General features: G+C 45.5%; 2 protein-coding genes and 1 long non-coding RNA gene across 4 annotated transcripts in view; 1 reads left to right on the forward strand and 2 right to left on the reverse strand.

The window, feature by feature from the left end:
• Positions 1-5,146, reverse strand: part of LOC137344871 (fibrinogen-like protein 1-like protein) — a 6,290-nt gene extending 1,144 nt beyond the window's left edge. The window contains exons 1-3 of one of the 2 annotated variants that reach the window (XM_068008108.1): positions 5,059-5,146; positions 2,294-2,376; positions 1-330 (exon numbers count right to left, since the gene is read on the reverse strand). The exon at positions 1-330 is cut by the window's left edge and continues 1,144 nt beyond it. In XM_068008108.1, coding sequence (XP_067864209.1) covers positions 1-330; positions 2,294-2,376; positions 5,059-5,060 — 415 coding nt within the window. In that variant the 5' untranslated portion in view covers positions 5,061-5,146. Of the gene's footprint in view, positions 331-2,293; positions 2,377-5,058 lie in introns of those variants that run through there. The other variant, XM_068008109.1, reaches the window with a different exon arrangement.
• Positions 5,147-15,870: 10,724 nt separating this feature from the next.
• Positions 15,871-55,668, reverse strand: LOC137344872 (uncharacterized). The gene is made up of 3 exons (XR_010968482.1): positions 55,607-55,668; positions 33,543-33,604; positions 15,871-18,765 (listed from the first exon to the last, which is right to left on the reverse strand). It is a non-coding gene; the product is annotated as an uncharacterized lncRNA (long non-coding RNA).
• Positions 34,331-43,377, forward strand: LOC137344870 (fibrinogen-like protein 1-like protein). The gene is made up of 3 exons (XM_068008107.1): positions 34,331-34,387; positions 38,851-38,979; positions 42,062-43,377. The coding sequence occupies exons 1-3, from the start codon at positions 34,372-34,374 to the stop codon at positions 42,700-42,702; spliced, it is 786 nt and encodes a 261-aa protein (XP_067864208.1). The 5' UTR covers positions 34,331-34,371; the 3' UTR covers positions 42,703-43,377.
• Positions 55,669-72,089: the final 16,421 nt, after the last annotated feature.

Raw genomic sequence — 72,089 nt, forward strand, 5'->3', positions numbered from 1 at the left:
AAGTGGAATATTCTGCATATCTAGTAACCCTTCTAGTGTCTACAAACTCTAGCCTAAGTTTGTATCTGGTCTGCCTGGTCAGAAGATAGATGTACCTATTGCCCAGCCAGTGATCACCCATCACATTGCCAAAGCCGTATTTGTATGTGGTCCAGCTTTCTGTCCAGGTGATGCGGCTGCCTCTAGTGTTTCTCTGAATCACTGTCCAGCCACCATCACGTCTCATGACACAGTTGACCACAAGTGGGGGGGACTGTAAAGGCCGGACGACGTAAAGCCCTGAAGTGGCTTTTCTGTTCTTTCGTTGAATCTCTGAGCAGTCATGTGGCACTAAAGACAAACACAATCATGTCATCAGTTTTACTCCATATACTGCAATCCTGCATCAATACAGGGGAGGTAAGTTTCTGGTCACTCTCAGATAATAGCAGTCTCTTAATACAATACCCTAAAAGAGTACTGACTATTCCTCTTTTTATAAGAAAAGTCCAGGATGAAAAAGGCCATTAAGCCCATCGAAGTTTATCATCTGGAAACCTAACTCTCTCATTACAGTCGCTAATGTATTTACCTACACTACTTTGCCTGGGAAACTATTCCAAGTATCTATTTCTCTTTCTGCGAAGAAGTTCATACTAATATCTGTTTTAAAACTATTTCTCACTCATTTAAATATATGCACTCTGGCTCTCAATCCTGGTTTATTGAAGTAATAATCTGCGTTTAACATTTAATTTTTTTATACCTTAGTGGGTTGCCCCCTTTACTATCTGGTCTTTAGACTGTAGACCTCTAATCTTCCTTCACAGCTCATCCCTTTTATACTGGAAGCAGTCATGTTGCTCCTCTCTGCATCCAATTCAGCACATGGATATGTTTTTGTGGTGTGGGGACCAGAATTGAACACAAGCCTCCATGTGGTCTGCTCAGTGAAGTGTAGAGCCCCCCAGAATAACCTCTGTAGACTTGTTTTCTACTGTTCTGTCTGTTTTATTTTAATTTTTTTGCCATATTGTCTTGATTTTAAAAGTGATGAGTTAACTATTACTCCCTAGGCTTGCTCTTGGTCTTTCATTGCTAATTCATTCCCATTCATTGTATACTTATGATGCATTTTCTTTCAACCAATATGCAGTACTTTACACATCAGTTTTGAATTTCATCTGTCATTTATCTGCCCATTGAAACACATTTTCCTAACGAATTCTATAAATCTTTTGCTGTATCCTCTATCTCTATTGCTCTATCTTAGTGTTGTCAGCTAGTTTTGTTCAAGTAGTCATGATGTGGAGATGCCGGTGATGGACTGGGGTTGGAGGTAGCCTCCGAAAGCTTGTGAATTTAAAATAAAATTGCTGGACTATAACTTGGTGTTGTAAAATTGTTTACAATTTGTTCAAGTAGTGAGAGAAAGATAAACTGGATAAAAATAGACCAATTAGTCTAATGTCAAAAATCATAAAAAAGGCCAGCAGGATACTGGCTTTTTAAAATAGGAACACAGAGTATAAGAGTAAAGAAGTAATGATAAATTTGTATAAAACATTGGTCAGGCCACAGTTAATGTACGCAATTTTGGATGCCCTGTTACAGAAAGGGCACTGAAGCCGTAGAGAGTGCAATGTGGATTCACCAGAATGACATGAGGGATAGGAAACTGTATCGTTATGAGGAGAGGCTTGAGATACTAGGACAATTTCCACTGAAGCAGAAAAGGCTGAGGGGAGTTAATTGAGGATTTTAAAATTATGAAGGGTAATCTTTTTTCAGCTGGGTCTTGTCTTCACAGTCTGCTTGGAAAATAGCATAGTCAGAGAAGACTGTGTTTCCATTTCCATTTCTATTCTGGCAGGATAAATTTCTCTACACTTGCCACCCCCTAGTTGAGCTTTGCTATAGGTATGTTATGCTTGACCCTCCACTGGCCAGGATGGCCTCACTTCATCTCCCAATGGTGGCTCTGGTGATAAGGAGGGCAGAAATGGGGTTCCAGTGTTCTGTTCTGCTTCTCCCTGCAAAGTTGGGAAACTTTGGGATCTTTGCCTGATTTGCATGATTGTGCAGGATAGCTGGTGCCACCCTCCTCTTTTCCTCCATTTTACCTCCTTCCTCTCATTTGCCCCAGGACTGACCAAATTAGGTTGTTCACCAGAGTGAATCAGAACCCATTCTAGATAATGCAATAAGAAACCCCAAGTGAATGACTGTACTAACGTGAACAGGATGATTATCAGTAGAAGGTTCAGAAATACGAGTGACTGGTAATATTGATTTTTGTAATAATATTTCTTACCTGCCGAAATTGTTGCCACTATAAATACAAGGAGGAAGAAACTAATCTGAAAGAGGGTTCCTTGCTCCATTTTCATCATTCTCCTGGAAAGAAAATATCATTCATGACATCTTGGTCATGGTGTTCTACTTTTTAAAAGACTCGGAGAGAAAGTGACATAAAAATCCACCTGCCACAGTAAATGAAGTGCATCAACAGCATCAATACATACACTCCAATCGTGGCTGGGTTACTTGTCCAGCTCAGTGGAACTGGTTCCATTTTTACCTATCTAATCGTAGTCAGAGCATCTGCAGCAATGGCTTCTCTTCCAGCCCCTGCATTATTACCTGCGCAATTTGAAATCCTGTGTAGGAAGAGAGGCACAAAGATATAGGACCAGAAATCCACGGCCCTTTTGGCCCACTCTCACCGCACTCCAGCAGAAGTGTGGCAGAGGCCAAAAGTTTAGGTTGGGACAGTTGGGTTCCTGACCTTGTCCCGGATTTTCCATCTGCTGTTTGAAAGAAGGCCATTGATGCAGGAAGGGGCGGGGGCGGGGGCTGGGGCAGGGACTCCTTAAGTCAGGAGTTCCACATCCCTGGCTGCACAGAGACCAGGCGGAGCATTGGTGGTTGGTATGCCTGGTAAAACCAGGCAAACCAGGGCACTGAGTGGTGGATGTGGGGCTCACCATTGGGGTCCGGGCCAGAACACAGAGGGCCTATTTATTCATTAAGAATTTTTTAGGTGGTCTGCATACAAAGGGGTTTGTGGGGGCAGAATGATGTTTCTGGGGGACCCAGCAAGCCCCTCCCATAGCCCAGTGGTTTTCAGCCAGACTTTCTGGCTTTTGAACCATAGTGGGCCACTGTGGCATGAGCACCCACCATTCAAATGCAAATTAAGGAACCTTCCTCTGACCCCAAGAAGTCTGCAGTGGTCAGCAGCAGAGATTTTCTGCAGGCGTGGTTCTTGCATTATTGCTGGGATCGTTGTTCCGACGATTTCCAGCCCCATAGGGTACGCAATTTCCCTTCAACTCGAGCAACTTTGCACCTGACTCTCTCCTGGACTCTAACATTTTTAAAGGTGGAAGATGTGTGAGCACGGGTCTGAGACTTGGGGGGAGTATTTGCCTGTACCTCATCCTCTCTACTAAACTATCATAATACATGGAGGAATCAAGGAGATTGATGTAAGACAATTGTTCTTCAGATGTTTGCTCTGCACTTGAGTTATCTGGCTGCATAATATAGTGAGTATTTCCTTCAATATTTGCGTGTTGTACAGTGATAAAATTTAACAAAGTGCTGCTAAACTCTACTGTTTCTACAGACCTTCTCTTGGCATTGAATTAGGCTACTTTGAATCCTGTATGATTCTGTGATCCCTCAGCAACCAAAAATAACTACATTTTAGGAGGCTTCATCCTGGAAATTACTGGGGAACCTGTCCCCCACACCCTATGTGGCCATGTATCTCTCCAACTATTACCCTCATCCCCCATTTTTATATGGATAGTAATCTCAATATTTCTACATTTTCAATATTGGCATCTGCAGGTGTCAGAAGAACACAAATACAGTTTGGCACATGATACTTCACTTCATTGTAAGACAAACTTTCCATTTCATCAAAGAGCAATCTTGATGGCTGAATCACTCAGCTTTAAAAACTGAACCAGGTGAAGAATGTGAAATGATTGTGGTATATTACAGGGCACATAAACTCCCCATTAAGAAGGGTCTCTTGTCTGGAAATCAGTAAGGAACACAATTATACCATAAAAGAAGAAAAGTTCCAATAGCCTGTGCCAACAGAAGGAGGAGTGGCATGTGCAAGGTTAGGACAAATGAGTCACAAAATTGCGATATATTAAGTGACCTATTAAGTGGCCCCTGCTCCTGTCCGATGAGACTTCACGCCAGGAGCCTTGTAAAATTTATCCTACAGTAAACTTGGCTTTACTCATATTAGGGAGGCATGCATCCAAGTGCAACACTGCAGAGTTGGCAGAATAACTCAGGGTTGTTAAGTCACACGACCCTCCATGCAGCAACACTTTGCATTGTACATGTGTGGTTAAACATATATTCAGAGTTCCGCACAGGATGCCCGTTACATTTCTATGGTAAATGAAGAACTGACTCTCCTGTTGGTGGTGATGCAGCAACCTACCTGGTCTTGTTTTAAACTTTAATTTAGTTTAAAAAGTTTATGTTTAAAAAGATGGCTGTTTACAGTTATACTGTAGCAGCTGTAAAGCCCAAGTGATGTGCGACTGTCTCCTCAGGGTATCTCACACTGCTTGCTAAAATTCAATGCTCCATCAGACAGTATATTCATTGTCCAGTTTTATACAGTATAACCAAGCCATAAATGGTTCATAACCCAATATTACTGATTAAATACCTCATTAGCAGATAATCCTATATTATTAAATACCACATTACCCTGTATTAATTAAATGCTTCATTACAGTATAACTCTTTGTTGACTAAATGCCTTCTGTAAGTAAAGACCACATCAAACATATTCACTTCAACAAGAACTTAACAATTCAATAGCAAATAGCAAAAATGTGTTCAGAACTCAGATCTGTCAGAGAACATTTCTGCAAATCCTACACCTTGAACAGGCTTCGCAAGCCATATGCAGGTAGGGATTGTAAACCAGGGTCAGACTCTGACCTCACCATACATTCAGATCGGTGGCTATACTGCAGATTGTGAATTACAGCTCAGAACAACAGGAGAGGCTACAGAGATACCTGAGTTACTTACATTGTGAACAGGATTCCAGTTACAGTGAAGTTGGAAGACACGTTCTATTTTAAAGGGTTGGGTGATGTATATTAAAGCGTTTTGCACGTGACATCTAATAGAGGTGTTGCCATTCTCTCTACACCTGTCAAACAGGCTTCACCAGCACATGATTTTCATGCAAATTTTTTATTAAATTTATGCAGAAATGTAAACTGGGGAGAATGGGCTAGGAGGAAGTATATACAGGGGAAAATGTGAGAGGCTGCTTTACTGGAACTGATTGTAGAATGTAAAAATGCATTACGGGTGAGTTGGCACTGAGGTTTCTGTGGGATGTTTGAACTTTCCTTTTTTGTTGGGTCATGCAGTGTCTGATACACAAGGAAAACCATCAACTTGCTTAAGAGTCTCTAAATCCAAGTTTAGCGATTTTCTGTTTACCCAATATGTAATGTACTCTCTCCCTACAAGGACACTCCCCGCTCACCTCTACAGAGCTGAAACAGGTTGGCAAAAGCCAAGGCTTAGGGACCCCTATGTGTGTGCATGGCCCTGCTGGAGTTTAGCTAAAACTGTGCAGCATACCTGCACAGAGCAAGGGTGAGCTTCCTGTTGATTTTGCAGCAACGACCAACTTACAATAGGTCCTTGGCTTGCAGGATTGTCTGAAATTAATGGGAAATATGCCGACCCTCAGTGACAGGTCTACCCTCCATTTCCCATTGGTGAGCCAGGTTGGCCGGTCAATCATCAACAGTGCCTTGGAATACTGCAGAGTTGCCTGGCTCAGATGTTGGCTTACCTAGTTTGCTATGGAGGGTTGGCTTGATTCTGATCTTGTATTACCAGCCTTGTCATGATGGAGCCAAGTTGATCCTAAAAAGATTCTGTTTACCTTCCATCCCCCAACCCCCCCACCGCCCCACCTTTCACAGATGAGGGTGAACCATGTCTTCCATTTTCCAATGTTTTATCCAGGTTCGATACAAATAATACAAACCCCTGACTGTGTAGGATTGGGTCAGTAAAATTTACTTGAAATACACATGGGTCAGTGGAAACTGACACCTCTTTTTAACCTTTCAACCCTCTTGGTCCATGAGACCCCTGGATGAAGTAAAGAGGAATGAAAATGTTGCACTTCTGTGGAATGAGTGCAGAGGAGAAACTTGGTTTGAGTTGGATTGTGGGAGCAGTGCATATGAATTTGGTTCATGTCAGAACTAACTTTTCTACATTATAGTAAAATATGAACCAGGTTTGAAATGTCGGTTGTTTGCAACAAACTATTTTTAATAAACGTATCACTGGCAGTAGGGCAGGGATTCCGTGACCCTGTAGTTCAGTTTTTAACAGAGTATGTCTGGAATACAAGAAAATCCCTAAGTTTTTTTTTAAAGTTCATTATCACTGGACTATTGCCTTTCAGCATTGTGATAATTCAGATTTTATAGGGATGACCTTGAGACTGGCTATCTCTTCGACAATATATATCTTTAATTTGTTACAGCCTCAGGATTTTAATTATATATATCTGAGGATTACATTCAAGAGGGTGGCAACATGTATCTATTTTGAGTATTCGTCTTTTAACTTTTAGGTATTTCTCTTTGCTAAAAGTATATTAACATTAGATGGGGTCAGTGGGAGGCTGGAGCCTGAAGTTGCTGTTGGGTGGGAGAGATAGAGTGAAAGGCCAGGCTGGGAGAGAGATAGCTGGCCAGTAATGGGGCGGGCAGCAAAGGGAGGCTGAGTTTCTGCCCCTTTACAGCTCACGCGAATGGATATAGTTAACTGGGGAGGGCAGGGGGAACGAGACTGACAGCTGGAATCCCCAAAGTGGGACATCTGCAGCTCTGAGCTAGTGAGCTCAAGGTGGGAAGCAGGCACAGGAAGAGGAAAGATGAAAGAGCACTCACCATTAATGGAAGAACGCAAATTGAGCAAGTTCACAGCCCGTGGATTACATGGTTATCAGAGACCACTCAGATTGCTAGAGGTGAAATAGAGGTATTGGTTACATGATTTACAGAGATGCATCAGTTCGTTAATAGAGTAATGGAGGCATGGAACACATGATTCCCATGAACCAATTAGATTCCTAACAGGAAACATCCATTCAATGGGCCAAATTGGATGGCCAGAAGAGGACTTAAACTCAACTATATTTTTAATAGATTAGTAAATATGGTAAAAACGCAGGACCTGCTTTAAAAAAAAATAATTTTCTTTCCTGTAGGTAGGCCTCTCAAATTAAGTCTCCTTCCCTGCCAGCCAGGTCATTCTACAACCTCACGGATTGGAGCTGTTTGTCTGTGTCAGAGTAGCTCCATTGAAAACATGGAGACCGTTGCATCGCCAGCACATACAATGATTTTGTGGGGTTGTACAGGCCTGGACTGGCTCTTGCTGTAGTCTCAAACTTCCACAAGAATCACAAATTCACAATGGGACGAAAAGACATATCTTTTATAATCATGTTAATAACTGAGAATAAGAGGTTTTGGGAAGGAGGAAGGAAGAATAAAATAAAATACATGAATCTGAAGCAAATTCTGAAATCCACTGTGGGAGGTTAGGGTTACAATAACTGATTTTTGGGGAAGGAATTTACTTGCATCTTAAGCAAATTTTGTAAAGATAATATTACAAATATTATATCGGTGAGGCCCTGTATCTTTCCTCATCAATAAGCTGTATAATATTTTCACCCTGTCTCAGTCATGTGTTCTATAGCTCCACAACATTTACCATATTTCAGCAATGAGTGAATTTTTGGCACGTTTACGCTGCCATGGGAGTGGTTATTTTCAGAAACTGCATTCTTGGTCCCAGAATACCCACAAGCCTACAAGAGATCTGCTGGTATTTCCAGATAGATTGTCCTGACACAATAATAAATTTTTTTGCATTCTTCTGCATACATTATTATCTATCATAACTTCTTTACTGCCTCAGAACTTGTTGATTTGTTTTTTTCAGCATTGCATATTTGGCATATTAGGTTTAACAGAAGTTGTCAACAAGTTGGAGACTAATATGGAGGGACTTTCCTAAGGAATCCAACTTCTAATGGCTTCCACATAGATATTGATTTAATCTTGGCACCGATTAAAGCACCATAGGGGCAATTTTCTTCTCCAGTCCGTCCTAAAGCAAGCAGCAGATCAGCATACCTGAAGAGCAATGCACTTGTACGGGCAGTTGTGCCCACGATGATCCTGAACTGGGCCATTTGTATGATCTGGGGAGCAGCAGGCAGAAGTACCTAAGGCCCAAAGATCGTCATGGGAGTAGGGGAAATCTTAAAATCAAAAGACCACTTGCCTGCTTTTTTTCTTCGGCCTGCTCCAAGGATCTCTGCAGACCATCCCGTCTGCCGGCCCAGTGACATTAATTTGGGGAATGCCCAGGGAATCTCAGGGCAGTGTTGTGGAGGCAGATATCTGACATAATGGGTCTTTGCCCCAGCATCCCCTGCGTTGCACCCGAAAACTGAACATTCCTCAGGGGCAACAAAGAGGAAAATCTCTCCTCATTTGTTCATACGCTATTCAGTTCTGTCCGTTTCTGCTTGCAGTGATTCAATCATGGCTTGTTTTCCAAATTGGGATTGTAGCTGCAAAGTGAATGAAACTGAGCAAGGCCAAGCATGTTTGCCTGTGGGACCCCTACACATATATCGTGATAAGAGGATGTATGTTAATTTGTCACGACCCAATGTTTACATCCTGTGTTGAAATCACTGGTCTGAAATTATACTGCATGATATAAGTAATGAATGCATTTGCAAGTCCAATCCAACTACTCACAGTGTACAGAACAAGAGGGCAGTTTTTTAGGGAGGCTGTGATGCCACGCCATATATGAGGTCTCGAAATGTCAAAGGAGGCTACTTTAAACTTTGTGTCGAGCATCCTTTTGTGTGCACATGTGAATTGATTTACTCTGAAACCAAACCTGTAGAATTCCTGTCCCACCTGTAGACTTCTGGTCCCACCTGTAGAATTCCTGCCCACCAGTAGGATTTGTGTCTCATCTGTAGAATTCCAGATTGGTTATTATAATTGGGATATCAAAACAGTGTAATAATAATAATATTAACAACAGCAACATCTTCAATTTAACATAGTAAACATCTCATCTATGGAATCCCTGACCTATCTGTAAAATTCCTGTCCGCCTCTCAAGGTACTAAACGGATGAAACACGAATTCTACAGGTGGGACAGGAATTCCTACATGTGGGACAGGAATTCCTGTCCCACCTGTAGAATTCGTGTCCCACCTGTAGGAATTCCTTTCCCACCTGTAGAACTCCTATCCCACCTGTAGAATTCCTGTCCCACCTGTAGAATTCCTGTCCCACCTGTAGAATTCCTGTCGCTCCTGTAGAATTCATGTCTCACCTGTAGGAATTCCTGTCCCACCTGTAGAATTCCTGTCCCACCTGTAGAATTCGTGTCTTACCTGTAGGAATTCCTGTCCCGCCTGTAGGAATTCCTGTCCCACCTGTAGAATTCGCGTCTCACCTGTAGGAATTCCTGTCCCACCTGTAGAATTCCTGTCCCATCTGCGGAATTCCTGTCCCCCCTGTAGAATTCGTCCCTCACCTGTAGGAATTCCTGTCCCATCTATAGGAATTCCTGTTCCACCTGTAGAATTCATGTCTCACCTGTAGGAATTCCTGTCCCATCTGCAGGAATTCCTGTCCCACCTGCAGAATTGCTGTCCCACCTGTAGGAATTCCTGTCCCACCTGTAGAACTCCTGTCCCACCTGTCGGAATTCCTGTCCCACCTGTAGAATTCCTGTCCCAGCTGTAGTATTCATGTCTCACCTGTAAGAATTCCTGTCCCACCTGTAGAATTCCTGTCCCACCTGGAGGAATTCCTGTCCCACCTGTAGAATTCCTGTCCCACCTGTAGAATTCCTGTCCCACCTGTAGGAAATCCTACTCAAGCTGTAGGATTCCTGTCCCACCTGTAGGAATTCCTGTCCCACCTGTAGAATTCGTGTCTCACCTGTAGGAATTCCTGTCCCATCTGTAGGAATTCCTGTCCCACCTGTAGAATTCATGTCTCACCTGCAGAATTGCTGTCCCACCTGTAGGAATTCCTGTCCCACCTGTAGGAATTCCTGTCCCACCTGTAGAATTCTAGTCTCACCTGTAGGAATTCCTGTCCTAGCTGTAGGATTCGTGTTTCATCCGTATAGTACCTTGAGAGGCGGGACAGGAATTTTACAGATAGATCAGTGATTCCATAGATGAGATGTTTACTATGTTAAATTGAAGATGTTGCTGTTGTTAATATTATTATTATTACACTGTTTTGATATCCCAATTATAATAACCTATCTGGAATTCTACAGATGAGACACGAATCCTACAGGTGGGACAGGAATTCCTACAGGTGAGACACGAATTCTACAGGTGGGACAGGAATTCTTACAGGTGAGACACGAATTCTACAGGTGGGACAGGAATTCCTACAGGTGGGACAGGAATCCTACAGCTTGAGTAGGATTTCCTACAGGTGGGACAGGAATTCTACAGGTGGGACAGGAATTCCTCCAGGTGGGACAGGAATTCTACCGGTGGGACAGGAATTCTTACAGGTGAGACACGAATCCTACAGCTGGGACAGGAATTCTACAGGTGGGACAGGAATTCCGACAGGTGGGACAGGAGTTCTACAGGTGGGACAGGAATTTCTACAGGTGGGACTGGAATTCCGCAGATGGTACAGGAATTCTTACAGGTGAGATACGAATCCTACAGCTGGGACAGGAATTCCTACAGGCAGGACAGGAATTCCTACAGGTGGGACAGGATTTCCTACAGGTGAGACACGAATTCTACAGGTGCGACAGGAATTCTACAGGTGGGACACGAATTCTACAGGTGCGACAGGAATTCCTACAGTGAGACGCGAATTCTACAGGTGGGACAGGAGTTCCTACAGGTGCGACATGAATCCTACAGCTGGGACAGCAATTCCTACAGGTGAGACATGAATTCTACAGGTGGGACAGGAATTCCTACATGTGGGACAGGAATTCCTATAGGTGAGACAGGTATCCTACAGCTGGGACAGGAATTCTTACAGGTGGGACAGGAATTCTACAGGTGGGACAGGAATTCTTCCAGGTGAGACACGAATCCTACAGCTGGGACAGGAATTCCTACAGGTGGGACAGGAATTCCTACAAGTGGGACAGGAATTCCTACAGGTGAGACACGAATTCTACAGGTGGGACAGGAATTCCTACAAGTGGGACAGGAATTCCTACAGGTGAGACACGAATTCTACAGGTGGGACAGGAATTCTACAGGTGGGACAGGAATTCCTACAGATGAGACACGAATTCAACGGGTGGGACAGGAATTCCTACAAGTGGGACAGGAATTCCTACAGGTGAGACACGAATTCTACAGGTGGGACAGGAATTCCTATAGGTGGGACAGGAATTCCTACTGGTGAGACACGAATTCTACAGGTGGGACAGGAATTCTACAGGTGGGACAGGAATTCCTACAGGTGGGACAGGAATTTGACAGGTGGGACAGGAATTCCTACTGGTGAGACACGAATTCTACAGGTGGGACAGGAATTCCTACAGGTGGGACAGGAATTTGACAGGTGGGACAGGAATTCCTACAGGTGAGACAAGAATTCATACACTTGGGACAGGAATTCCTAAGTTGGGACACGAATCCAACAGCTGGGACAGGAATTCCTACAGGCGGGACAGGAATCCCTACAGGTGAGACACGAATTCTACAGGTGGGACAGGAATTCCTATAGGTGGGACAGGAATTCCTATAGGTGGGACAGGAATTCCTACTGGTGAGACACGAATTCTACAGGTGGGACAGGAATTCTACAGGTGGGACAGGAATTCCTACAGGCTGGACAGGAATTCTTACCAGTGAGACACGAATCCTACAGCTGGGACAGGAATTCCTACAGGCGGGACAGGAATTCCTACAGGCGGGACAGGAATTCCTACAGGTGAGACACAAATTCTACAGGTGGGACAGGCATTCCTACAGGTGGGACCGGAATTACTACAGGTGGGACAGGAATTCCTACAGGTGAGACATGAATTCTACAGGGGTGGGACAGGAATTCCTACAGGTGAGACACAAATTCTACAGGTGGGACAGGCATTCCTACAGGTGGGACCGGAATTACTACAGGTGGGACAGGAATTCCTACAGGTGAGACATGAATTCTACAGGTGGCACAGGAATTCCTACAGGTGCAACAGGAATACTACAGGTGGTACAAGAATTTTATAGTGGGGACAGGAATTCTGCAGATGGGACAGGGATTCTATAGATGCGACAGGAATTCTACATGTGGGCCAGGAATTCTATAGGTAAAACAGAAGTTCTACAGGTGGGACAGGAATTCTACAGGTGGGACAGGAATTCTACAGGTGGGACAGGAATCCTACTGGTGGGACAGGAATTCTACTGGTGGGACAGGAAAGCATGGATTGGGGTTCTTTGCACTACACCTCTGAACGGGTATTCAGATTTGCGATTGTATGCTGCATGCTCCACAACTTCACCATCGTGAGAGACCAGCCCTTACCTCCAACTGTGAATCAACAAATTCAGGAGGAGGAGGAAGAGGAGAAGGTATAGGAGGAGGAGGGGCAGTGACCAAGAGAGCCTCTATTTGCCGAGCTCTCAGGGACCAGTTCATCGAGAAGGGGTTCACCTAAGCCAGATCTCCCATTCGCCATTCACCAATAGTCCCACAATCCTTACCTCTCTTCTTACAACTACCATCACATTGCCTACCTTCACTGCACACTGTCCAGAGGGCCTGGCTGCAGACTGCACCATCTCTGCTTTGGCTACAGCAGTCTGGGCTGGCTAGCTGAATGGCACCAGTAAAGGCACTGACAGAGTGGCTGGTGGGGGAGCAAACATGCTGTCATCCTGAGAGAGGATAGCAGGTTCCTCTCCCATGGAGCCAAGGCCATTCTCCTGGGGGCCACTTCTCAGCAGTCCTAGTACTCTACTGGAGAATAGAGTTTGTGCTGCCATCGAAACTGTCAGAATGGTTAATGAGACGCTCCAACATGGTGGATCCCACTGCATTGCTGATGGAACTGACTACTCAGTCCACATTGGAAAGAATGGCCTCCATATACTGCGCAAGTCCTTGTGCCAAGTTGGAGGTGGACTCCTCCATGCTCCGCCACATTATGCGCAAACTCTGTGGCAGGCTGCCCGGTGCACCAAGCATTCCCTGGTGAATGTCCATTAGCCTTCTTTGGTAGCCTGGCCCACTGAAGTCTGCATTTGACTCCTCTGCAGCAGAAGAGCTGGTACCTGTGGCCTCCGTCCCCCTGAACTAGCTCCTGGGGAATGAGGATGACCCTCCTCCTCTCCACTTCCAAGGTCTCCAGTGCAGCATCAGAGAACCACGGTGCCCACTCTCTCCCTGCTTCAGCTATTTGAATATCAGGTACCACAACAGTTCTTCTGGGCAGAACGCACCTCCCCTTTAAGAGGTGCTAGCTGCCTTTATGTAGCGCGTGGCCTCCCACTATCGGGCCCCCCTTTAATGCATGCAGCCAATGAAGTGATGGCTGCACGCAGCAATTATGGAAATAAGCAGGCAGGAGAGATTTTACGTGCTGCATGTATTGCTCTCAAATGGCGCGGGTTAACTGGGCACTGTGACCCCTGCGCAAATCAATTTCTAGGCCATTAACTGGTCATTTATCTACTATTTGCCATTCGTGGTGGCTTGCTGTGTGCAAATTGGTTGTTTCAACTGTTTCCAAAACAACAGAGCCAGAGGGCAAATTTCTCATAACAGATATGCAGCACGGTCACAAAATTACAAGGTGTGTTCTGTATAACAAAAAAGAAACCAATGAGGGTGAAGTGATGGAACTGATTGACAATCCCAGCATGATACATTCCTTAAGAGAAAATTGGGAGGATAAGGAAGGTGTTATTTTTATCTTATAGGCTTTTTCAGATATTTCCTGTAAGGAAGATTTTAAATTGCCTATCAGCTTCAGGTATTTCAGGTCTGCTTTGTTCGTTGAGTTAATTGAAGTTAGATTATAATCATAGTTATACGAGGAACAAAAGTCAACATAACTACCATGAAGCAAATGTTTCTTTTTACCAGCACTGAATTAGAACTCTTTGGGGGTAATTTTGACTTGGTGCGCTAGTTTAAAACGGTGTAGCGAATCGGCAGCCATTTTACATCTCTCCCGATTTTAATTTCCATTGACCTCAGTGTTCAGCTCACAGTTGGTCCTTGCAGTATATGATTGGTGCAAAACAATGGTCTTCACCAGTCACCACCATATTCGATGGGGCGTGTCACAAAGAATAAGAACAGAAAGTTCCATCAGCTGATTCGCTAACGCCTGTTTTGAGCACCCACCGAAGTTGAATTTCACCCCCGTTCCCACCCCCGATGTCTGGGGCTGGTACTTCTTCAGGACACAGAGCCCACAAATTTATAGGTTCTTCAGTTGAGGTGTTGCCATCTGTAATCCAGCAAAGGAGGACCCAGCCTTTTGTGCTAAGGTGGCCAAGTGGTTAAAGCAATGGGTTGCTAGTCCATTGTGTTGAAAAAGCAAGGGGGGAAAATTGGATAGGGGCCGTTTTTGGGTGCAGGTAGCGTGATGTGCTAGTACCCCGCGCCCATTGGCCCCTGCGCAGGCAGGACGCAAGTTTCGGCCCACCCGAGGACTTACCTGCAATCAACGTTCCATTCCAGGTCTTGTATGTGGAATCAATGCAATCACACTTTCCACCACCGGGGGAGCTCCTTTGCAAGGCTTCTTCGACAGCACCTCCCAAGCCTGCGACCTCGACCACCTCGAAGGACAAGAGCAGCAGGCACATGGGAACAACACCACCTGCACGTTCCCCTCCAAGTCACACACCATCCTGACTTGGAAATATATCGCCGTTCCTTCATCGTCACTGCGTCAAAATCCTGGAACTCCCTTCCTAACAGCACTGTGGGAGAACCTTCACCACACGGACTGCAACAGCTCAAGAAGGCGGCTCACCACCACCTTCTCAAAGACAATGAGAGATGGGCAATAAATGTCGGCCTCGCCAGCGACGCCCACCTCCCATGAACGAATTTTAAAAAACACTTGCCTGCTGAAGGTCCTGGTCTCGCTAAAGGCCTTCAGCGGGAGTGTTCATTCTGATCTTCAGGGCGCTTCTGCCCCTTTAAAGTCCTTCACTGCCCCTTCTACTGCTGCAGTAGGGATGCTGCCACAGCACCACTGTAGGTTCACACTTGTACTGGTGGGCTCCCTCTTGAGGAGCCTGCTTTACATATTCAATGAGCCTCAATGCAGGACAACAGGTCAGGATTGGGGTGAATATGGAGGAGCACACAAAAGTCAGGCTCCAATGGAACTCTGCTGATCGAAGAGAATCTCCTTGCCCGTGGCTGATGGTTAGAAAATGAGTTAATAGATTTTGTGGTTTCATTCTCTTTCTGTCAATTTGGCTCAGTGGTAACACTCTTGCCTCTGTGTCAGAATCTGAGAATTTAATCTTCACTCCTGAACTGAAAGCATTTGATGTAGACTGACACTCAATGTCAGAGGTGCAATCTTTCAGATGAAATGTTGAACTGAGGCTCTGTCCACTGAAGGTAAAAGATCCCATGGCACTTTTTCACAGGAGAGCAGAGAGATCTCCCAATGTCATGACCAATGTTCTACTCTCATCATTTATCTGCTATTTGCCATTTATGGCACCTTGCTGTGTACAAACTGGCTGCTAAGTTTATTCACAAAACAACAGTATTGCACTTCAAAAGTAATTTATTGGCCATGTATTGCTTTGGAAGATCCTGGGGATGTGAAAGGCACAATACGAAGTTATTTCTTTCTTGCCATGTTACTATATTATCTGCCAACATAAATACAACTGCATCGTTTTTGAAAGCACGTGAAGAGCCAGAGGGAAAATTCCTTATAATAGATATGCAGCATTATCACAAAAGTATAAGGTGTGTCCTACATAACAAAAATGAAACGAAGGATGGTAAAGTGATGTACTTGATTGACAATCCCAACATGTTACATTCCTTAAGAGAACATTGCGAGGATAAGGAAGGTGTTATTTTATTGGATGGGCTTTTCAGATGTTTCCAGTAAGGAAGATTTTAAATTGCCTGTCAGCTTCAGGTATTTGAACTCTACTTTGTCAGTTGTGTTAATTATAGTTAGATTATAATCATAGTTATATGAGGAAGAAAAGACAACATAACTGCCATGAAGCAAATGTTTCTTTTTACTAGCACTGAATTAGAACTCTATGGGGGTAATTTTGACTTTGTGTGCTAGTTTAAAATGGTGTAGTGAATCAGCAGCCCGTTTTACATCTCTCCCGATTTTATTTTCCATTGACCTCAGTGTGCAGCTCACGATGGTCCATGCAGTATATGATTGGTGCAAAACAATGGTGTTCACCAGTCATCACCATATTAGATGGAGCGTGTCACAAAGAATAAGAACAGAAAGTTCCATCACAACCAATCTTTTTGAACCCAACATTGTGGTGACTGGAGAAAGTCATTTCTACATTTGGAAAAGAGTTGGGTAAATAAATAAGACTGTTAAATTTGTGTATTTGGAGAATTTTGTGCTCAAATGAGGGACACCAACACTGAGGGATGAAAAAATTTTCCACTTTTCACACCCAGTGTCGGCCACGTGCACTTTCAAGTCAAATATAACATGGACTTGATTTGGACTAAAGCTTCTCCCTGCAGCACCACAACTTTTCTTAATCCCAATGTCAGAAAAGCACTTCTATTGCACCAGTGTGACATTTCCTCCACCAGTTACCTTAATGACGTCTCTGAATGAAACTTTTCTCATCAATTGCTTCTAGTTATGTGCAGATTTGTGCTGCATGTTCAAAAGAACTGTGTTGAGATAGCCCACATTCCCCCCATGTGAAGCCCTTGCAGCTGAAAGACAGAAAGGAGTTGTTTATCTCATCAATCTGAATTGGATTAGATCCTTAGTTCCAGGTATGGAAGGGAAGTGTGGTAATCCACAGCATCACCAGAGGATCCCCAGTTGCTGGCTTCCCTCTCATGGAGGGCTTGACTGTACACACGTGGCCAATAAGGCCCCGGAACACAAACCAGGAACACTGGTCAACAGAAAAGGGTACTACTCCATCAACGTACAGCTAGTGGCCGATCACAGGAACAACATCATGCAGGTCTGTGCAAGGTATCCAGGGAGCTGCCACGATGCTTTTATTCTCAGACTCTCCACCATCCCCCCACTATTCATCCCTGGGAGGAGTGTGACAGGGTGGCTGCTGGGGGACAAGGGTGTCCTCTGCAGACCTGGAAGACCTAAAGGAAGCAGCAGAGGAAGGAAGGCCACATCAGCGCCTTATGGCAAGAGGAGTCGGGGATCAGCTCATAGCTCAGTGATTCTGCTGAACTTCTCACATCCTGCCCTGAGTACTTGCAAAGAGCCCCTCTACATAACAATCATTGACACAATCTTCACCACTCCCTTCATCCTGCATTGAAGAAAATTCAAACCATTCAATCAATGACCTACTGACCATGCAGACTCAGAAGCTGCCACTGAACCACTCTGCAGACCAAAGTCCCATAGACGATAAAGGCGATCAATTTAATACCAAACATAATAAATGCCTTCCAATCATTTCTCACCCAGGTGATCAACCCATGGTACTTCTCTTTAAAGAAGGTTTCTTAATTCTACTACTCCTACGAGGTGCTCCCCTGGTGGCCTGAACAGAACTGGTGGAAGGCTGTTGTTCCTCATGTGCGGACTCTCAAGATGCTTGTGACTGTGATTTCTGGATTTTGAACATGTGAGGACTTTGCCAAAGGCTGCTGCAATTTGGCTGCTGCCGGAGTATTCTGTCCCAGCTTACTTGCTGGCACCTTGATGGGTACTGGTTTGGGGGGGGGGGGGGGGGGGCGCAGGGGCGAATGTGCAGACATCTTAACACCCTGAGAGAGGCTACCATGTACGGCTCCCATTGCGTCACTGTCACTCCCTTGGGGCTGGGGCTCATAATTTCCAGTAATCTGCGGGAGAGCAGATTGCAGAAGATGACCGACCCCTCCAAAATCCCTATCCATTCGATCCACCATTCTCTTCACTGTGGAGCCCAGAGTCTGCACGGCAGCTGTTTGAGCTTCCATCAAAGCTGCAAAGCGTACTAGCAAGGAGTCCTTTTGTGGGGGCACTGTTGAAGCATTCCTGGAGGTTGCCACACTCTCCAGAGTAGGCTACAGAGTGGTGATGCCATGCGAAATGACATCACAAAGGCTGGATGTGGATTCCTCCAAATTCTCAGCCATGGAGTTCAGACTCCTTGGCATGTCTTCCAATACCTCGTACAGCTGTCTGTGTGAGTTTTCTTCTCATGGCTGGGCCCTGGAAGTCCTCATCTCTGTTATCTTCAGCAGAGCTGGGAGTGGGCCTCGCCCTCCTGTGCTGTCTCTGCCAACGGTTGCTGCTGCTGACCACTTTGCTGGATATTTCTTCACGTGCAGACCCCTCTAGCTCGCTATCGATCCCACGCAGAGTCAATGTCTGAGCTGGTAGTTGGGAGGGGTGGAGTGTCTGAAGGTACATCCTCAAAAGGTTTGTCCTCCTCCAAGGTCTGTTCTTCTACAGGAGCTTCTTGTTGCTGAAAAGGCCTTAGAAGAAAGCGAGAAGAAGAATTAGGATGTGGAGTGAAACTGCACATGATCAGGCAACAGTGTGGAGAATGCAGATTGAAGTTCCTAAGCTTTCTGCATCTATGCCGAGCTTTTGAAGGGATAAAGTAATATGCAGACACTCTGCTTGGGTATACCACCAGTCTCCCTTGGTCCGATGCTCATGGCCCTGCCAGGGACAGCGATCTGGGCTTCCTACTCTGCCTATGTGAGGGTGATGTTGTTGGGAACTCCTCCAGTTCCTATTCTAGCATTATGTGCTGTCTTATCCTACAAAAAGAGTGAGCAACAGTGAATGTGTGCTGAGAAGGTGAGTAGAGATGTATGGGTTTTATGCATGTAGTGGCTGCGTTGGGAGGTGTGGAAGAAACAAGATGGAATAAGAATGGGGAGGTGTTGAATGTAAAGGGAAGTGTGTGTGATGTAAAGGGAGTAAGGAGTAGTGGGAGTAGTTGGTGTTTGTGCAAGTGTTAGAATGTGAGAAGAGAATGGTGCTAGTGTTTGGTGTGAAGAGAGGACAGGAGGAGGTGAGAGTGTTTGGAATGAGCAAGAGGAGTGTCTTAATGTGCCCTCTGAATGTATGTTGAAGGATGAGATGAAGGTGTGGTAATAGGTAAGAGTGGTGGGGGAGGGGGTGAGAGGTGACTTGTGAGGTGATGAGAGAGGTGCACTCACCTTTGCTGCTCTTGTGAAGTCATTGAACCTCTTTCTACATTGAACCTAGGTCTTGGGAGTGATGTCGCTAGCCCTGGCGCTTTCAGCCACCTCTGTCCTGGCCTGCTTAACATTGGCCTTGGGGATGCTCCTTTGGGTGCTGGGGAACAGTACTTCCCTTCTGGTCCTCACTTCCTTCACTAGGACCTCCAGGGATGCATCAGGAAATGGGGGCAGCCCTTTGACTCATGTCTGCAGTCAACAAGTCTTCCAGAGTTGTTTAATGAAAAATACAAGTAGGGGATGCAATGGTGCTTTAAGATGTGCATCCATGGTTTAAGTAGAGTCAGTGATGGCATCAGAAATTGTGCAGGTCACATGGATGGGCTGCTCGAGTCTGCAGGTGATTGGGAGAGACGCCCGTCCTTTAAATGTTAATGAGGCCCAGAAGTTAAAATGGCCCTGGGGGCTTGCCACCTGCCTCATCTCCCGCATACATGATACCCAGTCTGTGTAAAAATTGGCCCTAACATTGCAAATATAATTGCAGCCTTGGCTCAGTGCAGAAGCGTTAGAAGGTTGTGTGTTTGAGCTCCACTCCAATACTTGAGTACATCATCTAGGCTGAAACTTCAGTGCAGCACTGAGGGGTGCTGCACTGTTGGAGACACTGGGCTCGATTTTAGGGTCGGGTTACCTGCGGGTTTCCAGCGGGGGGGCCCCGAAAATCCCGATCTCCGATCACGTGACCGGATTCGGACGAAATCCCGGCCACTTCCGGGTACCGCGCTGACGTGCGGGGCTGCGCGCGCAAGCCCCGCTGGTGGGAATCCCGCAGGCAATTAAAGCCAGCGGGGTTCCACTTGAGAGTACTTAACTTGCTCGTTGTGGTCAGTTAATGAGCTGAAGCAGCTGTCAAAAGAGGAAGTGTGGGATTTTACGGTCAAAGCAGTCAGTTTCCCACACTGGGGGAAACAGGACCCTTCAAACCAGGCGTGTTGCAGCCAGCAGCCTGTGCCAGGTGCCACGGGGGAGCGCCCTCACCCACGCAGGAGGCCACCGCGTCACATAGGGCAACCCCTGCCCTCCACCAACCCCCGCCAAGCCAGAGGACAGACCGACACGAAACCGCAGCCCCAGTCCGAGGACCCACCCACCTACCCTGCACAACCCCTCACACCAACACCTGCCAGATGGGTGGTGCGTTGACATCGTCGGAGGACGAACAGGATGACCTGCCCCAGCAGCCTCGCAGTCCACGCCGTCCGCCTCGGAGAGGTGGGGCCCCCCAACACGGTGCTGCGGCACACCCACCCGCACAGGGTGTACAGAGCGAGGCTCAGCTTCATGGACCTCTCCGAGGAGCAGTGCATACGGAGGCTCAGAGTCAATCGCCAGGTAGTCGCCGACATCTGCAGCCTCCTTAACGACGAGCTGCTCCCTGATGGACCAAGCAGCATCTTCTTACCTGTCGCCGTCAAAGTCACCACTGCCCTCAACTTCTTCGCATCCGGTTCCTTCCAGGGTGCCACCGGGGACATCACCGGGGTCTGTCAGTCCTCTGCACACAAGTGCATAAGGCAGGTCACCGATGGGTTGTTCCGCAGGGCCTCCCACTACATCAACTTCGCCATGGACGAGCGCAGCCAGATGGAGAGGGCGGTTGGATTCCATGCCATGGCCGGCTTCCCACGGGTGCAGGGTGTAATCGACTGCACCCACATCGCAATACGGGCACCTCCGCATGAGCCAGGGCTGTTCATCAACAGGAAGGGGTATCACTCCATGAACGCCCAGCTCATCTGTGACCACCGCCAGAGATTCCTACACGTGTGCGCCAGATACCCCGGCAGCTGCCACGATGCCTTCGTCCTCAGGGAGTCCGCCGTCCCGCCCATCCTGCAGGCACCCAACGCCGGCAACGGCTGGCTCCTCGGCGACAAGGGGTATCCCCTCCACATGTGGCTCATGACACCTCTGAGGAACCCCATCACCGAGCCGGAGCGTCGGTACAATGACAGCCACACTGCTACCAGGTCTACAATTAAGCAGACCATAGGGCTTCTCAAGATGCGCTTCAGGTGCCTTGATCGTTCTGGGGGAGCGCTCCAATACACACCATTCAGAGTGGGACGAATCATAGTTGTCTGCTGTGCCCTGCACAACATGGCCCAACAGAGAGGGGTGCCGCTGGAGGAGGCCCCATCCACACCCGCCACCCACATTGAGGAAGGCGAGGGCGAGGAGGAGGAGGAGGAGGAGGAGGCGGAGGCGGAGGAGGAGGACGCGCCCGAGGATGTTGGACGACCCATGCGCCGAGCCGCGACTCACCGGGATGGTCGCCGGGCCAGGGACGCACTCATACGTCAACGGTTCTCCTAGAGTCAGACACTGCGAGGCGCTCGCATCTCCTCACCTGCACATGCGAGCGGCCATACCAGCCCCCTCCACTGAAGAGTGCTGCCAGTAATCCTGCACCCACAGCAGTGTGCCCAATGGGTGGCAGCAGGTGTTCGCCGTCATGATGGCCTCCACGGAACGCAACTACTGCACAAGCCGCGGAAGAATGGACGAGAGGTGGCAGGAGTGGTGAGAATAGACTATTTAATATGTGGAATGTGACATCATTTAAGAAACAAAGTACAAAATAATAAACACCCTGGTGTATTCCCTTTGTGATTATAAGGCCTTTGGAATTCTTCTCCGGGAACCCCTACGTGGTGCTACCCCTGTGGCTCCAGCAGAGGTAGTGGCAGGTTGCTCGTCTTCTTGCCTTGACCGGGTAGATGCTTTTGGCGGACGGCCCCTGGGTTTCGGTGCCCGTGAGGGCACCTCCACAGACTGCTCCTCCTGCACCGGGGCAGGGGCAGACTCGGCCACCTGGAGAGGAGGCACCATTGCGGGTGCTGGTTGAGAGGTGGGCGACGGGTGGGACGTGGGGACGCCTTGAGAGGCGTCCCCGCTTCCATGTCCCCGGTCACCATCATCCCTCTCTTGGCCTCGGCCCACATCACCCCTTCCACCCTGCTGGACGGCAGTTTGGATGGCATGTGTGAGGCCTTGCAAGGCCACCCCTAGTGTATCCCTCAGCCTGTTGGTGGCGTCGGAATGTTGCTCACCCTGAATCCGTACAGACGTTGTGAGGGCCTGCAAGGACTCGAAGTGGAGCTGTGCGTGACGCTCGAGGGAGGCCAGCCTGTCCTCCACCGCAGACAGTCCCGCACCTACCCGCGACACTGTGTCGCCGGTACCCTCCTGTGCCTGCGCCACCAATGCCCACATGCAGGAGGTGGACTCCTCCATCGCCTGCGCTATTGTGGACAATGCGCGCGGCACCTCTGCCAGCACCTCAGCAATTAGCTGGTGGCCCTCGACGACTCTCCTTTTCTCTGGTGGCCCCCTGGGTTCAGCATCTGGGTCCGGCTGAGCAGAGCCTGGAGATGAGTGCTCCCTCCGTCGCGGACCCTCCGCGGCTGCCCCTGCCACCAGGGTCTGCTCATGCTCACTCGTGCGCAGTGACTCACCAAGTGCTACCCCAACTAGTTGGCGAGGGGGACCCACCGAGGTGCGTGTCTCTGCGCTGGTGGATGGTTGGCTCTGATGTGACGATGCACCCTCAGAGACCGCCATGTCCTCTGAGGAATCGCCCTCCATGCTCGCTTGATCCAAAGACGCACCTGCAAGAGAACAGAGGGCACTTTGAGGCATGTGGACCAACTTGACAGTGCGCCTGATGGCAGGTGATGATACGGTCACTCGCGATCATGGGTGTTGAGTGTCAGCTTTCCCTTACCGGCCGTTTCGGCAGCGACACACTCGCCATCGGCCACCGACAGGCAATGTCGCGTGCGGGCGAGGTCGAGCGCCTCCACCTCTGCGTCGGTGAGCTCCACCACTTGCGGCGGCCCACCTCCGGTGCGTGCCCTTTCGCGGTTGTTCTTGCTCCTCTTCTCCTGTGAAGGCAAAACACAGATGTGTGAGTGGGTGCGTCTTGCATCGTGAGACGCATCGAGCATCGGTGTGGTTGGGTTGAGCGTGGCGCGGAACGGATGGGAGGAAGTGTGGGCCACGTGCCCATCCCATTGCATGGGGATTGGGGTGTGTGGTAGTGTTCGGGTGGTGTCAGGGACGGTGGGTACTTGCGTGCACGGCGAGGATGGTGAATGAGTGGCTGTGAGGATTGCTGATGGAGCGCAGTGGTGGCTGTGCAGGAGGGGGTTGTGATCTGCTTGGCGTGATGGTGGGGACGGGATGTGGGAGGGTGCGTTGGTGTACTCACCTTGCCAGACCTAGTCAGGTCATTGAAGCGCTTGCGGCACTGCTCCCAAGTCCTTGGGGTGTTGCCCCTGCTGCTCACCTCCGCCGCCACCTCTGCCCATGCCTTCCTGGTTGCGGCGGCAGGGAACTTGCGCCCATCCTCAGGGAAGAGTGTTTCCCTCCTCCTCCTCACGCCCTCCAGCATCAGCTGCAGTGCCAGATCTGAAAAACGGGGCGCAGCCTTTCCCCTTGGTTGAGCCATTCTCCCAGACCTCTTGCTTGCAGCAGGAGGGGCTTTGGGAGACTGCCCCTTTAACTGGAGCTCCTACATCGCGTCGACGGTACTGCGCATGCGCAGCCGGCCGGCACGCAGCTGGGGAGCGCAGAACCCGGAAGCAGGCCTTAATGGGTCCAATTATTCCGCGATCGCGTGGGGGACGCACACAATTACCCGTCCGCGTTTTCGACGCTCCCGGAGGACCACCCGCTGGGAACCCGCAGGCCTGCTAAATTCGAGCCCACTGTCTCTGGATGAGACATTAAACTGAGGCACTGCTCTTAGGTGTATGTAAAAGATCCTTGCTACCATTTGAAGAAGAGTAGGGAGGTTTTCCTACTGGCCTTACCAACATTTATCCATTCGAACATATGAAAATGATGGACAGAAAAAGACTCATTCATCCAACTAGCCTGTCCCATATGGTTGTGATGTGCTAAGCATCACGATACAGTCACTTCCTACCCAGCCAGAGCCATATAATCTCCTGGGAGAGGCGATGATAAAAACCCAGGCCAATTAGGGAAAAGAAATCTGGAAAATTCCTCTCTGATCCCTTTAGGCAATCGAAACTAGTCCAGGGGATCACTTTGATCTTGATTTATATTACAGGGTACCTAGCTCTTGTATGAGGTGATCTCTGCCCCAAACAGATACAAGTCCAGCTGCTTCTTGAAGGAATACAGCAAATCATCGTTTACCGCACCAGTTGGTAACCTGTTCCACAGATCCACTATTCTCTGGGAAAAGAAGAACCGCCTAAGATCCAACCTAGTTCTGCCCTTAAGTAACTTGTCAGCGTGACCACTGGTCCTCTTTAACCTATCCTGTTGAAATAATTGGTCTACATAAAAACAATCTAGTGGCTTCATTATTTTATAAACCTCAATCAAAATCACCCTTGAGTCTATGCTTTTCTAAAGTATACAGACCCAGTTCTTAGTCTATCTGGGTAACAAAGCTGTTTTAGAATGGGAATGAATCTTGTGTCCCTCCTCTGCATGTCCCAAAGCTTCAAAATTCCACACCATGTGAGGAGACCAAAACTGGACAGGGTATTCTAACTGAGACCTAACCAAGGTCTTGCACAAGAACATTATGGTTCCTCTTGTTTTGTAGTGAATTGTCCTGTGAATACAAACTAGAACTCTGTTTGCTTTAGCTATAGCCTCATAGCATTGGGCATGAACCGTAAGAGAGTGGTGCACTGTAACATCCAGATCTCTCTCTTTCACCAATGGCTTCAATTCTGTTCCTGGTAGGGTGCATATATATTTATCATTAGACCTGCCCACATGCATAACACTAAACTTTTCTAAGTTAAACATCATTTGCCAAACACAGGCCCTTTTCTCCAACACATTGAGATCTGCTCGCAGTGGTTGAGCTTCCTCTACAGTCCTAACACTCGCATATATCTTGGAGTTGTCCGCAAAAATGCGGATCATTTCCCTAACACCTATATCTGGGTCATTAATGAAAATAGTAAAGTGTAAATGTCCGAACACCAATACCTGCGGAACACTACTGATAACCGGTCTCCAAGCAGATCCAACCCCATTTACAAAAATTTCTACCTACAGGCATTCAGCCAATTCTGAATCCACTGCAGCAGATTACCACTAATTGCACAAGATTCTATCTTGTATAGCCTCTTGTGAGATACATTATCATAAGATTTCTGAAAGTCCAAGTAGACAATGTCTACCGGGTTGCCCTCATCCATTAACCTGGTGACTTCTCTTAACCAACACCACCAATGCGAGGAGCCAGATGTAGTAGGGATAATTGAAACATAGCTACATTAAGAACAGGACCGGCAGTCAAATATTGCAGGATATAACATATTTAGAAGGGATAGGGAAGGAAGGGGGGGGGGTGGAGTAGCTGTTCCAATTAGAGACAACATAATGACAATAAAAAAAAAGGACATAAGTAATATTAAGATAGAAACAGAATCCATATGGATTGAGACAAGGAAAAGAAGGGATTGATCACACTGGTAGGCATATTCTACAGATCAAATAATTAAAATAGTCTATCCACACAGACACAGTCTAGTTCCTTCATTATTTTAAATACCACAATCAAATCTCCTTGAAGTCTCTCTTTTTTAAAGTAAAAAAAAATATCTCTCTAAGCCTAAGGGATAACTAAGGGATTTTAAATTAGGTATCAATCTTGTGGCCCTCCTCTGAACTTTTTTTAGGGCCTCTATATCATCCACCATGCGAGAGGACCAAAACTGGACACAGCATTCTAAATGAGGCCTTACCAAGGTCTTGTAAATTACATTATGGCGCTCTTTGTTTTATTTTGGATCATCTTAGCAATACATCTCAATACTCTAATAGCCTTCACCATAGCCTTGTGGCACTAATAATCAACTTTTAGAGACTCGCACCTAAGTCTTTTTCCTGCTCAACAGACTTTAGTTTGGAGCCCTGCATGGTATCTACACCAGATAACACTACATATATCTACATTAAATGTAATTTTCCAGACGTGGGCCCAACACCCATTGCATCTAGATCTGATTGTAGTTTTTTTTCTCATCCAAGATTCTAACATCAGCACAAATCTTTGTATCATCCTCAAATTTGCTGAGAGTTCCCCCAATGCCTTCATACAGATCATTAATATAGATAGTGAAGAGCAACGGTCCTAACGCTAATCCCTGCAGGACTCTACTCGTCCCTCCCTTTCAAAACCCTCCTTTAGACCCCTGAGCAGAACGACTACCATTAATAACAACAGTCTGCCTATGAGAATGCAACCAATTCCTTGTCCACCCCAGGATCTGCCCTCCAATCCCACAGGACTCTACTGTACAAAGTAGCCTGTTGTGTAGCGCCTTGTCAAAAGCTCATTTGTCTGAGGGAATTGATTTGGTAGGGTCTTGCATTTTCAGAGACTCATGCACTATAGCACCTAGGTCTCCTTCCCACTCCGGATGGACAGAGTCCAAATAAATAGAGACTCTGTCCATCCGGAGTGGGAAAGAGACCTAGGTGCTATAGTGCATGAGTCTCTGAAAATGAATTCTTTGAAGAAGTGCCAGAAAGAGTAGATAAGAGTAATGTAATAGATGTAATATATTTGGATTTTCAAAAGGCCTTCAATAAGCTACCGCAAAGTAGACTCATGACTAAGGTCAGAGCGTATGGAATCCGCGGACAAATCGTGTTTAACTAACGTGATAGAGTTTTTTGATGAGGTAACAGAGAGGGTCGGTGAGAGCAAAGCGGTTAATGTGGGGTATATGGACGTTCAAAAGGTGTTTGATAAAGTGCTGCATAATAGGCTTGTCATCAAGATTGAAGCCCATGGAATAAAAGGGGCAGTAGCAGCACGGATACAAAATTGGCTAAGTAACAGGAAGCAGAGAGTAGAGGTGAACGGTTGTTTTTCAGATTGGAGGGAGGTGTACAGTAGTTTTCCCCAGGGGTCAGTACTAGGACCACTGCTTTTCTTGATATATGACTTAATGACTTTGACTTGGGTGTACAGGGCACAATTTCCAAATTTGCAGATGACACAAAACTTGGAAGCGTAGTGAACAGTGAGGAGGATAGTGATGGACTTCAAGAAGATATAGACAGGCTGGTGGAATGGGCGGACACGTGGCAGATAAAAGTTAACGCAGAAAAATGTGAAGTGATACATTTCGGTAGGAAGAAGCTTTCTATGATTCTATGACAAGTAGCAGAATGGATAGCAAGCTGGCTACAAAACAGAAAACAGAGAGTAGGGGTTAATGGTAGTTACTTAGACTGGCGGAAGGTGGGAAGTGGTGTTCCATAGGGATCGGTGCTGGGAGCACTTCTGTTCACCATTTACATAAACAATTTGGACTTAGGGATCAGAAGTTCAATTTCAAAATTTGCGAATGACACTAAATTGGGGGTATAGTTATTACTGAGGAAGACTGCAACAAAATGCAAGGAGCCGTTAATAAACTTGCGGACTGGGTGTCTAATTGGCAAATGAATTTCAATATAGGTAAGTGTGAGGTGGTGAATTTTGGTAGGAGGAAGGAAGTCACATACTCCTTATAGGGCTAGATGAAGTAGGATGGGAGGATGCTCATTGGAGCATAAAAACACCAGATCATTTGAGCCAAATGGCATGTTTCTTTGCTGTAAATTTTATGTAATTCTATGTAATAAGCTGAGTCCTCTATATGCATGATGAAGATATTTCCTTGAAGTAGCAGATGTTGCTGCATGAGGTTACTTCCTTCATTAGATCCTTCTAAGTATTTGTGTGGAGTCAGTGTACGGAAATACTGACCAGGGAAATAGTCTTAAGTGGGCAAGAGACTCTGATACCCATCACTACTTCATTGGAATTAGAGGTAACCTTGTGACATGGGTTGGTAATTAGTTGGGAGGTAGGAGATAGAGAGTATGAATAAAGGAAACGTTCTCTGATTGGCGGGATGTGACAAATGGTGTTCCCCACAGATCTGTACTGGGGCCTCAGCTTTTTATCTTATATATGAATGGCTTGGATGAAGGAATAGTGAGTTGGATATCCAAGTTTGCAGAAGACACTAAGTTAGGAGGCACAGTAAGTTGTGTAGATGGGAGCGGGACGTTACAAAGGACGAAGACAGACTAAGTGAGTGGGCAGAACTATGGCAGATGGACTTCAATGTGGGAAAGTGTGAGATCATCCACTTTGGATTGGAGAAAGATAATTGGAATATTTTCTTAATGGATAGAGACTAGGAGCTGTGGAGGTGCAAATCAATTTAGGTGTCCAGTAGACAGTAGTCCATGCCCATAAAAATATACCTGGAATACTGTTGCACCAGGTCCTCCCCCATCTCGAGAACGACCCTTTTTTGGATCTAGATGTTGGGTGGGCTGCTCAAAGTTGCGGTGGTCTGGAGCCAACGGGCTGCCCTGGGGTGCTCGTGTTCTGCCCGTAGCCCACCAGCTGCATGTTAATGAGACCCAGCCACCCAAAAACTGCATGGGGCAGGGAAATCTACTCCCAGGAATGAGGGTAATGGAAGGAATTTAAAAAGTTTGAAGTAGAAGGAAATTTACAAAATATATTTAGGGAAATTGAATCGCTGTTAAATGAATATGTGGATTAAGGGCAGTGGCTGATGAGGGGATTGGGAGGAAATAGGTATGCTCTCTGTCCTGATGAGGAGAAAAATATAAGGGCTGATTCCATGAGCGGGGGCTCCCGGCAAGGAGTGGCACTCGCTGGGAGTCCTGATTAGCAAATCACAACTCCACATTTTCTCTCTGTTAATTTAAATGGATGAAAAATCAGCCATTGTGGCCTGACCAGCACTCCCTGTGAGCGCTATGTTCACTGTTGTGCTAAAATTACAGTAACCTCCCCGCCCCCCCCACCCTTCTCATGGTCATAAAATTTCTGTAGATCTTGTTACTGTCATTCTAAAACCCCCCTAAACTTTGCTTCCTGTTGTAAAACTGCCATAATCAGGGAGCGGCCAATCACAGAATCAGCTCTCCATTCTTAAGCTTTTGCGTGGCTGAGGCTTGAGAAGGAAATTGTTACTAAAGATATTGAAAGTAAGAAAAAAACAATTGTATCGGTAAGCTTAAGTATATCTGTGTGAAACGTGGAATTCTTTAGATTTTCATTTTGTGAGAAAAGGGCAGATGAAAGGTTTTGAAAAAAACATTTGCTTTTGTGAGCTGTCATAGTTATAGAGTTCCAGCCAATGAAAAAGTGTGATGCCTGAGTCTAACACATGTAGCGTGATACCAGAGGGACAGGAAATGTGCGTCTTGTTATTGATTTTAATGTATAGACAAATATAGATTGGTGTATTGTTCATTTAACTGTAAATGACACAACTTACAAAAAATTTTGAAAATGGAATTCAAACACTTTAGCCTGAGGTGCAATGGGTAATTTAAAACTTTACTTACTGTCAAACCTAAAATACCTCAAATCAAAACTGAAATTTCTTCCTTGTTATTTGAACTTTGCTTTCAACAATTAATTTAGGGTAAACAATTTCAGTGAAATACCCATCATATTATGATAATGTATTTCCTTACAACTTCAATTAAATGTTTCAATGTCATTTCGAAGAGGACCATTAAGGTATATATTTGCATGATAACACTATTATAAACCTGTTATTGAATTTGTCACCTAGTTCATGATTTATGACAGTGTGACCTGAAGATGAATGGAATGCCAGTTGAATACCTGTAAAAATGGTCTTCCTGATTTATACGCATTGTGAGAGTTCAGGTCTATTTAACACAGACCAGTAAAAACAGCATTTTTAACATTATCTTCAAGGGGTATGAATCCAGGATTTAAATAATGATCTTTACTATCAGAATATTTGTTTTAAGCAATGTAGCAATCAGTAGATTCATCAAGAGTTAATTTTGATCTAATGAGACAACAACAATAATTTGCATTTCTACAGCATTTTTCATGTGCAGAAAGACATCTAAAACAGCATTAGCCTAAGCATTAGGAGGACAAGCCTGTGCACACTGAGCAATGAAGGAGAACGAAAGCTGAACGGGGGTGAAGAGACACAAAATGTACAGTTAAAGAGAAGGGTGTTGAGATTTTTATAAATGTAAGGAGTCGCACAACACCAGGTTATAGTCCAACAGCTTTATTTGAAATCACAAGCTTTCGGAGCTTTGCTCCTTCGTCCAAAGGAGCAAAGCTCCGAAAGCTTGTGATTTCAAATAAAGCTGTTGGACTATAACCTGGTGTTGTGTGACTACTTACATTTGTCCACCCCAGTCCATCACCGGCATCTCCACATCGAGATTTTTATAAGCAGGGAAGGGGGTAGTAAGATGGAGAGAACTGGGTAGAGAGTTCACTCTTCCTTTATATTTTGCTAATGTCACAACTAACACACAATTGGGAAGCTAACCAGATCACACCAGCAATAGTGTAGCTGAATCATTGGTGAACCATCCAAAGAGGTACATAACTGATATAAATAAGCACAGAGGGTCAATCCAGAAAATTAGAGTGTTCATTGAGGGAATAAGGATTGTGAAAAGGTCTATTTTGTTGATGGGAGTATTGTGAACAGTGTGAGGGAACAGCAAATGCTCACTTTTGAGTGAAAGAGCAACCTGCATAAACAGGGTCCAGCATTTGTGAGAGGCAATCATACAGAGGTGAACATTGCATCTCCCACCCACTGTACATGGATAGATGTGTGGGCGAATGAATTTGATTTAGAGAAAAGTTCCAAGATAAGCAATGAGAATGACTGTCAGTTATCTTACATTATTATAGATGGGTATTCAGAGAGGTTTCAGATGTCAGACATGTTTGTCTAACATAATGTTGTTAACCCAAATTTATTTAGTAATATGTGAGATTAAAACACAAAAGAGAGGTAAAGAATATTACAAAAAGGAAACGTGGAAATTACAGGTGAGAGTGATCGATGACTAACTATTGTTATGCACAGATAGAACTGATTCAATCTGCTCTTCGAAATTCAGCTAGCAAGACCAAGTAACTCATTTAACTACTTAGCCCCCAATAATATATACAGCGCTCCTTCCTGTCTGCAAGATTTCCTCTCTTGCAATATGTACTGGAACTTGCTTTCAAAGAAGTGATGACTGGTGGTAGTACTGCACAAATAAAACCCCCTCCCTCTTTAAGAAGGTCATCATGGACATCATAGGCTGAGAGGCCGTACAGGACATGGGGGATGATGAAGTTTGTGGAGATAATAATGCTCTTGGGTTTGTGTAATGATAGTCACATCCATTCATTGTGGCAATGATTTTCACCATTAAGTTAAAAACTGTACATGTGCCTGTGCCACAAAACATAGCCATCTGGAATTGCTGCAGGGGTTCACTGTTGGGAGATTGACGAAACCCTCGGACAATCAGTGTGAGTGGCTAAAAAGAGTTTCCAAACAGCTTCAAGTTCAGCAATCTTGTTCTGAATGCTTCTAGAATTTATATAGCATCTTAAAAGGTTAAACCTATCCTTGATGCATTCCTTTTATTTGATCCCTCTGTTGGTAATTTCCTTCCCTTTTGATCTGTTTTGTTTACCTCTCTCCTGCCTTATGAGCATAAATCCTTTCCCACTGCCCTGATTACCTTCTCTGGAAGGACACTGGTATAATTGGTGAAGCTCATCTCATCTGAACACCTTCCCCCTGTCCCAGAACATAAGCGCAAAATTCACAAACCTCGAGCAAGGCTACAGATTGAAAAATATTTTTTCTCATTTGTGTAATTGAGATGTGGTCTAAATTCCCATGAAACAAATTAATAATGTATTGATTAAGTCCTTCAAAAAGGAGCTGAATCTGGTTAAGCATAGGACTGAAAATTACAGGTTTAATTGTGGACAAAGGTCATTAAATACTTGGTGGAATACAATGGTACATGTGCTGCTGGGATCATCCACCTGTTTAGTTCAGGAGGTCAGTGAGAAACTCCACACAGGTGCTCCCTATACCAAATTGAAATCACCTATATATACCGGGAGCAGCAGTGAACCTGGAGTGCATCACTCCAATCCAAGCAACACCCATTTACCCTAAATCATTGTTTCCTGTCCATCAGCCAACTTTATATCGATTCTTGTATATTGCCTCAGACCCAGAGCTGGATTAAGAATTCTTGCGACCTTGGGGTTCAAGAACATTCGGGACCCCTCCACACAGCACCCCCGCGCACCCACCACCAGCCCCCCCCATTTCCATTAAATCACAAACATATAGTAAAATGCATGAAGAAATAGGACCACAGAATGTTTACACACTGCATTACATAAGAACATAAGAAATAAGAGCAGGAGTAGGCCAATCGGCTCCTCGAGCCTGCTCCACCATTCAATAAGATCATGGCTGATCTGATTCTAACCTCAAATCTAAAGAACACAAGTAGGAGCAGGACCCGGCCACTCAGCCCCTGGGCCCGCTCCGCCACCCACAGGGCCTTGACCGATCCGAACTCAGCTTCATGTCCAATTTCCTGCCCGCTCCCCGTAACCCCTAATTCCCTTTACTTCTAGGAAACTGTCTATTTCTGTTTTAAATTTATTTAATGATGTAGCTTCCACAGCTTCCTGGGGCAGCAAATTCCACATTAATAATAAAGTAAGTCATATCACAATATACAATGCCCCATATTCGCACAGGGCCCCAAATTTGTCAGGGAAACGTGGACATGGGCCCCATAGGCCCGTGCGTAATTCAAACCTGTTTATAGCATTGACCTGAATTTTTCTAACAATTCTATTGTAATACACCTTATTCAACACCTTCTGAAAAATTCATTTATATCCTTGCATTCAGAACCACTGCCCTTGTATTCACACTCAGTCCTTGTATTGATGATCACTGCCCATGTATTAAGGATCGCTGCCCTTGTATTGATGATTACTGCCCATATATTGACGATCACCGCCCCATGTTGACGATCACCGCTCCTATATTGGCGATCACCGCCCATATACTGATGATCACCACCCTTCTATTGATGATCACTGTGCTTGTACTTACACTCACTGCCCTTGTACTCACACTCACTGCCCTTGTATTCACACTCACCGTTCTATTCTTTACAACCTCTGTGACTTTTTTTCTTCTCTTGTGTTACATAGGGTAGGACACTGAGTGGTGGAAGAAAATTAAAAATATATCACATTTGGTACTGAAAATTTGCCCATTATCTCTTTGTCTTCTTTAGAAAAGCAATGTATTAATAAATATGACACAGTGCCCATACATTGCACAAGGATGCATAACAATATAAAAATGAGAATAGTCTATCCACCTTACTCTGTCTTCTTTATCTTCATTTTTCATTTCCCTTCTGCCCTAGAACCACAGCCATGTTCCTATATTCCCTGCTTGAGCTTAACTAGAGATAGCATTAATTGTGCCAGGCAATGATCTACTTCATATATCAATTACTTCAAGGCAAAGGAATTAGTCATCAAGTGATATAAAGTTGTAAAGTGCGAGGTTATAATCATGTTACTGGTTCACTTCCTCTAAGATTCCATAGATCCATCCATGCCCTTCCCAAACATCTTTATTCCAGTAAGAGCTCTCACTTCTCAGCCACTTGTGTACGATGGCAGAAGGTGGCTGGTACCCTGGAACGAGGCCACAGCATAAGCCAGAGGAAAAAGAGAAGATTGGGAAAAAATAGCAATCATGACTGAAGTACTGAAAGAGTTAATCAGACATCAGTGAAAAAAGAGAGAACATTTGACAGGTTCTGTCCTGGTGCCAATATCAAATTACCAAATATCTCAAGTGTGCACACTGGGGAGGCTGCTGAAAGTCGTGTGTAGGTGTGTCTATGCAAATACACACAGCATAAAATGCAGAGGGTTTGGCACTAAGTTCAATCCGTGCTCTTTGAGACAGGATGGCAACCAAGATGGGTGAGTCCGAGTTTCTGTGTTTCCTGCTAAACAAAAACATTCTTAACATTGAGTTTTATTTTGTTTCCAGTTTTCTCCTCTCCTCAAGATATTGACTCTTGCAGGGGTGCATTTCTGCAGGCCGCAGTGATCCCCTGTACCTCATCCAAAAGGCCATCCTATACAATGAATATCAGCAAGTTATTTGATTGTGGAGGGCATCGCAGTGAAGCCCAATTGTGTCCTCACCAACATCCCCATATGCAAGCACTTTCCAGCAGGAACACTGGATAGCATTCAGAAGCAGAAAACCTAGATGGCAATTGAAGCTGTAATTGGCCTCAAATGCCCGTGGGTTATAAAGGGGAGAATCAGTTGTTCCTGCCCCTATGATCCAAAAGGTAAGTGCAATTTTCAATAAGGACAGAATTGGGAAGAGCTGTGATGCCCATAATGAAATGACCTGTTGAACTCACTGACTAGGCTCACACATAAAGGATGGCCACTTGGGCAAGATACCAGAGGGTGACTGGTGCTTGTGGGAGTGTATAACACCCTCAGGACAGCAGAAAGTGAGGGGAGAAGCGGCAGAAATAATGGAAATCAGCTTGTTGTTTCAATTATTCAAACCGTTGAAGGATGAGTACAGGAAATTGCTGCCACTGTATCTGGCCAGCCTTCTCTGCTGCTCACAATGAAACTGCCTGAGAACAATGAAAGCTGTAATATACAAGCATAATCAGCAGATCACCTCTTTGTGTTTAAGATGTAAATTTAAGATTTTTTAAGCTAAAAAGGAGAGTTTACTTAATCCAATATATAATCTATATATTCAAATTAGTCTGTTATTCTATAAATCTATTATTTAAATCCAAACTTCCCAACTTTCGCTTTCTCAGATTGCCTCACATGTACTTTCACTGTCTTTTTTTTTCTGTGACACCCTTACTCCGTTCTTTCTGTCTCTGACTCACACTCTCTCTTTCTGACTTACACTATTTCTTTCACTCTGACATTCTGTCTTTCTCTCGCTGACTCTTGCAGTCTCTCTCTCTGATATGCAGTCTCTCCCACTCCTGCTCTGATTCTTGCATTGTCTCGATTTGACTCTTGCACTGCCTCCCCCCATGACTTGTACTCTCTCTGACTCTTATTGTCTCTGACGTGCATTGTCTCTCCCTCTCTTGCTCTAATTCTTGCATTGTCTCCACTTGACACTTGCACTGCCTGTCCTTATAACTCTCTCTCTGACTCTTAGCGTCTCTCTCTTTCGCTCTCTGATGTGCATTGTTTCTCTCCCTCTTTTGCTCTGATTCTTGAACTGTCTCTCTATCTGGTTCTTGCATTGTATTTTCCTCGCTGACTTGTACTCTCTCTGACTTGCATTCTCGCGCAGCCTCTCTCTCTCTTGCTCTGACATGCATTGGCTCTCTCTCTCTCTGTGACTCATACAATCTCTCTGACTCTTACAATGTCTTTCTCACTCTCTCTCTTGACTTTCTTTCCGATTCTTGCTCTGTCTGCCTGCCTTCCTCTGATTCTTGCAGTGTGTGTGTGTCTCTCTCTCTCTTTCTGAATCTTGCATGGTGTCTCTCTCTCTCTCTGACTCTTGCACGGTGTCACTCTCTAACTCTTGCTTTGTCTCTCTCCATCTGATTCTTGGACTATATAAGAACATAAGAAATAGGAGCAGGAGTAGGCCAATCGGCCCCTCGAGCCTGCTCCACCATTCAATAAGATCATGGCTGATCTGATCCTAACCTCAAATCTAAATTCATGTCCAATTTCCTGCCCGCTCCCCGTAACCCCTAATTCCCTTTACTTCTAGGAAACTGTCTATTTCTGTTTTAAATTTATTTAATGATGTAGCTTCCACAGCTTCCTGGGGCAGCAAATTCCACAGACCTACTACCCTCTGAGTGAAGAAGTTTCTCCTCATCTCAGTTTTGAAAGAGCAGCCCCTTATTCTAAGATTATGCCCCCTAGTTCGAGTTTCACCCATCCTTGGGAACATCCTTACCGCATCCACCCGATCAAGCCCCTTCACAATCTTATATGTTTCAATAAGATCGCCTCTCATTCTTCTGAACTCCAATGAGTAGAGTCCCAATCGACTCAACCTCTCCTCATATGTCCGCCCCCTCATCCCCGGGATTAACCGAGTGAACCTTCTTTGTACTGCCTCGAGAGCAAGTATGTCTTTTCTTAAGTATGGACACCAAAACTGCATGCAGTATTCCAGGTGCGGTCTCACCAATACCTTATATAACTGCAGCAATACCTCCCTCTTTTTATATTCTATCCCCCTAGCAATAAAAGCCAACATTCCGTTGGCCTTCTTGATCACCTGCTGCACCTGCATACTAACTTTTTGATTTTCTTGCACTAGGACCCCCAGATCCCTTTGTACTGCAGTACTTTCCAGTTTCTCGCCATTAAGATAATAACTTGCTCTCTGATTTTTCCTGCCAAAGTGCATAACCTCACATTTTCCAATATTGTATTGCATCTGCCAAATCTCCGCCCACTCACCCAGCCTGTCTATATCCCCCTGTAGGTTTTTTATGTCCTCCTCACTCTCCACTTTCCCTCCCATCTTTGTATCATCTGTAAACTTTGATATGTTACACTCGGTCCCCTCCTCTAAATCGTTAATATAGATTGTAAAGAGTTGGGGACCCAGTACCGACCCCTGCGGAACACCACTGGCCATTGGTTGCCAGTCCGAGAATGAACCATTTATCCCAACTCTCTGCTTCCTGTTAGATAACCAATCCTCCACCCATGCCAGAATATTACCCCCAATCCAGTGAATCTTTATCTTGAGCAATAATCTTTTATGTGGCACCTTGTCGAATGCCTTCTGGAAGTCTAAATACACTACGTCCACTGGTTCCCCTTTATCCACCCTGTACGTTATGTCCTCAAAGAACTCAAGCAAATTTGTCAGACATGACTTCCCCTTCGTAAAGCCATGCTGACTTTGTCCTCTTAAATTATGTTTATCCAAATGTTCTGCTACTGTCTCCTTAATAATAGACTCCAAAATTTTACCTACCACAGATGTTAGGCTAACTGGTCTATAATTTCCAGCCTTCTGCCAACTACCCTTTTTAAATAAGGGTGTTACATTAGCAGTTTTCCAATCTGCCGGAACCTTTGCTGAGTCCAGAGAATTTTGGAACATCATTACCAAAGCATCTACAATCCCTACTGCCACTTCCCTCAAGACCCTAGGATGTAAGCCATCAGGTCCAGCGGATTTATCCGCCTTGAGTCCCATTAATTTACTGAGTACCAATTCCTTAGTGATTTTAATCGTATTTAGCTCCTCCCCCCCCTAGAGCCCCCTGTTTGTCCAGTGTTGGGATATTCTTAGTGTCCTCTACCTTAAAGACTGAAACAAAATATTTGTTCAGCATTTTTGCCATCTCCATGTTTCCCACCATTAATTTCTCGGTCTCATCCTCTCAGGGACCTACGTTTGCCTTAGCCACCCTTTTTCTTTTTATATAACTATAGAAACTCTTGCTATCTGTTTTTATATTTTTTGCTAATTTATTTTCATAATCTATCTTCCCTTTCTTAATCAATCCTTTAGTTACTTTTTGCTGTCTTTTGAAGACTTCCCAATCTTCTATCATCCCACTAAGTTTGGCTACCTTATATGTCCTTGTTTTTAGTCGGATACTATCCTTAATTTCTTTACTTAGCCACGGATGGCTGTCATTTCTTTTACACCCTTTTTTCCTCAGTGGAATTTTTTTTTTTGAAAGTTGTAAAATAACTCCTTGAATGAACACCACTGCTCATGTACCGTCTTACCCTTTAATCTATTTTCCCAGTCCACTTTAATCAATTCCGCTCTCATACCATCATAGTCTCCTTTATTCAAGCTCAGTACGCTTGTTTGAGAACCAACCTTCTCACCCTCTAATTGGATATGGAATGTAACCATGTTATGGTCACTCATTCCAAGGGGATCCTTAACTAGGACATTATTAATTAATCCTGGCTCATTACACAGGACCAGGTCCAAGGTTGCTTGCCCCCTTGTAGGATCAGTTACATACTGCTCAAGAAATCCATCCCTAATACACTCGATAAACTCTTCCTCAAGGCTGCCCTGCCCAATTTGATTTGTCCAGTTAATATGATAGTTAAAATCCCCCATAATTATAGCTGTTCCCTTATTACATGCCCCGACTATTTCCTGATTAATACTTCTTCCAGCAGAGTTGCAACTATTAGGAAGCCTATATATTACGCCCACTAGTGTTTTTTTCCCCTTATTATTCCTTATCTCTACCCAAACTGTTTCATTATCCTGATCCTTTGTCCCAATATCATTTCTCTGTATTACAGTGATTCCTTCCTTTATTAACATAGCCACCCCACCTCCCCTAATATGTGTGTCTCTCTGTGATTTTTGCAACTGTCGCATTATTTGTAATGTTCTGATTAATGCTGTTTGTTTTTTTAAGTCTCAGGTTTCGCATTGACTGCAATCATTCTTCTTGCATTGGGTGCTTCAGCTGAAGAAATCGATAACCCGCAGATATTAGCAAATAATAACTTAACCACCAGAGCCCTCGCAACCAGACCTAAAAATGGTTAGTATATAGGGTTCTGGTTAATATTTGAGGTCAGTATTTTCTCCAAATTATGAGCCCTGTTACAAGCTAATTACCAAACTTGGCTGGCCTCACCGAAAAACTGATCGTGAGAATACACAGTCACAAGTCAGAGCTACAACCACAGCTAGAATTTATTTTTTTTATTCGTTCATGGGATGTGGGCATCGCTGGCAAGGCCAGCATTTATTGCCCATCCCTAATTGCCCTTGAGAAGGTGGTGGTGAGCCACCTTCTTGAACCGCTGCTGTCCGTGTGGTGAAGGTTCTCCCACAGTGCTGTTAGGTAGGGGGTTCCAGGATTTTGACCCAGCGACGATAAAGGAACGATGATATATTTCCAAGTCGGGATGGTGTGTGACTTGGAGGGGAACGTGCAGTTGGTGTTGTTCCCATATGCCTGCTGCCCTTCTCCTTCTAGGTGGTAGAGGTCGCGGGTTTGGGAGGTGTTGTCGAAGAAGCCTTGGCGAGTTGCTGCAGTGCATCCTGTGGATGGTACACACTGCAGCCACAGTGCACCAGTGGTGAAGGTAGTGAATGTTTAGGGTGGTGGATGGGGTGCCAATCAAGCGGGCTGTTTTGTCCTGGATGGTGTTGAGCTTCTTGAGTGTTGTCGGAGCTGCACTCATCCAGGCAAGTGGAGAGTATTCCATCACACTCCTTTCTTGTGCCTTGTAGATGGTGGAAAGGCTTACACTGCAGGATAACAGTGTAGGAACACAATGCAATTGTCTGAAATTCCTATCTCCACTATTTTAGCCAAGGTATAACCCATTTATTTTAAATAAGTTAGCATTTCCAGTAAAATAGTGGATAAAGAATTTCAAACAAATGCGATAAGCTTTTGCTGCTTGATTATCCCACAATATAATTTCAAGACTGACACTTCAAGAGACAATAGCAGGCATCAGTGACTCTTTAAAGGCTGCAGTTGCCATGCGCATTACACTAAACGGCTGCAGCTGCCATGCATGCCAACTAATGCTGCAGTGCTATGTATGTCATACTAAATGGCGCAGTAGAAATTAATGCTGCGGACACAGACCATCACTAGTAAATGTTATATCTTTCTTAACTAGTTGAAAAGTGTCAGTGACTATAGCAGAATCCCTAGTTCTCACAGGCTCACTCCAGTTCTCTGTGAAATAAGGGGCAAAAGCAGGCATTCATAGCACCAGAAAAGACCATTGCTGTCTACATGGGTGGTCTGAGCATTCAGAACATATTAATAACTTGGATGAAGGAATAGAGAGTTGGATGTTCAAGTTTGCAGATGGCACTAAGTTAGGAGGCACAGTAGGTTATGTAGATGGGAGCAAGAAGTTACAAAGGGACATAGACAAACTAAGTGAGTGGGCAAAACTGTGGCAGATGGAGTTCAATGTGGGAATGTGTAAGGTCACATCAGAGAAAACCAAATCCAAATATTTTCTTATTGGGGAGAGATTGGCAGCTGTGGAGGAGCAAATAAATTTAGGTATCCATGTACAAAAATCACTAAAACCTAGTGCACAAAAAGGCTAATGGAATGTTACCATTTATCTTAAAGGGTTCGGAATACAAAAGTGAGGAAGTGATGCTTTAGTTATACAGAGCCTTGGTCATACCCCATCTGGAGTACTGCATTGATTCAGTTTTGGACACCGAACCTCAGGAAAGATATATTGGCCTTGAAGGGGGTACAGCGTAGACTCACCAGAATTATACCAGGGTTTAAATAGTTAAATTATGATGACAGGTTGCATAAACTTGATCGATAGATTTTTATTGGGTAAGTGTCTCAAGGGATATGAAGCAAAGGCAGGTAAATGGAGTTGAAGTACAGATCGCTGCAGCCACTATAAGAGATTCCTGCATTCGGGACAAAAACATCTACTGTAGTTAAAACCTTGGCCAGGGGTAGGTTTGTGAATATGAGGACACAACTTTCCCCACTGGAAATGCACAAACTGTCCCCTAGCACGCCACTGAAATCATCCACTCGCACCCGCCTCCCCAATGAGGCCCAAACTATCACCTTCAAATCCCCCTTGGTTAAATGGGCTGCAGACTGTCCCTGAGGTAGACTTCCCCTTTCCACTTTCATCTCCCCTCCCTTGGTTCCTTCCCTCATGCTCTTGCCCCCTCCCTTCCATCTTCACTCCCCCCCCATTACCCTCTTCTCATCTTCCCCATTCCACCCTCCCCTCTCCTTTGTTCTGCCCTCCTTTCGCCTTGTCATTCTTTGTATTCTTCCATTCTGTTCTGCCCTCCATTCTCCCTCTATTTCTTCTCTCCCCTTCTACTCTTTTCCCCCATCTCCCCATCCATTCCCCGATCCCTGCTTCCTTCCCTTCCTGTCTCGGTTCCTCCCCACCTCTCATCCCATCCCCCCTTTTCTTTCCCCTATCCCTCCTCTTCCCCATTTTGCCCTCGTTTCACCCTTTCCCCCGTTCCTACTCTCCTCACCCCACCCTGTCCCCCTCCTCCCTGATCTTGCCCCTCTTCTCTCCATGTCCATGTTCTTCCTCTCCTCTCACCATTCCTCCTTTCCTCTTCTTCCATCCCTGCATGTCTACCCTCCCTTTCCCTATTCCACTCACCTCTAGTTCTGTCCCTGTTCCTCCCCCTTCTCCCATGCATCTTTCCCTGTCCCATCCTCCTCGTTCTTACCGTTCCCACCCTCTCCTCTCCGGCCTTGATCCTCCTTCCCTGTTCCCCTACTCTCTTTCTCTTTCCCCTGCCACTCCCCCTCGTCCTGATCCTCTCCCCTCCCTTACCACTCTCAGCCCCTTCCCTCACTCCTCCACCTCGTCCCCTTCCTTCTCTCCTCCTCTTCATTCACCTCCTCCCTTTCCCTTTCGTCCTCTTTCCTTTCCCCTATCATTCTGTCATCCCCTTCCCTCTCCTCTCATCCTCTTCACTCACCCCCATCCCTCCCCCTTTCATTCCTTTCCCTCTCCTCTCTCTCCTTCTGTAGTTCCCTTTCCTCACCCCTCCCTCCCTTTCTTTTTCTCATCCCCTTCCATGAACCCTCTCCTCCTTTCGTCATCAAATCAACAAAATCATCTTACACATTGCAGGTTATCCCAGAGATTGCAGTGGAGTCAAAGGTAAAAGCGGAATTTATGTTATCCAGCCCAGCAGATGCCCCCCCATTGTGGTCTACTGTGACATGACTACGGACGGTGGTGGATGGACCGTGATCCAAAGGAACTATAAGCCGTCTCAAATTACCTGGGCAGAATTCTGGACAGCTTACAAGTACGGTTTTGGCAACATCCTTCGGGAATACTGGCTGGGAAATGAATATATATTTAAGATCATTAGTCAGGGATCGTACAAAATAAAGTTCTTGCTGAGGAATGCAAGGAACGTTCAAAGGTTTGCCGATTATGACTCATTCTCTATAGCGGATGAAAAACAAGGTTACCAATTGAATCTAGGTAGATACCGTGGAAATGCAGGCAATGCTATGATGGGATATGGGAACAATTTAATGCACGATAACATGAAATTTTCAACTTTTGATCGAGACCAGGATAGGTGGTCGTCAAACTGTGCAAAGTCCTGCAGAGGTGGCTTTTGGTTTAATCGATGTTACAGGGTTAACCTGAATGTAAAGAATGGAATCTACTGGTACCCCTTTTGCACAGGCAGCTGCAGGTTTTCTCAGATTATGATCAAACGGAACAATGTGTGTCGCCGGATATATAGAGGGTAGTAGTTTAGAGCTGATGAGTTCAGGGTGATCCTTCACCTTCATGCAGGGAGAGAAGCCCTGAGTGCATTTTACAGACACGACTCTTACTCTGTCAATCTGTGCATCATTCTGACCTACCTCGGTGCCCTCTGTTTTGACAGTGTCTCTGGCCTGTCTACAAAAAAGCAGAATGTTTGGGATAGAATTTTCTTGTGTATCGGGAATTTACCTATATTTCTCTGTTGGGGAGGACTTGTGACAGTGGGGAACTAAATTGCTGTGTGAAACGGCCAGACTTAGAATGAAGAGCAGCCCAGGCCTACTGTCGCTTGGCTGTTGCTGCACTGCTCAAAGAGCCAGAATCATCACATAAAACCAGGCTCAAAGGTCACTCTCAGCCTTCTACCAGTCTGGATCTTAGTGTTTCAGAAATTATGGATTTCTTCACTGCATTTATATTCAAATGTTCTGACTTATTCAAAGAGCAGCATAATTTTGTGACAGTTGTTTGACTGTTTATTTTTGTCATCCTGAATGCCAGCCATGGGCAGGAATCAGACCCTGGATTGAAATTCAGATGATACATGAAAATGTAATGAGGGGTACATGTCTGACTGTTAACAGAAAGTGTTGCTTCATTCTGTATTTAATATGTTTCAAATGCTTCTGGTTACAATAAAATCTACTTCAATATCCCTCTGATGGTTTGTGTGTAATCTCTGTAGGGCTGGGAACGCGGATTAACTACTGCAAAAAAACTAGTCATTAAAGAAAGCTTTTTTCATTTGGCATTAAATTGGCAACCTCACTCAAAGAGGACATAGGATAGCTGATGTGAGGAATGGAAAAAAAAGTCACATTCACATACAGCTTTAGGCATTTTGTGACCCCAGGTAAGATTAGTCTTGGGGTGTCCCATATGAACTCTGCCCCATTCCATTCTGCAACACCATTTTTTGAAAGCAGCCCAACACACACCGCACCAAATATTGGACATAATATGACAATTTTAATGGGAAAGTAGTAGAAAAGAAGGTGCAATGTTACTGGAATAACTTTCACTTATACTGCACCCTCTAATGTCATGCTACATGGCCCTGGACCACTGGATATTAAGCAGCAGTTTGGAAGGAAGGTTAGGGGAGGTTACAGAAGGTGCGGTTGAAGAGACGGGTTTTGCAGAGGCTTTTGCAAGTTGAATAGATGCGGCAATGTGGAGAAATTTAGAAAGGGAGTTGTAGCATGTTGGGGCATGAAGATTGAAGGCTGTGCCGCCAATGGTAAGGAGAAGAGAGTGACACACAAAACTCCAGAGACAGAATGCAGAGGGTAAATTAAGGACATGGAAGAATTCATAGGCAAGGACAAGGGGCTCGATGTTACCAGGGCTGCAGGTTCGCGGCGGGGGGGGCTATACTCACGCGCCCGGTGAAATTAGTCAGCCACCCGCGCGATCGCAGCCCAATTGGATCCACTTACCTTGTCTTCCGGGTTCCCCACTGCTGATCTGCGCGTTGGGCGGACTGCGCATGTGCAGTAAGATCGGTCAGCTGGAGGAGCTCTATTTAAAGGGGCAGTCCTCCACTGACAGATGCTGCAACAAATAGAAAAAATTACAGCATGGAGCAGCCCAGGGGGAAGGCTGCTCCCAGGTTTAATGATGCCTCACTCCAGGTATCAATACATGGGGTGAGGAGGAGGGGGAGGACAGAGATCTTCCCCCCGGCGGGCGGGAGGAAGCGGCCTGCCTCTGCCACCAGGAAGGCCTGGCTCGAGGTGGCAGAGGAGGTCACCTGCACCACCAACATATCGCGCACCTGCATACAATGCAGGAGGCGCTTCAATGACCTCAGTCGGTCAGCCAAAGTGAGTACACTTACTCATTCCCTGACACTCCATCTGCCACATCACCGCCCCCACCTCACACCTCCTTCTGCACTGCCAACACTACTCTGTCACATCACCCCTCATACCCACTCAAACCTCATCCTCATCTTACCTGCACTTACTCACCTCGCCAGTACTCATCCCGCCACTACCACTCAACCCAATCCTCATACAATCTCATGGCTCTATCTCATACTCACCCTCTCGTGCATCTCTTTCACGGTCAGCCTCACTCAACCTGCCACTACCTGTGCTGCAGCCACAGGGCATGCATCAGATATGTGCAGTAGGCAGCGTAAGGCAAACGTGTCGTGAGCATGAAGGGAATGCACAAGGGTGTTTGAGGGTTCATCATGGTTGTTACTTATATTGAATTTCTGACCAACTCATATTACATATTATATTGGCACCACTACTGCCATGTCTTTGCGAATCTCGTCTGGTTTGTGCAATAATGCCCTTTCCTGAGGATCACTGTGAAGACCCACAACTGATGCCACCCATTGTGTCACTGCAGAGTGGGTGTATGTGTATTTGCAGGGCTCTTTTGTGCAAACGGCTGAGAGACATCGGCGATGTCCCCGGTGGCACCCTGGAAGGATGTGGAGGAGAAGTTGTTGAGGGCAGTGGTGACTTTGACAGCGACAGGTAAGAAGATGGTGCTCGGGCCAGCCGGGAGCAGCTTGGCATGAAGGAGGTTGCAGATGTCCACGACTACATGTCGAGTGACTCTGAGCCTCCGCGTGCACTGCTGCTCAGAGAGGTCCAGGAACCTAAGCCTCGGTCTGTGGACCCTGTGGCGAGGGTAGTGCCCTCTGCGACGCATCTCTCTCTGCGGTTGCCCTCCCTCCTGCTGTGCAGGTGGATGTGTCACAGCACTCTGTTGTGGAGCTCCACGTGTCAGAGGTGGACGGCGTGGATGGCGAGGCTGGTGATGCTGTTCGCCCTCCGAGGAGGTCATGACTGCAGCTACGGCAGCCCCCATCCGCAAGATGTACATCTGAGGGGGTCCGCAAGGTAGGTACATGTCTCTGGACCCCCGAGTCAGTGTGCAAGTTGGTGACTTTGATTGTCAGGAGGAGGGTGGTGGAGGCCAAACTTTGTCCCAAGTGACAGAGTGGCCTCCTGCAATGAGTGAGGGTCTCCCCCCACACCTGTCAAATGGACCTTTGCAGCTGCCACAGGCTGACAGCTGCAACAGGTCCATTTGAACTGGGAGTGTTTCCCCCAGTATGGGAAACAGTCCCAGTTTGCTATAAAATCCCACCCCTCCTCACATAATCCCTTAATCAGGTCAGTTAATGACCTGAACAAGCAAAATAAATACTTTTAAGTGGAACCCCGCTGGCTTTAATTGCCTGCGGGATTCCCACCAGCGGGGGCTGCGTGCGCATGCCGGCGCATCAGTGGGGAACCCAGAAGTGGGCGGGTTGGAGCCGGGCTCTGGTCCCGCTCCGGGATTCTCCGATTTTCGGAGCCCCCCCACCAGGAACGCACCCGCTGGCGGGTGCTAAAATGATGCCCAATGATTCTGAAATCAGTGCACTGGTAGATGGGAGCCAATGGAGATCAGTGAAGACAGGTGAGTGAGAGTTGGTGTGGGATAGGATGTGGATGGGAGACTTCTAGATGAGTTGAATTTATGTATGATGGAGTTTGGGAGGCTAGCAAGTTGAGTGTTAGAGTAATAGAGCCCGAAGGTGATGAAGTCATGGTGGTGGTGTAGATAAAGTTAGGGCAGTCCTGCTCAGCTCAGCTCAAGGTCAAATGGGACACTGAGGTTGTGCACCAGCAGGTTCGGCTTGAGCAAGCAGCCAAGAGGAGGTTAGATTTAAGAACTAAGGTGAGGTTTCCGCTAAAGGTCAAAAAGCTTTGCTTGATTTTGCCATTGTTGAGCTGGAGAAAGTGCTGGGTCATCCACAACTTGATAACGGGCAGCAATAAACCATAAAGAACAGCAAAACTCATGAAGTTGAGAGTGTTGTTGTAATAATAAAGCTGATTTTAAGCTTGTGGATTACATCCCTGAGAGACGCATTTAGATGGGGAACAGGAGAGGGTGAAGGAAAGAACATTGGGATTTTTTTTTATTCGTTCATGGGATGTGGGCGTCGCTGGCAAGGCCAGCATTTATTGCCCATCCTTAATTGCCCTTGAGAAGGTGGTGATGAGCTGCCTTCTTGAACCGCTGCAGTCCGTGTGGTGAAGGTTCTCCCACAGTGCTGTTAGGAAGGGAGTTCCAGGATTTTGACCCAGTGACGATGAAGGAACGGCGATATATTTCCAAGTCGGGATGGTGTGTGACTTGGAGGGGAACGTGCAGTTGGTGTTGTTCCCATGTGCCTGCTGCCCTAGTCCTTCTAGGTGGTAGAGGCCGCAGTTTTGGGAGGTGCTGTTGAAGAAACCTTGGCGAGTTGCTGCAGTGCATCCTGTAGATGGTACACACTGCAGCCACAGTGCGCCGGTGATGAAGGGAGTGAATGTTTAGGGTGGTGGATGGGGCGCCAAAACGAAATAATTCAAACTTGGAATGGTGGGAGAGGTGAACATGGAGTTGGCCGATGACAACACGCTTAAGAACCTTAATAAGGAAGCAGAGGCTAGAGATGGGGTGTAAATGCAGAGGAAAGAAGGGTTCAGGGTGGCTTTTCAAGGTGGGAGATGATGACACAAATATGACAGGGTGTGGACATGTGGACAATGACAGTGGAGAGGGAGCAGTTGATGAGATTGGTGAATATTAGGCCACAGTCAGGATATTTAAGTGATCATGCACTAGGGAGTCAGGGGAGTAGTTTGTGCATCTCATGGAGAAAGTGAGCTTGATGAGGGATAAAAGGGAACATAAGAGCATAAGAAATAGGAGCAGGAGTAGGCCATACGGCCCCTCGAGCCTGCTCCGCCATTTAATAAGATCATGGCTGATCTTCGACCTCAACTCCACTTTCCTGCCCAATCTCCATATCCATTGATTCCCTTAGAGTCCAAAAAGCTATCAATCTCAGCCTTGAATACACTCAATGACTGAGCATCCACAGCCCTCTGGGATAGAAAATTCCAAAGATTCGCCACCCTCTGAGTGAAGAAATTCCTTCTCATCTCAGTCCTAAATGGCTGACCCCTTATCCTGAGACTATGACCCTTAGTTCTAGACTCTCCAGCCACGGGAAACAGCCTCTCAGCATCTACCTTGTTAAGCCCTCTCAGATTCTTACATGTTTCAATGAGATCACCTCTCATTCTTCTAAACTCCTGAGAATATAGACCCATTTTACTCAATCTCTCCTCATAGGACAATCCTTTCATCCCAGGAATCAATCCAGTGAACCTTCAATGCACCGCCTCCAAGGTAAGTATATCCTTCCTCAGGTAAAGAGTCCAAAACTATACACAGTACTCCAGGTATGGCCTCACCAAAGCCCTGTACAATTATAGCAAGACTTTCTTACTCTTGTACTCCAATCCCCTTGCAATAAAGGCTAACAAACCATTTGCCTTCCTAATTGCTTGCTGTATCAGCATGTTAACTTTCTGTGTTTTGTGTATAAGGACACCCAAATCCCTCCGAAGACCAACATTTAATAGCTTCTCACCATTTAAAAAATATTCTGATTTTCTATTCTTCCTCACATTTCCCCACAATATACTCCATCTGCCACCTTCTTGCCCACTCACTTGTCTATTTCCCTTTGCAGACTCTTTGTGTCCTCCTCACAGCTTACTTTCCCACCTAGCTTTGTATCGTCAGCAAACTTGGATACATTACACTCGATCCCTTTATCTAAGTTATTAATATAGATTGTAAGTAGCTGAGGCCCAAGCACCGATCCTGGTGGTACCCCACTAGTTAGAGTCTGCCAACCTGAAAATGACCCGTTTATCCCTATTCTCTGTTTTCTGTCCGTTAACCTATCCTCTATCCATGCAAATGTATTAGCCCCAACGCCATGAGCCCTTATTTGTGTAACAACCTTTTGTGTGGCACCTTATCAAATGCCTTTTGAAAATCTAAATATACTACATTCAATGGTTCCCCTTTATCTTCCCTGCTAGTTACATCCTCAAAAAACTCTAATAGATTTGTCAAACACAATTTCCCTTTCATAAAACCATATTGACTCTGCCTAATCATATTATGATTTTCTAAGTGCCCTGTTACCACTTCCTTAACAATGTATTCCACCATTTTCCCAACTACTGATGACAGGCTAACTGGCCTGTAGTTCCCTGTTTTCTCTCTCCCTCCTTTCTTGAATAACGGTGTTACATTTCCTGCCTTCCAATCAACTGGGAGCGTTCTAGAATCTAGGGAATTTTGGAAGATCATAACTAATGCATCCTCTATCTCTTCAGACACCTCTTTTAGAACCATAGGATGCAGCCCATCAGGTCCAGGGGATTTGTCGGCTTTTAGTCCCATTAATACAACGGGTTCGGTAGCATAGTGGTTATGTTACTGGACTAGTAATCCAGAGACATGAGTTCAAATCCCGCCATGGCAGGTGATGAATTTAAATTCAATTAATTAAATAAAAATCTGGAATTAAAATACTAGTATCAGTAATGATGGCCATGAAACTACCGGATTGTCGTAAAAACCCATCTGGTTCACTAATGCCCTTTAGGGAAGGAAACATGCTGTCCTTACCCGGTCTGGCCTATATGTGACTCCAGACCCACAGCAATGTGGTTGATTCTGAAATGGCCTAGCAAGCCACTCAGTTGTAAAATCTCGCTACGAGAAGTCATAATAAGAATAAAACCGGATGGACCACTAGGCACCGGACACGACAATGGCAAAACACCAAGCCCAGTCGACCCTACAAGGTCCTCCTTACTGACTTGTGCCAAAATTGGGAGAGCTGTCCCACAGACTAGTCAAGCAACAGCCTGACATAGCCAAACTCACAGAATCATACCTTTCAGCCAACGTCCCAGACTCTTCCATCACCATCCCTGGGTATGTCCTGTCCCACCGGCAGGACAGACCCACCAGAGGTGGCGGTACAGTGATATACAGTCAGGAGGGAGTGGTCCTGGGAGTCCTCAAACATTGCCTCTGGACCCCATGAAATCTCATGGCATCAGGTCAAACATGGGCAAGGAAACCTCCTGCTGATTAACACCTACCGTCCTCCCTCAGCTGATGAATCAGTCCTCCTCCATGTTGAGCACCACTTGGAGGAAGCACTGAGGGTAGCAAGGGCACAAAATGTACTCTGGGTGGGGGACTTCAATGTCCATCACCAAGAGTGGCTCGGTAGCACCATTACTGACCGAGCTGGCCGAGTCCTGAAGGACATAGCTGCTAGACTGGGCATGCGGCAGGTGGTGAGCGAACCAACACGAGGGAAAAACTTACTTGACCTCATCCTCACCAATCTACCTGTCGCAAATGCATCTGTCCATGACAGTATTGGTAGGAGTGACCATCGCACAGTCCTCGTGGAGATGAAGTCCCGTCTTTGCACTGAGGACACCATCCAACGTGTTGTGTGGCACCACCACCGTGCTAAATGGGATAGATTCAGAACAGATCTAGCAGCTCAAAACTGGGCATCCATGAGGTGCTGTGGCCCATCAGCAGCAGAATTGTATTCCAGCACAATCTGTAACCTCATGGCCTGGCATATTCCTCACTCTACCATTACCAACAAGCCAGGGGATCAACCTTGGTTCAATGAGGAGTGTAGAAGAGCATGCCAAGGAGCAGCACCAGGCGTACCTAAAAATGAGGTGCCAACCTGGTGAAGCTACAACTCAGGACTACATGCATGCTAAACAGCGGAAGCAACATGCTATAGACAGAGCTAAGCGATTCCACAACCAACGGATCAGATCAAAGCTCTGTCGTCGTGCCACATCCAGTCGTGAATGGTGATGGACAATTGAACAACTAACGGGAGGAGGAGGCTCTGCAAACATCCCCATCCTCAATGATGGCGGAGTCCAGCACGTGAGTGCAAAAGACAAGGCTGAAGCGTTTGCAACCATCTTCAGCCAGAAGTGCCGAGTGGATGATCCATCTCAGCTTCCTCCTGATATCCCCACCACCACGGAAGCCAGTCTTCGGCCAATTCGATTCACTCCACGTGATATCAAGAAACGGCTGAGTGCACTGGATACAGCAAAGGCTATGGGCCCCGACGACATCCCAGCTTGTAGTGCTGAAGACTTGTGCTCCAGAACTAGCCGCGCCTCGAGCCAAGCTGTTCCAGTACAGCTACAACACTGGCATCTACCCGACAATGTGGAAAATTGCCCAGGTATGTCCTGTCCACAAAAAGCAGGACAAATCCAATCCGGCCAATTACCGCCCCATCAGTCTACTCTCAATCATCAGCAAAGTGATGGAAGGTGTCGTCGACAGAGCTATCAAGCGGCAACTTACTCACCAATAACCTGCTCACCGATGCTCAGTTTGGGTTCCGCCAGGACCACTCGGCTCCAGACCTCATTACAGCCTTGGTCCAAACATGGACAAAAGAGCTGAATTCCAGAGGTGAGGTGAGAGTGACTGCCCTTGACATCAAGGCAGCATTTGACCGAGTGTGGCACCAAGGAGCCCAAGTAAAATTGAAGTCAATGGGAATTAGGGGGAAAACTCTCCAGTGGCTGGAGTCATACCTAGCACAAAGGAAGATGGTACTGGTTGTTGGAGGCCAATCATCTCACCCCCAGGACATTGCTGCAGGAGTTCCTCAGGGCAGTGTCCTAGGCCCAACCATCTTCAGCTGCTTCATCAATGACCTTCCCTCCATCATAAGGTCAGAAATGGGGATGTTCGCTGATGACTGCACAGTGTTCAGTTCCATTCGCAACCCCTCAAATAATGAAGCAGTCCGAGCCCGCATGCAGCAAGACCTGGACAACATCCAGGCTTGGGCTCATAAGTGGCAAGTAACATTCGCACCAGATAAGTGCCAGGCAATGACCATCTCCAACAAGAGAGAGTCTAACCACCTCCCCTTGACATTCAACGACATTACCATCGCCGAATCCCCCACCATCAACATCCTGGGGGTCACCATTGACCAGAAACTTAACTGGACCAGCCATATAAATACTGTGGCTACGAGAGCAGGTCAGAGGCTGGGTATTCTGCGGCGAGTGACTCACCTCCTGACTCCCCAAAGCCTTTCCACCATCTACAAGGCACAAGTCAGGATTGTGATGAAATACTCTCCACTTGCCTGGATGAGTGCAGCTCCAACAACACTCAAGAAGCTCGACACCATCCAAGATAAAGCAGCCTGCTTGATTGGCACCCCATCCACCACCCTAAACATTCACTCCCTTCACCACCGGCGCACTGTGGCTGCAGTGTGCACCATCCACAGGATGCACTGCAGCAACTCGCCAAGACTTCTTCGACAGCACCTCCCAAACCCGCGACCTCTACCACCTACAAGGACAAGAGCAGCGGGCACATGGGAACAACACCACCTGCACGTTCCCCTCCAAGTCACACACCATCCCGACTTGGAAATATATCGCCGTTCCTTCATTGTCGCTGGGTCAAAATCCTGGAACTCCCTTCCTAACAGCACTGTGGGAGAACCGTCACCACACGGACTGCAGTGGTTCAAGAAGGCGGCTCACCACCACCTTCTCGAGGGCAATTAGGGAAGGGCAATAAATGCTGGCCTCGCCAGCGACGCCCACATCCCGTGAACGAATAAAAAAAAAATAATTTCTCCAGTACTTTTTCTCAACTGATATTAATTACTTTAAGTTCCTCACTCTCATTAGCCCCTTTGTTTTACACTATTTCTGGTATTTATTTTGTGTCTTCTACTGTGAAGACAGATACCAAATATTTGTTTAACGTCTCTGCCATTTCCTTATTCCCCATTATAATTTCTCCTGTCTCAGCCTCTAAGGGACCCACATTAACTTTAACTATTCTTTTCCTTTTTACATACTTGTAGCAGCTCTTACAATCTGTTTTTATATTTCTTGCTAGTTCACTCTCATATTCTATTTTCTCCCTCTTTATCAATTTTTTGGTCATCCTTTGCTGGTTTCTAACACTCTCCCAATCCTCAGGCTTACTACTCTTCTTGGCAACATTATAAGTCTCTTCTTTTAATCTAATACTATCCTTAACTTCTTTAGTTAGCCACAGATGGATCACTTTTCCAGTGGAGTTTTTATTTCTCAATGGAATGTATATTCATTGAGAATTATGAAATATTTCTTTAAATGTTTGCCATTGCTTATTTACTGTGATACCATTTAATCTAATTTCCCAATCTACCTTAGCCAACTTGCCTCTCATACCGATGTAATTAAGTTTAGATCTCTTGTTTCGGACTTCAGTTCATCACTCTCAAACTCAAAGTGAAATTCTATCATATTATAATCACTCTTCCCCAGAGGATCCCTTATTATGAGATTACCAATTAACCCTGTCTCATTACACAAGACAAGATCTAAAATAGCCTGTTCCCTGGTTGGTTCCACAGCATATTGTTCTAGGAAACTGTCCCTCGAATGCATTCCATGAACTCGTCCTGCAAATGACCTTTGCCAATTTGATTTGCCCAGTCTATATGAAGATTAAAGTCCCCCATGATTATTGCATTACCCTTGTTACATGCTCCTATTATTTCTTGATTAATACTCTGTCCAACAGTATAGCCACTGCTAGGGGGCCTTTAAACTACTCCCACCAGTGTTTTCTGCCCCATGTTATTTCTTATCTCCACCCATACTGATTCTACTCCTAATCTTCTGAGCCAAGATCCTTTCTCACTACTGCCCTTAAGTCATCCTTTATTATCAGGGCTACACCCCCTCCTTTTCTATTTTGTCTGTCTTTTCAAAATTTCAATTACTCTGGAATATTTAGTTCTCAACCTTAGTCACCTTGCAACCAGGTCTCTGAAATGGCTACTAGATCAAACCCATTTATCTCTAATTGTGCCATTATGGGGAGAAGGTACAAAAGTCTTTTGAGATGATGCTGGATCAGTGAGGTGTTTGGAAACAGGCGAGGAGGAGGCTAAAGCAGTTGATTGGATGGTCTCAATTTTGGAGATGAAGAAATGTATGAGCTTCTTGCACGAGGTATTGAAGATGAAGATTGAGGGGGCATGAATAGGAGGTGAAAAAAGGTGGCTTGTTGTGCAGAAGAGGATGTGACCAAATTTTTGTTGGAACATATATAATAATTTATCCTTTCAAAAATGGAGCCCAAATGTTTCCTTGGAATCCTCATTTAGAACACAGACACTATGAGAAAAGATTCAGTGCTGTTGTTCAGAAACCAAATAAGTGAAAGGATTGTTTGGTGGCTGGAATAACTTCTTTGAAATAATTTATGAAGATTAACAAATAGCTGACAGATCACTCTAATCTCTGAATTCTAAGGGAATGGAGGCAGATGGTAATATCCAAACATTAACACCTCATTTCACAAGATGTGAGATTTGTTGTACTCTCAGACTGATTTCTGACTTCAAAGAAATGGTTGTAGTATGCAAGTGTTCCCATGGTACAAATCAAAGCCCAAATGTCACCTTTAGTTCTGGAAAAGACCTCTGAAGACTGATTTTTGTGCACTGGTATAAATCAGTTTCAACCAGTTAAGAATTGGTGCTAATCCTGCCAGAATGGCAATGTACTTGTAGCACTCACATTATATTGGTCACCCCATTTGCATAATTATTCACAGTGCCAGGTACAGATTTGGGCAGGTGTAGAGTGCAGAAAATTGCATGCAAGTGAAATTTTGAAAGATGGGGACAATTAAAAGGAAGTGTCACAGCAGGATGACAAAAATTCTGAAAGCCTTGGAAAAGGCTGATAAAGGCATCTTAACCCAATGGCAGACTTTGCCGAGGCTGAATGAGTAGGACACCGAGAGAGAGGAAGAAATGAAAGGAAAGGAAAGCCCAGGTGCAGGCAAGAGTATACAGTGATGGAGCAGTTCAGCCCTTCCGGTCAGATCCTTCATGCACTCCTGGACTCTCAGCCCCACCGCACACTGTCCCCGAGGAGGCTGCGGTGCAGACAAAACCGTCACCCATCTCCTTCTGGAATGCGACTTTGCAAGGAAGATCTGGAGAGAGATGCTGTGGTATCTGTCCAGGTTCGTCCCGAGCAGTTCCGTAACACAGGACTCTGTTTTCTACGGGCTGTTCCCGGGGACGCACACCGAGACAGACATCAACTGCTGCTGGAAGACCATTAACTCGGTGAAAGACGCCCTTTGGTCTGCCCGAAACCTGCTGGTCTTCCAGTGCATGGAGCTGTCCTCGACTGAGTGTTGCAGACTGGCACATTCCAAGGTCCAGGGCTACGTGCTCAGGGACGCACTGAAGCTAGGTGCGACCGCCACAAAGGCTCTGTGGGGAAAGGCATCCATTTAGAGCCTTCCTGCCATTGTATACCGAGGGGCTGCAATCAGGGAAACCCCCCCCCCCAGCCCCCCCCGGGCGGAATGTAAAATTCAAATTGCTGTAATATACCTGTAATTAATCTGTAATACACCTGTAATGAATCTGTAATCAATAATCTGTATTGAGTATAATGCAATGAGACACCCCAGAGTGTCATGAACTGTAATTATGTACAATGTGTTCATTGAACTGTACTTGCTGTAACCTGCAAATTGTATAATCTGTATTGTGTACGTTTGGAATGTGATAATGACAACTGTATTGTATGTTTTGCTGCAAATTTTATGAATAAAGTATATTTTTTGAAAAAAAAATGGAGCAGTTCAGCATCCAACCCCCTGTGAGATGGCTACTGAAGTGGAGATGGTGTTGCATGAAGTGGTTCTGAGGAAAGTGAACCTCTGTGACACTGTAAGGCCATCCCCATTAGTTGTTGCCAAGGGGGTGTGACATTGCCTGCAACTATGGTTGGTGGTGTCTTGGATTCTGCAGGCAAAAAGGCTTTATTGGCCGATGATCAGCCTGGCATGCCTTTTTTAATGCAGCACCATGTAAAAATTATATTCTATGATTGGGACCTTCTGAACTATCGAGCATTAACAGTTAGTACCTTCGCCACTGTCACAACCTACCTTGAGAGTTCAAACTGCCACACTTATTAATTGCCTGCCAAAGCAAGTTATGTTTATCTCTATCTGAAGACACAGGTATGCGGGTAGCGGTGGCTGGCCACAGAGCACCTCTTGTGCAACCTGACCTGCTTGGCATCCTTCCCGTTGATCCTTCTCTTTGTCCAAACACATCAAAAAAAGGTATTCCTATTAGGCAACCCAATGGTGCTGGTAACAAAAAGCAAAAATTTACATCAATCAGGCTCATGCATGCCAGCAGAATAAAAAATAGAAGTAAAACAGAGAAGAAATTACCTTGAAATTAATCTTCTTACTGAGCCCTTTAAACTTATTTTCTTATACAGCTCAGCTACTAGCAACACTGCAGCATAGAGCCAGCATGGACTCGATGGGCCGAATGGCCTCATTCCGTGCTGTAACCTTTCTATGATTCCATGAATATTAATGGGCAGAAATTTGAAGGGGCATGGACCCAACTGGAAAAAGATACATTATGACGTTACTCCTTCATTATTTTAAATATAATAATGAAGCTTCCTCCGCTTGTCTCCTGGAAATGTGCATTCTGTGCAAAAGGAGTGGAAATTTGGCATTAGGGCTCTCTCCCTCTTTTTCAACGCTGTTGCACCACTTGAATTGGTGCACATGGGCATCAAGGACACAAAGCGACCCCTTGAACTCTGTGGGCTGAACTAAGATTTCAATTGCCCATGTACAATATCTCACCTGGAAGGTCTACCAAGAGACAAACCTTACTGCTTCATCTAAAATTCTTCTTATTGTTCTATATGAAACCTTGTGGCCTGGACTAATAATCCGGAGTCATGAGTTCAAATCCCGCCACGGCAGCTAGGGAATTTAAATTCAATTAATTAAAAATTCAATTAATTAAATAAAATCTGGAATTAAAATACTAGTATCAGTAATGGTGGCCATGAAACTACCGGATTGTCGTAAAAACCCATCTGGTTCACTAATGTCCTTACCCGGTCTAGCCTATATATGACTCCAGACCCACAGCAATGTGGTTGATTCTTAACTGCCCTCTGAAGTGGCCTAGCAAGCCATTCAGTTGTAAAAGCTAGCTAAAAAAAGTCACAATAAGAATAAAACCGGACAGACCACCCAGCATCGGACCACTAGGCACCGGACACGACAAAGGCAAACCAAGCCCAGTCGACCCTACAAAGTCCTCCTCACTAACATCTGGGGACTTGTGCCAAAATTGGGAGAGCTGTTCCACAGACTAGTCAAGCAACAGCCTGACATAGCCATACTCACAGAATCATACCTTTCAGCCAACGTCCCGGACTCTTCCATCACCATCCTTGGGTATGTCCTGTCCCACCGGCAGGACAGACCGACCAGAGGTGGCAGTACAGTGATATACAGTCAGGAGGGAGTGGCCCTGGGAGTCCTCAACATTGACTCTGGACCCCATGAAATCTCATGGCATCAGGTCAAACATGGGCAAGGAAATCTCCTGCTGATTACCACCTACCGTCCTCCCTCAGCTGATGAATCAGTCCTCCTCCATGTTGAGCACCACTTGGAGGAAGCACTGAGTGTAGCAAGGGCACAGAATGTACTCTGGGTGGGGGACTTCAATGTCCATCACCAAGAGTGGCTCGGTAGCACCACTACTGACCGAGCTGGCCGAGTTCTGAAGGACATAGCTGCTAGACTGGGCCTGCGGCAGGTGGTGAGCGAACTAACACGAGGGAAAAACTTACTTGACCTCGTCCTCATCAATCTACCTGTCGCTCCCTTCACCACCGGCGCTGTGTGGCTGCAGTATGTACCATCCACGGGATGCACTGCAGCAACTCGCCAAGGCTTCTTCGACAGCACCTCCCAAACCTGCGATCTCTACCACCTAGAAGGACAAGGGCAGCAGGTACATGGGAACAACACCACCTGCACGTTTCCCTCCAAGTCACACACCATCCTGACTTGGAAATATATCGCCGTTCCTTCATTGTCGCTGGGTCAAAATCCTGGAACTCCCTTCCTAACAGCACTGTGGGAGAACTTTCACCACACGGACTGCAGCGGTTCAAGCGGCGGCTCGCCACCACTTTCTCAAGGGCAATTAGGGATGGCAATAAATGCCGGCCCCGCCAGCGACGCCCACATCCCATGAACGAATAAAAAAAAAAATCGATTCTATTTTAATTGTTTGCATTTGTGCTACTCAGCATGTTACTAGACCTTTTTGCTTATCTACATTAAGGAGGCCATTTTAGGTGCTGCTATTGAATGTTAGTGTTTCTTTGCCTGCATAGTGATCTTTTGAATACTTTGGGACTTGAGTCAGGACTTTTGTTGCTATCTTTACTCAACTCTGCTCAAAGTATTGCTTTGTACTGTAGCTATGGATTTTCAATGGGAGTATGATTATTTTTATGTTATGCAGAGAAGGGGAATAAAGACATGGAACAGACTAGGTTGGAGGCTCAGAATCATGCATCACTGAAGCCATCTCTTCGATACTTGTGGACCCTCGCTCATCAGGGTCTGCAGACCAAGAAATTTTTATTTAGGTATCTCCATAGCACAATAAGGATGCACAAGGAAGAGAGGAAATGGAACGGCAGAGCCAGCACGGACAACACAGCCGAAAACCCAGAGCCTCTCATTTGTCACACTGCTTGTCCGACATCCAGTACCAGATGAGGACAAAGTTCCTCCAACTAAATATTGGGAAGTCTGAAGCCATAGTCTTTGGTCCCTGTTACGAAAGGGTTTGCTAGGGTAGACGTAGAAAAGATGTTTCCACTTGTGGGGGAGACCAAAACTAGGGGCCATAAATATAAGACAGTCACTAATAAATCCAGTAGGGAATTCAGGAGAAACTTCTTTACCCAAGAACTTGCTACCACAAGGAGTAGTTGAGGCGACTAGCATTGATGCATTTAAGGGGAAGCTAGATAAACACCTGAGGGGGAAAGGAATAGAAGGATATGCTGATAAGGTTAGTTGAAGTAGAAAGGGAGAAGGTTCATGTGGAGCATAAACACCGGCACGGACCTGTTGGGTCGAATGGCTGTTTCTGTGCTGTACATCTTATGTAATTCTATGTAAGGTGTTTGAGTTTTTGGAGAAGTTGCCCTTTGCAGAAGTGGGTTTCCCTGACACCCAGATGAGGATGTGAGTGAAGTTGTATGCGTGTTAGAGGTTGTATATTGGCACCGGAGCCTTGACTTACCTTGGCCACCTTTGTGGGATTATTGAACCTTTTTTTTTGCATTGTGTGACAGTTCTGGGAGTGGTGGAGTTTGCAGTGACTGCCTTGGCCAGCTCCCTCCAGATAGCCTGCATCATTCTTTAATAGGACCTCCGACCATCAGTGTCCATCAGATGGTCTGTCCTGGACCTAATTTCTACCTCCACAGATGCATCAGGAAATCTGGCGGCTCTTCCAGCAGCTGATACTCGTGGCTGCTGCTTCTTCAGCCCTCTTGCTGAGAAGTGACGCTGCCTTTTAACTGGCTGATGAGTATTCTGGGAGGAAATTATGCTTTCACATTGGCGAGTTTTAGAACCAGGAGGAGAGGAGAACCTAGTTAGATTTTTTAAAATTCTGACTTATGATGGAGGGAAGGTCATTGATGAAGCAGCTGAAGATGGTTGGGTCTAGGACACTGGGCTGAGGAACTCCTGCAGCAATGTCCTGGGGCTGAGATGATTGGCCTCCAACAACCACTACCATTTTCCTTTGTGCTAGGTATGACTCCAGCCACTGGAGAGTTTTCCCCCTGATTCCCATTGACTTCAAATTTTACTAGAGCTCCTTGGTCAAATGCTGCCTTGCTGTCAAGGGCAGTCATTTTCACCTCACCTCTGGAATTCAGCTCTTTTGTCCATATTTGGCCCAAGGCTGTAATGAGGTCTGGAGCCGAGTGGTCCTGGCGGAACCCAAACTGAGCGTCAATGAGCAGGTTATTGGTGAGTAAGTGCCACTTGATAGCACTGTCGATGACACCTTCCATCACTTTGTTGATGATTGAGATTAGACTGATGGGGCAGTAATTGGTCAGATTGGATTTGTCCTGCTTTTTGTGGACAGGACATACCTGGGCAAATTTCCACATTGTCGGGTAGATGTCGTTGTAGCTGTACTGGAACAGCTTGGCTAGAGGCGCGGCTAGTTGTGGAGCACAAGTCTTCAGCACTACAGCCGGATATTGTCGGGGCCCATAGCTTTTGCTGTATCCAATTTACTCAGCCATTTCTTGATATTATGTGGAGTGAATCGAATTGGCTGAAAACTGGCTTCTGTGATGGTTGGGATTTTGGGAGGAGACCGAGGTGAATCATCCACTCGGCACTTCTGGCTGAAGGTGGTTGTAAAAGCTTCAGCCTTGTCTTTTGCACTCACGTGCTAGACTCTGCCATCATTGAGGATGGGGATGCTCACGGAGCCGTCTCCTCCCGTTAGTTGTTTAATTGTCCACCACCATTCACGACTGGATGTAGCAGAACTGCAGAGCTTTGATCTGATCCGTTGGTTGTGGAATCGCTTAGTTCTGTCTATAGTATATTGCTTCCACTGTTTAGCATGCATGTAGTCCTGAGTTGTAGCTTCACCAGGTTGGCACCTCATTTTTAGGTACGCCTGGTGCTGCTCCTGCCATGCACTTCTACACTCCTCATTGAACCAGGGTTGATCCCCTGGCTTGTTGGTCGTGGTAGATTGAGGAATATGCCGGGCCAAGAGGTTACAGATTGTGCTGGAATATAATTCTGCTGCTGCTGATGGCCCACAGCACCTCATCGATGCCCAGTTTTGAGCTGCTAGATCTGTTCTGCATCTATCCCATTTATCACGGTGCTAGTGCCACACAACACGTTGGGTGGTGTCATCAGTGTGAAGACGGGACGTCGTCTCCATAAGGATTATGTGGTGGTCACTCCTACCAATACTGTCATGGACAGATGCATCTGCGACAGGTAGATTGGTGAGGATGAGGTCAAGTAGGTTTTTCCCTCGTGTTGGTTCACTCACCACCTGCCGCAGGCCCAGTCTGGCAGATATGTCCTTCAGGACTCGGCCAGCTCGGTCAGTAGTGGTGCTAGTTGAGGTCAAGCTAGATCTGGTAGTGGGTGGTTAGAATGTTCTCATGCAGCAGGCCTCAGATTTCAGGTTGTGAGGATTAATAGGGGAATGCTGTGGTTGGGATTGGGAGACCAGGGAAGTATCCAGTGTCGAAGATAGAAAGAAGGCTGACAGATGCAGCAGTGTCGTGGCAGGTGAAGGACCGTAGAAGAGAAAGTTGGGAGTTAGAGAGGATGTTGATGCCATTTGGTGGGTAGTTTTTGTTCTCAAGGGGAGGGCAAAGGTACATCAGAGTGGGGGAGGGGAAAGGCAGAGGTGAGAAAAGAGTTAGGGACTGCAGGGGAGGGGGTAGAGAATCAAAGGTTGTTGTAGGATGCCAGAACAGGGTTGGCTACACTGCTATAGCCTGTAACTCCAGTATGGTAAATCCAGTGAGAGGAGAGCTGTAAAAAGTGGAAAGGGAGGAGGGAAAGGAAGGAGAAGGGAGGGGAGATGGGAAGGAAGAAGAGGAGAAGGGGGAGGGTGCAGAAGGAGGAACAGAAGAAGAGGGAAGAGGGCAAAGAGGGGGAAGAGAAGGATGAGGGTCAGAGGGAAATGGGGAGGGTTGGTGTGTAGGTCAAATATGGCTGGGACGATTACTAGGGAGCCAGGACCTAATGTAGCCAACAGGGAGAGCTCCATTGGCGTCAGGACTACAGCCAGCGTTAGAATCTTAAAAATTCACCATGTATCAGGCTGGGGCCAATGGAAACAGTGGGGAACAGGTACCTGTGTCTAAAGGCCAGCATGGACAGCACCAAAAGCTGAGAACAGGCGAACTGGTTGAAAGCTAGAATCGGCAGTCAACAATAGGTGAGCAGCAAGTACATCCAGTAGGGTTGGAGAGGTGGGGTTAAAATATTGGCAGCTACTAGTGAAGTGCAGGGCAACACCTGAAACAACAGACAGCCAAGCACTGTTTAGAAATAATTATTCAAACCATAAAAAGACATGTGTTTTTTGAGCAAAAAAAAATGTTTAACTGTTATTCCCATAATTACTGTATGCCTTTAATCCAAACGGATTCCTTCGCTGTCATCCAGTGGCTTCATAGATGAACTGCAGGCAGACTCACGATTAAAAAACTGAACCAATATTGTGCTTGGAGTTAACTTTACGTGATAAACATTTACAATGAAAAAGTGCCTATCACAGTGCCATGTATAGATGTAGGTGGTACTGTAGGTAAACCAACTGACACTTAAAATTGGTTTTCATATTGACAAGGTTGAAATATTAGTTTTCAATATATTTGAGATGGAGTGCTGCAACTCACTCAGCAAAAGAAAGACGTGCGTTTATACTGCACCTTTTATGACCTTTGGATGTCCCAAAGTGCTTTACAGCCAATGAAGTACTTCTGAAGTGTAGTCACTATTCTAATGTAGGAAACACAGCAGCCAATTTGAGTACAGCAAGCTCCCATTAACAGCAATTAAATAAATGACCAGTTCATCTGTTTTAGGTGTTGGTTGAGGGATAAATATTGGCCAGGACACCGGGAGAACTCCCCTGCTCTTCTTTGAATAATTCCATGGGATCTTTTACATGCACCTGAGAGGGCAGACGGGGCTTCGGTTTAAAGTCTCAATTGAAAGATGGCACCTGTGACGGTACAGAACTCCTTCAGTACTGCACAGAAGTGTCTTCCTAGATTATGTGCTCAAGTCTCTGGAGTGGGGCTTGAACCCATGACTTTCTGACTCGGAGGTGAGAGTGATAATGAGAATCCCTACGTGGTCAGTTTTCAGTAAAATATTAAAATGTCTACGTGGCAAAGAAGCAGAATGCAAAATGGTTAGAAAGGGTTAATTAGTTAGTAACTGAGATTGATACAAGTGGCCTGGCCCTCCTGCTGGGCCATATGTTTGCTTAGTCAGCAGGCCTGCATTGTCTTATCAATGATAGGTCTTTGATGTGAGTCAAGGACTGGTCTGAATGTCTCCATGTTTATGGCAGATCAATATAGGTAACGAGCTTAGCCAAAGTTGAAAGACATTCCAGGTTGGGAGATAAGGAACAGAAGGAACAGGGAAGAACATTCCAAGTTGGAAAGTGAGGAAGTTATCCCCTTTGATGTCTAACAGCAGCATGATCAGCACATGGACGATTTATGATTGGCCGGAAATAATGTAACCTTGCATGGCAACCTATGCCCGGCTTATGATTGGTGTTGACCCTCGTTAAGTATGTTCCAACCCTATTGATTTGTATAAAAACGTGTGGATTTCTGTATGTTTTTGTTCTTGCTCTGCCAGCATAGAGGGACTCTATCAGGAGTCCAAATCAATGCTGCAGGCTAAGAACCCTGCTATTAAAGATGTGTTGAACTTTAAAATGTATTCGACTTCAGTTATTACTGAACCAGACTGAGGGGAAAGAATCCGGATCGTCAATACCACTGAGCCAAAGCTGATATCTTTTATAACACCCTTCTCTACTTTTTTTTTACAATTGACATTTTAACCCTTATTCTCATTGAGTGCCCTGGTCTTTTCTCTTTATGTGAATTTTCTGCCCATTAAGAGGAAGGACGTTAGTGTTGGAGAATGGACACTTTTCACTTTGGCCACATGATGTCAGCATCAAGTACTCAAGATCTATTATAGCATGCGTTAGATTCAGAGTTAAGATGCCTCTATACTATCCTAATAAGAACTCCCGGATTAGATAAAGCTCCTACTACTCTGTCCTATCAACTGCCCCAGGTTATGCGTAGCACAAATTAGATCTAGTGAAAAATTTACTCTACTTTGTGCAAACAAAGTGCCTTAGCCCCAACTTCAGAAGTGTCCCCTACTGCACCAATGCAATATTTTCCCACTTCCTACATTAGCCTTCCTGTGTCATTTCTGAGATTGCCAATTTAGTGTTGAATTATGGGAGATTTTGCGCTGTGAGCCCGTTTGGAACTGGACTGAATCCACTTGAAAGGGTCTAAACTACAGCACCAGCTGATCCTCGTTTCCAGCTCTTTCTGTTTATGACTTTGTGGTAGCAGTACCAATGGAGAAAGGAATTACATCTACACAATGATAAGCCATATTCTGTTGGGATGATGGAAGCATTCGTGGCAAGTCATTGATGTTTGTGTATTAGGACAAGGAGTGTTGAATCATCTCACTGGAAAGCTCATTATTTTTTGTCAATTCCTTACAGAGCTATTGCTAAGCATTACAGCCCTGAGACCCATTGTCCTCAGACAAATTGACCTGAGGCCCATTGTCCAGAGACCCATCATCCTGAGATTCACTGACCTGAGGCTCATTGTCTTGAGATCTACTATTCTAAGATCCATCATCCTGAGTCCCATTGTCTTCAGAATAATTGACCTGTAACCCATCAAGAGATCCGTTTATCTGAGATCCACCGACCTGAAGCTCATTGGCCCAAGACCCATCATCCTCAGTCTCATTGACCTGAGACCTGTTGTCCTCAGAACAATTGACCCTATCATCATCATCCAGAGACCCATTTTCCAGAGATTCACTGACCTGAGACTCATTGTCCTGAGATCAATTGTTTTGAGATCATTGATCGGAGACCCACTGTCCTGAGATTGGTTTATATTAATCAGTATTAATGGCCTTTGATTTTAAAAGAGTTAGTAGATCCATTTCCAGCTCATTCTGGTACTTTGCTGTGACTATCGCTACTGGAACATGATTTGATTGCTTCAATGATGGAATTCTAGTGCTAAACTGGATTGGAAAGAAGCAACTTATTGGGAAGGGGAAAATAAATGAGCTAACCTCCACTTATGACCCAAAGCACCTTTATGCCTGAACACTTAATACTGGAGCCTACAAATTCAGGGGGCAATATTCCAGGTTTGATATCATTGAGCTTTGAGGAAAAAATATTTGCGTTAGAAAATAGATTAAGGGGAGAGAGACACAATTCAAAATGTTAAAGTAATGAAAGCAATTCATAAATGTAGGGAAGTAACCAGGGGCCATGATTATAAAATATCTTCACACTTAAGGGTTGCTGACTTAAAGAACAGATTGCCAGTTGCTGACTTTCAGAGTATGCTGCCATCTAGTGTTTACAAGAGGGAAATTAGATCAATTTCAAATTTGGCAACAAGCAGAGGAACAACGATTTGGGTAGGAAAAAGATGATGGAGCAAACACAGTGGGCCAGAATTTGCTGTAATAGGGCATCTAATAGCATCTGCCATTTATTAGATTTGCCCCTGCACCTTTCAGCTCAAAATATTTTTGCTCACAAAGTTGCTGAAAGTGCGAGCTGATAATGGTGCAGCAAGGGAAACAGGGCACCTGGGACCTGAGTGAACAGGGCAAGCAACAGGGAGTTGGTTGATGAGATTTAGGGATTGGGAAATAAACAGTGCAAGGACTGAGAAGGAGAGTGAATTAAAGGGCATGAATTCAATGTTAAATCAGGTACAGAAAGAGAAATAAAGAGAGGGAAAGAAAGATTGGATTGAAAGAGAGAAAAGAGAAAAAAAAAGTAAGAAATTTTTTTTTTAAATTTGACATTTTTAAAATCTCCCCGAAAATTCAAAATCTGAAGGAATGAGACTCCATAGTAGTAATAGTTCATTTTCAGTGCCAGAGACTTTGACTGTCATTAACACTTATCATTAAAACTTACACTTGAAATAACAAGACTTAACTTTCTGTGGAGAGTTTAATGGCCAATTAATGGGCAAATACAGCAAGTTCTTAAAAGAAAACGGGGAGTCTAGGGACGAGGTGTCATTTTCGTGAAGCTAATGGAGGAGCGGCTCAACTTGGTCAGCAAATTACAGATATTCACCTGGAGCTGCTGGATCATTTATCCATAAATAGCGGCGAGCGCCATTATTTTCAAAGCAAATTCTGGCCCAATGCTTGAACGGCCTTTCTTGCTGCTACATTTTAATGTTCTAATGAGATAACCTACCTAGATCATTATGTTTGGTCCATCAATGAACAAGGAGAAATTAGTTCCAAAATAAATTCAGACCATAGAGAGAACTTTAACAGAGTCAGAAATAAAAACAGAACATGATGAAAACACTTAGCAGGTCAGGCAGCAACTGTGGAGGGGAAGGTAGGATTAATTTTTAGGTTGTTGACCTTTCGTCAGAATCTTTTTTCTGTTTTTATTTCAGATTTCCAGAATGTGCAGTACTCTGCTTTTCATTTATGGAATCAACCCGAATGGGAAAGGAACATTGAACAAGGAAGGGAATGATATAAATCACTGGTTAGGCCTCATTTGGAGTATTGGCCCAGAATTTGCTGTAGCAGGGCAACGAACTGTTAGTCAGACTTGTCCTTTTAAGCTCAATGATATTTTGAGCTGCAAGTTACTGGAAGTGGGAGATGGAAACGGCCCCCTTTAGGGCACCTGGGATCTACAGGGCAAGCAACTGTGTATCTCCTTAACCAATCAGATTGAAGGATTGTGAAATTAGCAGCACAAGGACTGAGGAAGAAGTGCAAGTTAGAGTGGGTTAATTCAATGTCAAATCAGGTAGAAAGAAATAAACAGAAGCAAAGAAAGATTGGATTAAGAGAGGGAGAGAGAGAGAAAAGAGAAAGAAAAAGTAAAAAGAAATTTTAAATTTAAATTTTAAAAAAATCTCCAACAATTAAAACCTGAAGGAATGACAGTTCGCTCTTGTAACAGTTAGTTTTCAGTGCCAGAGGTTGGCTGGCAGCAATTAACACTTATCACATTGTTAAAAGTGTACTTAGACTTAAAATGACTTAACTTTCTGTTGTGAGTTTAGTTCGTATCTACCGTGCAAATACTGGAACTTCACGCCATTCAATGCATTTCTACGTTGAGGCAGACAGCAAGATGCCATTTTCACGAAGCTAACGGCAGGGCGGTGAGTCTCGGACAGCAACTTTTGGATTTCCATGTTTAACCGCGCATCTGCCCTTGCCTGAAGTTGCTGTACGATTTGTGCATAAATAATGGTGAGTGCCATTAGCCTCACCATTATTTTGACAGCAAATTCTGGGCCATTGTGTCTAATTCTGGACACCACACTTTAAGAAGAATGTCAAAGCCTTGGGAGAGGGTGCAGAGATTTACTAGAGTGATACCAGGGATGAGGGGCTTCAGTTACGTGGAGAGAGTAGAGAAGCTGGGATTGTTCTCCTTAGAGCAGAGAAGGTTCAGCAGAGATGTTCAAAATTATGAAGGGTTTTGATAGAATAAATATTGAGAAACTGTTTCCACTGGCAGGAGGGTTGGTAATCAGATACAGATTTAAGATAATTGATAAAACCAGAGGGGAGATGAGTAGAATTTTTTTTACGCAATGAATTGTTAAGATCTGCACTGCCTCAAAGGGTGGTGGAAGCAGATTCAATAGTAACTTTCAAAAGGGAATTGGATAAATACTTGAAAAGAAAAAATTGCAAAGCTATGGAAAAAGGGGAGTGAGAGTAATTGAATAGCTCTTTCAAAGGCCAAAATGACCTCCTTCTGTGCTGTATGATTCTACGATGTGAGGAACATTGGTCATTGTTCACCTGTAACATCCTGACTCTAAAGCAGGCTGGTGATAGGTTTCTCCTAGCCAACAATCTTCTCCCTGCAGAAGATATTGTTGCCTGTTTTGAGATAAATCTCTTTCATGAATGGTAAGACCATCAAAACAAAAATGTAGCCTTAGCAGACGAGATGCATGAACCTTGGAAAACAAAAAAAGACGCAGGGATTTAGGGAAAGAATTCCAGAGTGCAGGGGATGATGGCTGAAGGAACTTCCACTAACAGTTGAAGGTAGGGACGGGCTAACTCGCAGTAGCCCAGAAGCAGAAGTGTGGAGGTTGGGAGTTGTGATTTGGAAGTTGCAGAGATAGGGTGGATTGAGATCACAGATCGATTGTAAACAAGGGTAAAGGTTCTGCAATTCATGCACAAAGGCTTGGAGAACCAGTGAAGATCAGAGAGGATTGGCTAATAGATGAGTACTTAGTATGTATAGGATGTGTGTGTCAGATATTTGGATGAATTGGAGTTGTGTAGCTTAATGATTAGAAAGTTGGGGCGTTGTACCTGGTAGCAACAAAGGTGTAGGTTTCACAGTGATGGTTGGGTGAGGTAGAGACCGAGGCACACAATATTTCAGAAGTGGGAAATATGCAGTCTTGGTGATAGTTTAGATATGGGGTTTGAAGCTTAACTTAACATCGAACAAAACAACTAGATTGTGCACCCGAGTAGCTGTGGAGGGAGATGAAATTGGAGAAGGTGCAGAGTTTCTGTTTTTTTTAATTCGTTCATGGGATGTGGGCGTCGCTGGCGAGGCCAGCATTTATTGCCCATCCCTAATTGGCTTTGAGAAGGTGGTGGTGAGCCGCCTTCTTAAACTGCTGCAGTGCGTGTGGTGAAGGTTCTCCCACAGTACTGTTAGGAAGGGAGTTCCAGGATTTTGACCCAGCGACGATGAAGGAACGGCGATATATTTCCAAGTCGGATTGGTGTGTGACTTGGAGGGGAACGTGCAGGTGGTGTTGCTCCCACGTGCCTGCTGCCCTTCTCCTTCAAGGTGGTAGAGGTCGCGGGTGTGGGAGGTGCTGTCGAAGAAGGCTTGGCAAGTTGCTGCAGTGCATCCTTTGGATGGTACACACTGCAGCCACAGTGCGCCGCTGGTGAAGGGAGTGAATGTTTAGGGTGGTGGATAGGGTGCCAATCAAGCGGGCTGCTTGTCCTGGATGGTGTTGAGCTTCTTGAGTGTTGTTGGAGCTGCACTCATCCAGGCAAGTGGAGAGCATTCCATCACACTCCTGACTTGTGCCTTATAGATGTTGGAAAGGCTTTAGGGAGTCACTCGCCGCAAAATACCCAGCCTCTGACCTGCTCTTGTAGCCACAGTATTTATGTGGTCCAGTTAAGTTTCTGGTCAATGGTGACCCCCAGGATGTTGATGGTGGGGGATTCAGTGATGGTAATGCCATTGAATGACAAGGGGAGGTGGTTAGACTCTCTTGTTGGAGGTGGTCATTGCCTGGCGTGAATGTTACTTACCAATTATCAGCCCAAGCCTGGATGTTGTCTAGGTCTTGCTGCAAGCGGGAACGGACTGCTTCATTATCTGAGGGGCTGTGAATGGAACTGAACACTGTGCAATCATCAGCAAACATCCCCATTTCTGACCTTACGATGGAGGGAAGGTCATTGATGAAGCAGCTGAAGATGGTTGGGCCTAGGACACTGCCCTGAGGAATTCCTGCAGCAATATCCAACAACCATCTTCCCTTGTGGTAGGTATGACTCCAGCCACTGGAGAGTTTTCCCCCGATTCTCATTGACTTCAATTTTACTAGGGCTACTTGGTGCCACACTCGGTCAAATGCTGCCTTGATGTCAATTGCAGTTACTCTCACCTCATCTCTGGATTCAGCTCTCTCGTCCATGTTTGGACCAAGGCTGTAATGAGGTTTGGAGTTGAATGGTCCGGGTGGAACCCAAACTGAGCATCGGTGAGCAGGTTATTGGTGAGTAAGTGCCACTTGATAGCACTGTCGACAACACCTTCCATCACTTTGCTGATGATTAAGAGTAGGCTGATGGGGCGGTAATTGGCTGGATTGGATTTGTCCTGCTTTTTGTGGACAGGACATACCTGGGCAATTTTCCACATTGTTGGGTAGATGCCAGTGTTGTAGTTGTACTGGAACAATTTGGCTAGAGGTGCGGCTACTTCTGGAGCACAAGTCTTCAGCATTACAGCCGGGATGTTGTCGGGGCCCATAACCTTTGTTGTATCCAGTGCGCTCAGCCATTTCTTGATATCACGTGGAGTGAATTGAATTGGCTGAAGACTGGCTTCTGTGATGGTGGGGATATCGGGAGGAGGTCGAGATGGATCACCTACTCGGCCCTTCCGACTGAAGATAGTTGCAAACGCTTCAGCCTTGTCTTTTGCACTCAGGATTCTTTTGTTCTTGCCAATGTTTGTGGAAATTCTGGCTCATTCACCTTGATTTGTGGACTCAAGGGTGTTTGAGGAGAAGCAAGGCTAGTTGTCAGAGGTATACATAAGAAAGCTGACCCCATCTTTACAGTTAACATAGATATAGATAAAGACTAGGAGAGTGCGAAGTATGGAACCTTGGAGCACACTGGGAGAGTGTGTGGGCAAGGGAGCAAAAACCATGATGAAAGATGTGCAGACCACCTTGGGACAGCTGGTAATAGAAACATAAAAGTCAGTGTCACAGAGGTGGACCACTGTGGAGGAGGGAGAAAACAACCAATTGAATAGAAAGCTACAGAGAGGTTGGGGATAATGAGGAGGGGTAACATTTCACAGTCACACAGGATATAACTGGTGACTTTGATCAAGTCTGACTTGGTGGGATGGAAACCTAACTAGAGTGATTCAAACAGGAGAAAAATAGATACAGAATTGAACAACAATAATATAGTCCAGGATCTTAGAGAGAAAGGGGATTTGAGAGATGAGGTGATATTTGCAGAGCATGTAAAGCTTGAGTGTAGATTTTTAACGAGGGAGTTACATCATCAGTTTTGAAAGTAGCAGAAGTAACTCTAGAAGTAAGCACTTACATGAGAAAAAGCAGTTGAGTGGTTAGGAGCTAGTCAAATCAAGGGAGTCATTGGTAATTCTGATGAAGGCTAGAGACAGGGTAGATGATTAATATTCAGGGATTGGGTACAGTGTTGCAGGCAGTAGGCAGTCTAGCAAATGTCCAGTTTTAGAGACTACGGAATTCAGGAGTTTCTCACTAGGTGTCAGAGGTGAAGATGGAAATTGTGGCAGAGGCATTTTGGTGGTGTCCTTACCCTCCAGCACAATCCTGGAGTAATAGGAGGCCTTGGCATCAAAGGATCAAGATGATTCTGCTCAAGGTGATGAAGCCAGATTATGCAGTGGATAAACAGGCTGGTTAGGTGCCATTTATGTTCAAGCCTACCGCCCTCAGTTTAGCGGTTATGAAGATGATGTACTGGGGGGCAGAGCAGGGATGGGACACTGAAAATCTGGCAAGGTCAAGGGTATCAAAAGTGGAGAGAAGGCAGGTGCTGAGATGGTTAATGGAGGTGGTGATGTCTTGGCTGATGAAGGACAGGAGTGAACTAGGAGTCAGAATACTTCTGAGGCAGGTGGGGGGCAGTTTTTCCAAGAGTGGAGGGCAGGAGTACAGCAGATGTGGGAGGACATGGGGATGTAGATGGTGAGGGAGACAAAGAAGTGATCAGAGATGGTGATCAAAAGTCATACGGTTGAGAAGGTGGGCATGTGTATTGGAGGAATTACCTAACTGGGTTAAGATCGAGTGGTGCACTGGTACGGGAAGTGTTAAAGTTAAACTGGGAGAGGTGTGGCAGAAAAAAGAGGGGAGCAGAATGGGATCAAATGGGAAGAGAGCTTTAGTCCAGATTAACAGCTTGTATACATAAACGTGAACAGAGTGGAAGCCTCTACTTATGTGTTCAGATCTTGAGTTAACTGTTGACTGCAAGAATCCTTGAGATGTAGTTTGGGACAGACAGTTGGAGTCCAGGGCTTATCAGATGGTAGGAATCCAGGAGTTGTTTGGCAGTTGAAGTTCAGGGCTTGCCTGCAGTTTGAATACAGGGCCCGTGTAATGATTGAGAGTCGGACCCAACCAAGTGTCCAAGGTCAGGCAGCAACAACATCTGGCACGTAATCAACAGTTCAGGTCTGAGGCTGCCTGGCTGGCAAGAGTCCATGATCAGAAACTAAACACACACCCATTATAGCAGTAGTGGCAAAGCCAACTTTGTGGTTGAGTTGGGCTAGTACTGGTCACAATCCTCTACCATACCCCAAGCACTGAGGAAAAATGGGCAGCAGACTCACCCCAAGGTGGCTACTCTAACACATTTGCCATTTCTGGTCTCTGAGAACTCATTAATGTCTGGGACAGGTCACCTGTACTCTCAGCAAGGGATGGCACATGTTGTGGCAGAGCTGAGAAAGAGGAAACAGAGAAAATACTGTAAAAATGCACTGTTTCAAAGCATTATTCTAAATAGATTGAGTACCATAAGGTTGCATAATAATGGAATTGACATATTTTAAGAAAACAGAAACATTTCTGAATAAGGGGGAAGTAATGTTAGTTCAGCAGGGAAATGATAACACTGTTCACCTTGGGAGAAAGTGATAGTGAGAGAGAAGATGGGAAAACAAAAAGGAAATTACAATAAAAAGCCAGTTAGAAGAAAATCCAGAAAAATCTTTTCACACACAGGGTTGCGAGAACATGGAACATATTACTCCAGGCGACCAAAGATCCAGAATCCGTGGACGTATTTAAAAGGGAGGCAGATACCCAAGTTGGGTCATTGGGCCACCATCTGATCCTATAATATTATGACTTTTGCTGGTAAGATACTTGAATTGACAACATCTACTTTT

Source organism: Heptranchias perlo, chromosome 28 (genome assembly GCF_035084215.1).
Source record: "Heptranchias perlo isolate sHepPer1 chromosome 28, sHepPer1.hap1, whole genome shotgun sequence".
Lineage (NCBI taxonomy): Eukaryota > Metazoa > Chordata > Chondrichthyes > Hexanchiformes > Hexanchidae > Heptranchias > Heptranchias perlo.

Bases quoted from the DNA above. Each gene is read 5' to 3' on its own strand.
- LOC137344870 (XM_068008107.1), top strand. The intron at 38,980-42,061 runs GTTAGTATATAG...TACACATTGCAG, and splicing joins CGCAACCAGACCTAAAAATG to GTTATCCCAGAGATTGCAGT.